This window comes from Centroberyx gerrardi, chromosome 1 (assembly GCF_048128805.1).
Source record: "Centroberyx gerrardi isolate f3 chromosome 1, fCenGer3.hap1.cur.20231027, whole genome shotgun sequence".
Lineage (NCBI taxonomy): Eukaryota > Metazoa > Chordata > Actinopteri > Beryciformes > Berycidae > Centroberyx > Centroberyx gerrardi.
In genome coordinates this window covers 23,878,689-23,950,777 of record NC_135997.1, presented here as the reverse complement: position 1 = coordinate 23,950,777, position 72,089 = coordinate 23,878,689, and the positions used below count along the sequence as shown (strand labels likewise).

General features: G+C 44.3%; 3 protein-coding genes across 3 annotated transcripts in view; all 3 read left to right on the top strand.

The window, feature by feature from the left end:
- Nucleotides 1–13,088: 13,088 nt before the first annotated feature.
- Nucleotides 13,089–19,250, top strand: onecut1 (one cut homeobox 1). Its single transcript, XM_071923957.1, has 2 exons — nt 13,089–14,139; nt 18,961–19,250. The coding sequence occupies exons 1-2, from the start codon at nt 13,089–13,091 to the stop codon at nt 19,248–19,250; spliced, it is 1,341 nt and encodes a 446-aa protein (XP_071780058.1).
- Nucleotides 19,251–29,802: 10,552 nt separating this feature from the next.
- atosa (atos homolog A) lies at nt 29,803–65,305 on the top strand. Its single transcript, XM_071923954.2, has 12 exons — nt 29,803–30,909; nt 53,490–53,674; nt 54,633–54,829; nt 55,263–55,388; nt 56,138–58,037; nt 58,697–58,822; nt 59,831–59,919; nt 61,398–61,494; nt 62,158–62,316; nt 62,532–62,600; nt 63,457–63,656; nt 63,933–65,305. The coding sequence occupies exons 1-12, from the start codon at nt 30,879–30,881 to the stop codon at nt 64,084–64,086; spliced, it is 3,333 nt and encodes a 1,110-aa protein (XP_071780055.1). The 5' UTR covers nt 29,803–30,878; the 3' UTR covers nt 64,087–65,305.
- Nucleotides 65,306–67,689: 2,384 nt separating this feature from the next.
- Nucleotides 67,690–72,089, top strand: part of arpp19a (cAMP-regulated phosphoprotein 19a) — a 6,677-nt gene continuing 2,277 nt past the window's right edge. The window contains exons 1-2 of the mRNA XM_071923955.2: nt 67,690–67,880; nt 68,759–68,881. Coding sequence (XP_071780056.1) covers nt 67,824–67,880; nt 68,759–68,881 — 180 coding nt within the window. The 5' untranslated portion in view covers nt 67,690–67,823. The remainder of the gene's footprint in view (nt 67,881–68,758; nt 68,882–72,089) is intronic.

The following is a 72,089-nucleotide window of genomic DNA, read 5'->3' as shown; positions in this document are numbered from 1 at the left end:
GGCTGTGTGATGGCCGACACTCCGCTGCGAGGTGCGACGCGTCGATGCAGCTTCCCCGCCGCAACCGCGCATACTAACACACATAAATAAACACACACGCTCTCTCTCTCTTTTTCTCTCTCTTTCTCACACTTACACACGCTCTCTCACACCCGCGCGTCCGCACACACACACACACACATAAACACGCGGGCGGCGTGCACGGTGATTGATCCAGGTCCGATGGAGCCGACGCAGCGGTGAGTGATGTTTCGTTATTAATGTATCCAGATGAGATAATTACTCAGCCGCTCCGCTCCGCTCCTGGTCAGCCAGTTAGTTAAACACGCGTCAGGGATTATGATGTCAACCGGATTAAATGATCAATTACGTGCACACACACACACACACATGCAAACACGCATGGTATATGAACATGTGGACCTTGAGTGTGCGTGTGTGTGTGTGTGTGTGTGTGTGTGTGTTGTGTGGGTGTACATGTGTGCGTATTGGTCAGTGGCCGGTTGGTTGGGGGGCCCTGGCTTCTGACCTTGAGCTCAGGGGGTCAGGCAGCAGACGGCCAGCCAGCTGGACATTTCCATCTCAAAGACCCCGAGGACCCCTCAGCTCACGCGCACACACACACACACACACACCATCTCCAAGATCCCCTCCCTCCTTTTACTTCTATCTCATTTTCTCCTGCTGTGGATGGTTGGATGGTTTATGAGCGCGGAGAAGCTACAGCCATTCATTTCTCCCTAACTGGGGGTCTAATGGAGAGGTCTGCGCTGGAAACCTGAGCTCTTACTGAGTAATGAGCCGCCCTTTACTGTCCACCGTGTGTGTGTATCCTACTGTGTGTGCTTCTTCTGTGTGTGTGTGTGTCTGTGTGTGTGTGTGTGTGTGCACTGCCCAGCCAGCTCTGTGCGGCCAGGCTCTGACCCTGTAAATGATGTCTCTCCTCCCCTCATCCACAGTGGCTCTTTACTGCTAATAACCTCTGATCAGATCTTAGATGGCAGAGCCCTCCGCTGGGCCTGGACTACCTCCAGCCCGCAGCCTGCTAATACGCTCCTATCAACCGTGCGCTTCTCTATTGGAGGTTGATACACGGGGATCCGCGGCAGGGACGGGTCACGCCCAGAAACCGCCCCCGCCCCCCCCCCCCCCACACACACGCACGCACGCACGCACACCCCGGTCGACCACCTCCTCCATCTCTGAGGGAGTGGAGGAGCTGGGAGGGAGAGGAGCAGGAGTAGAGGGGGAGGGAGAGGGAGCCAGCCACTTCTCCACAGTCTAATGTAGTTAGGGCCGGGCCGATCAGTCATCCCGACCAATACTAACCATGTCGCTGGGCCTCTCCGCCCATCTTCTCCACACAGGAGCCACGGAGAGCAGCACTGTACATTTACCTGCAATTAGATTTGCCGGAGTATCCTGCTGGGAGTGATGGAGGCCCCTCAGACCCGGAGATGGCAAGAACTCTTGCTGTGTGTGTGTGTGCGCGCGCGCGCGTGTGTGTGTCTGGGTATGTGTGCATATGCGTACATACATGTATGCATGCGTATGTGCATGCATATGTGCATGTCTGTGTGTTTGTGTGTGTACATGTGTGGACATGAGAACATACATGCATGCATTCATGAGTGTGATCTGTGCGTTTGTGTGTATGTGTGTGTGTGTGTGTGTGCGTGTGTGTGTGTGTGTGTACGTGTGCGTGTGTGTGTGTGTGTGTGTACATGCATATGTGCATGCATACTTATTGGCTCGTGTGTGTATGTATGTGCATGTATGTATGTGTCCGTCTGTGTGCCCCACTCTGTGTGTGTGCGCGTGTGTGTGTGCGTGTGTGTGTGTGTGTCGGGAACACATTACAGGACAGTGCTGCTCGGTGACGGCCCAGTAGTGTTTGCCTGGCCCTCTGCTGAGGTGGTAGATGGATAATGATTTAACCATTGAGGATTAGTGATCAGATGAATACAATGGAGAGGCTGATAACTGTCTGTTTACCCTGTCCCTACTGGGAACAGGGCATATCTCTCTCTCACACACACACACACACACACACACACACACACACACACACAGAGACCATTGATATATTAGTTAAACCCCTGTCACCAAGCTCAATGCTAAACTCAATGTAAGCATGCGCACGACACGGGAGCGCCTTTACTAGAGGGAGGACTCTGCTCATGGTTAATTGTTGGCAGCTGATCAGAGCGGGAGACGGGGGGGAGGAGGGTGCCTGTGTGTGTGTGTGTGTGTGTGTGGGCTTGCATGAGCGACTGTGTGAACCTGCGCTGTGCAAATAGGGCTGCAGTTTCGGACGGAGGGACTCTGCCTCGTCAGAATGCACACACACAGATTCCATTCCCTCGTCCCTGAACCTCCTCCCCTCCTCTCCCCTCCTCTCCTCTCCAATCGCTCCTTTCTTCACCTCCATCAACCCCCCCCCCCCCCCCTTCCCTCTCTTTTCTCTGTGATTTACAGCTCCTGGCCCCTCCCCACACCTCGGCAGCACATTAAGAGCATTTAAACTGTGGCCGTTACTAAACAGGGGTCTTTATGGAGCCAGTCCACACATCTAAAGCCCATTACAGCTACATCAAAGCGGGATAACAATGACTAATGAACAATAGATATCATGAGCGACTGTGCCAAATCAGTATTCACTGTTGCAGGGAGGGTAGGGGATGGGGGCGGGGGGGCATTCATGACTCGATTCATTTTTTTCCCTCATAAAACGTGCGTCTGTTTGTGTATGTGTGCGTGGGCGTACTGTGTGTGCGTGCCTCATTCATACATGTGTCCATTAATGTGTTTTTAGTTGTGTGTAAGTATGTAGCGCGGTGACGTTTGTACAGTACATATGTGTGTTTGTGGCATAAAAGAGCACAAGGTCACAGCTAGTCTACTGAAACAGCATTCTGCATTGAAACTGGTGCTATCTATCACTGGGAGCTGTTATCCCTCATAGCACTGTGGGAGATATATGTGATCTTTCTGTATTACCTGTTTGTATACCACCAGAAATATCACCTAACATATGCCATTTGGTGGACACTTTTATCCAAAACACCTTGGAGTACCATGAGTGCATACATTCTCAACTTTTGTGGACACAGTGGGAACCAAACTCCTAAAAAAAAAAAAAAAAAACCCTGGCAGTGTTAGTGCCACGTTCTCCCTACTGACCTGAACAGGACCACATTCATTCCCTCTTGTGTTGAGGTTATGTGTCTTGTATGAGCGCGGCGCTGTTCTGAAGGCTTTGCCCTGTGTTAGAGTGTTGAATGGGGACGGTGGAGGCGGCGTCAGTAATCCCATAATGGCAGGTAGATGATGACAGTGGAACCCGTGTAATCCTCTTTTAGATGCAGCTATCACTGTCCTTACCCCAACCACTTTCCCTACTAATCCCTCCACCTGTCCCCCCCAAACACACACACACACACACGCACACACACACCTGTATAGACTGACCATGTCATGCACATGAGTGATCATTAATGCACACTCATACAACACACGCACAGGCACACAACTGAATACACCGACCATCTAATATACACTTATCAATGCACAAACACACACACACACACTCCAACTCAAACTCGCCCCTACACCCACACACATACACCTGCACTGACTGACTCTGACGCATGCACACTCTCATCAACACACACACACACACAGACATGCCTGCAAACAGCTAGTTTGCGATCAATTCAGTCACTTTTATTCACACTATTTTAATGATTCTTCTGAATAACAAAACCTGTATTATACAGTGCATCTTCACAGGCTGGATATGAGAACCTTTTACAACAGTTTTTGAATTTTGAAGAAAATGTAATACCTGTATTGACTTAAGTAAATTCTCAGATGTGTATGTAACTGTGTGACAATACAGTAACAGTATGTATGGCCAACTTTACCTGTGTAAATAAACGTTTTAAAAAATTGACCCCACACTCATCAATGCAATGTCTTTCCTTTTCACTTTCCTTCTCAAACACACACTCACTCACCGTCATACACACACATACACAAACACAAAGGAAAGGACGTCCCCTTGTTGACACAGAATATATAATCCTTCCCCCTTGCTAGATATAGATTTTCGGGCTCAAGTGAGGGACAACAATCCTTGACCTAATCACTGAGCCCCTTGTTAAGTCTGCACACACATTCCTCTTAACAGGTAGAGGCTGCTTATTAAAAACGGCACCTCTTAGTGTAGGTGGCTGAGAGGATCTTGATGGATCAAAGGGGTCATTCCTATTCAAATCAGCATTAAAATGAACAGGGACGTCCCATTCTGTCCGTTCCGTTGCCCATTTTGTGGGATGCTTTATTGGTGCAAAATCAGAGGAACCACCTTTTTTTATTTTAGACTTAGGCTCCATAGAGATGACACTACCTGGTGTATCTCTTGAATGATAGAATGGGCTTTGATGTTCAATCAATATAAAATTAGTAAAAGAATTCCCCACCCTATCCATTCCAGCTCTGTGAATTAGCATCCACCTTTGTCTTTTAGGCCTTTGGCCTTAGACCACCAGGTAGAAGAAGTAGGTAGAGATAAATAAGTACTTTATGTATCTCAGAGGGAAATGCAATTGTCACAACTTACAAGACACAGTAAATTACATTACAAAACACTATAAAAATATATAGCAAAATATAAAAACAATATATTCACCCCCCCTGTAAAATCACCTGACCTTTTGACATATCAATATATGATACATCACAATAGACGCTATGCCCCCCTCCCATATGAACATTTAGTAATAAACAGAATTTCTATGTCATCCAGCACATATGATACATAAAATATATACAAAAAAAGATACTGTACAAATCTATATCCGCATATTAACAAATATAACAAGTCTCACCATGGGCGTTCCTATTCAATTCAGAATTGAAGTTGCCCCGTACTATTTGTGAATTAGACTTTCTATTGGTGGAAAATTAGGAAACGAGAAGCACCTCCACTCATTTGAAATTTGTTTTTTAGTTTGACCCTGAATAGAAGGAGTCCTGCCTATTCAACAAGGAGATTAAAATTTGGAATGCCCCATCCCATATCTGTGAGCTGGACGGCCTATCTGTGGAAAACAGGGACATCAGGAAAGCATCCACCTTTATTATTTACCTTTTAATCCTGTCCCCAGTGCGTATCTGCCAGCGCTCTGACCACCGAGCCCTCGGGCCGAGGGGTCGCTGACCCTTGACCCCCCGACCCCCCGACCCCCTCAGCCGGTCAAACTCTAACCCTGGGACAGATGGATAACGGACTCTATCTTTTATTTCCTCCTCAACACACTCTCCTTCTCTCCTGCCCTTGCCATAGCCCTTCCTTTCACCTCCTTTTCCCCTTCCTCTCCTTTCTTTCATCGCCCCTGTCCCGCTCTTGAATCCCTTAACCCTGAGATCCACTCCTCTGCACTCCGCTCTCTGTGTGTTTCACCATTACTCCCTTTTCCTCCTCCTACACTCCTCCCCTCCTCTCCTGCTCTCATATTTTTCACCCTGCATATTTTACCCCTGCCCTTCTTCTTTTCCACTCTTTAAAACCGTCTTCACCCAAGCGATTCTTTATGATGTCTGTTTATCGGTGCCGCTGAATGCTCATAGATTTTGTGTTGTAGTAAGATTATCAGAATATCACCAAGACTGGGAGACATGTTTGAAAATGTGACAGCCTTTTACTTTATTTCCTCTGGCAGAATCAACCCATATAACTCCTTTAAGTCATAAAATAACAATTGTTTCACATTACTCCACATTCCCTGACTCATTTCAAAACAACACCAGCAATGACACTTATATATGCTTTGTGTCTGCTAAATATTTTTGGTAATGTTAAAATGAAGGTATGGATATCACTCAAGTATTCAGCTATATGGCGGTAAGCTCTGACCTCCAGTCAGTGATCATCATAAGGCAAACAACCACCAGTATAACAGGAAAAAATCAATTCTAGTTTCAGAAAAGCATTATGTTTTTCCCCTTGAAGACCATATCCTCATTTAACTTACATCAGTTTAATACTGCTTATATGATGTACACTATGAATGCATGCCATAAAGATCCATGTCAGCCTATAAAAGGTTGATAAACTTTATTCCACAAATAAAAAGATGTAAAAAACTGAGTATTAGGTGGATTTACCCTCCACTACCTCCCTGGTTTAAGTATCCCTAACTCATTTTATTTATCCTGCAGTGGTACATTTTACATACATCTTAATGGCAACCAGGTTGTTTCCACTCGTCTCTGTGTGTCTTAATGTATGCGACCATTATAAACATTTATGCAGCAAAAGAGCCTCCCGTGCCAAAGGGGCTGACGCTCTCGCGGATCGAACCTTTCGATTGATACTGAAACAATTTGCATACTGATTCCCTTTCAGTGCGCACGGATCCATAACAACACCGGCCAGCTATTCAAATGCGCCTGCATCCAGAAAAGCACGGAGAGACGCACGGCACCGGAGGAGGAAAAGAGAGGCTTTCTGCAGGACGGATAATTTGTCGGGGAAAACGGAGACGCATGCGGGGGCTAAGGATGTTTACCTTGGTCAAGATTTGGGACTCTGCCTGCTGCGGAGGGCGCTGGACGCCGGAGGAGCCGGAGGAGGAGGACGAGGGAGAGGGTGGGACAGGAAAAAACACACACGGAGGAGACGCACGGATGCGAGCGCGTCCTCTGCCTTTTTGCAACTCGTCCGGTGGAGTTAAAGAGTTTATGTAAATTGATAAATTGATGTTCAAGCTCATGTCGTTTTGTGCGCTGGTGTATGGGAGTGAGCTGGGAGGCTGGCAAAGGTGCACGAGAGAATAGGATCCTGCGGTAAAGTCGGGGGGACTAATGCGTGTGTGCGTGCGTGTGTATGCGTGCGTGCGTGCGTGTGTCGCAGAAAAGAGGAGTTTTAATGCTGACATTTTGCACCCTGGCACCCTGTTGAGAGGAGACACGGACAAAAGAGCGCAGTCCAAGTCTGACGCAAACCATTATTTCTCTGCAATCAGACGCATCTGCAGACTAATAAGTTGCACCAGCTCCGGCAGAATCAACCTGTAATATCACTGCTTTCTGTTATTAGTTATCCAGGCTGCATCATGTTTATGGTCAAACAGGTCTTCTGGGGTTTTTTGTTTTGTTTTGTTTTTTTATCTTTAGCAAAGTTTCACACAAATCTTGGAAAAAATAGGCTTCATTAAAACACAGGCTAATGCAGTGATTCTAAAGCCCAGCATCGGGCAACTAGGCTACTATTAGCCTATAGATAGAAGGAATTAGTGAATAAATTTACATTCTATTCATCATATCTATAATCCTTTTTATTTGGAGGATCAAATTATAATGCGTAGTTGAATTGTAGTAGTTGAATGACAGTTGCTTTGTAACCAGGACATAAGCATAACCACAAATTCACGTCCAACTTCGTGTGCCCGTGCACGCGCGCACATACACTTAGACACACACGCGCGCACACACACACGACCTTCAAGCTTTAGAAAATCAAGCACTCTTTGCAAAACTGCAGTGAAGAAAAGCATTTAGATAAAGCTTTTCTGTTACCTGAAAAGAGCCCGATAGTAAATATAAGCTTCCATCCTAACCGAGTGACGAGCCTGTAGTTAGCCTGTAGTTCATTCTAGGTGCAGGGACACTTGCACCAGAAAGAATTATGTGCCTGAAAATGTTGCGCCTCTTAATGGCAACCAGCCCCACCCACGTGTTGTTGTGGGTTTGAAGAAATGTTGATCTATTTTGATACGATGAGAGAAATTGTATGACAAGAAATTCATAATGATCAGGCCTACTGTTTGCAAAATTCTGGCTTATATGAAATTATTGAATTTGCATATATTCATACAGAAAGCATATAATAAATGTAGGTAATTTAATGATTTGTGTTGTCGTACTTTATATTAAAATGATATAGCTACTCGCATCTCAGGGGCCAAAGTGTGTGACCTGTTGTTTTTGTAAATGAACATGGCAGGGAATGCAGCCCATATATCAGGCCTACAGTCTGCAGCTCACCGAGTAATTATTGTGATGCAGACTAGGACTCTATTGTAAATTCCCATCCTGTCAGATATTTTACACAGAAAAGTGAGAATAATTTCAAGATTAATAGGATAGAATAATTCTACAAACACAATTTAAAGCTGAGAAATGACCAAGACAACTTAAAAAAAAACTTTGTTTGGACAGAAATGAGGATGAGTCAGGGCTTTTAATTTCGCAACAGTGTCCGCTGATGTGTGAATAAGTGGCCTGATGGTCACATAGCCTCAGCCCTTTCCAGTAATCAAGTCATTTGGGTTTGTCATGGTCTAAAATACATAAACCGAAGTTTGTGTAATCAAGCCATCATCGTGTGGCTGGTTTGGCTATCGTTAACACGGTTTTGTTGGCATAATTGGAGTCTCACCAAAGTTACAGGGAGTAATTGGGCGGCATATGGACACCTTAATGTAAAGTGATGCCTTATTAATTTCACATGAGTGCACGAATCAGAGCAAGTGACGCGGAATAACACAAGGGAAGAGGCAGTTGATTTACCCCTGAGCAAGGCAGCAGGTACAGCAGCTGCTCCTCAGCCATGATGGCATTTTAATAATAATAATAAAAAGAAAATCTGTAAATTCCTCAGTCATTTGCAAGAAACTTTAAAATACGACTCATTTTATTAAGATAGCCTTGTTGTTTATTTGACTCTGTTTGGTCAGGTTATTCACTTATCCTTTTAGTTGAAAGAAAACTTAGTTTGTTGTAAATGCTAATACATCCTGTTCGATTTGTTTAACTGACGAGCGGCTTAACACGAGGATATGCCCATACAACAAATAGAGGACCTCAGTGTTTAACGCTTAGTTATCAAATAATGTAATATTTGCTTGACTGTGTAAGTAGCCTAACATAAGTTGGTTATATCCTAATTTGTCGTCAGTGCGTTCGAAATCACATTTTATTCATCTGTTGCTTATTTATTATTTGTCTTTTCACCCTTATAATAAAGCACAACACATCAAAACAATGTCATCCGCACAACTAAAATATGTAGCCTAATAGTATTTTTACTGTCCTATGTGTGTTTTTCTCCAAGAAAAAAATATATGGATTGCTGATTTAAATAATAACATTTAAATAATAAATTAACACAAGTAATTTGTCAGATCTATATAAAACTAATAAGCCACATGCTGCGCAGGCCTCCATATAACATGCTTATATTTGTAGATTTGTTTATTCTAACGAATCAAAGGCCTTAGCCTATACGCTCCTTATGGAATTATAATTTTATTCAGTATTGATTGGCGCGGTGTGGTGTGTTTTCAAGGCCTACTTCAAATAGGCTACATAGGCCAGACACAAACGCTGCTGTATGCATCATGAGCAAAGTGCGCAGTAAGGAATAACTTCATATTTACAGACATATTTTAATGTTAACTTGCATTTCCCACCAAATTAAATCATCGTGATTTGTTTGGGGATTTTCCGCATGATAAACCATACAATCGAGGCTTGTGGAGTTTCCACATTTATGACACTCAGAACTTAAACAGTGAAGCAGTAAGTTAGTTTGTGGTTAAAAAAAAAAAAAAGGCAAACGTAAAGGCAATATGATATATGTACAAAAGGCTAATTCAGTTTTCCCCCTGCATCCTATATCATAAGGGCGCATCCGCCATAATAAAGTCCAAGTCAAGCAGCCTCATTTATAAAAGTTTAGTTTCACCAGACGCCATTTAGCAGAAGCTTATTCCTAAACAAGCTGTAATTGTCATTCTGAACATCTATAACGCCTGCAACGCCGTGTCACTTTGCAGAGCTGCCGAAATATTGATCCACGGTCCTCTCTGCAAGGCATTATATTGTTTCAGCTCGGATATGCTGCTGCAGGCTTCCCGGGAATGATGCGTCTGATTAATAATCAGTGTGAAACCTGTTAATATTTTACAAGTCTGCCCCTCCTGCCCACAAACCAAACGGCCAGCTTTCACTTTGCTCTGGCATATTTATTCTTCATTTTGGGGTTAAACTTGACTGGGACGAGGTGGTGTTGCGTCTTAATATGCTATAGTCAAATTAAGATCCTACTTTTTTTATTTATTTATTATTACATCCAACTCGTGTCTCTATTCAAAAACCCAAGCTTGGCTGGATTTGTGAGGGACACCATCACTACTTGTTGGTCTCTGTCTGTGTTTCCTTTGTGCTAATTGAATTGAATTCCGCTTGAAACGCATCTTCTTTCAGGAGTGCTTAGAAAACCGTGTCCCTTATATTCTCTACAAAGCAAATGTCACCGACTCATAGGCCGGGCCTACCTCGGCACAATGACCATAGAGAGCAAACACACATAAACACACATCTCAAGTCGTGCGGACATGGCATGAGCCTATCGATCCGCATGAGAATGTGTAGATGAGGTTTGCTGCCACGTAAGGCCAAACCTTGGCCTTTACATCCCTCTCGCTCTGTAGCCCGTTTGGTTGCGTGTCTCTATATGCGCGTTCTCTGGAATTTGCGGCAAAATAAGAAATTATAAATAGGCCTATACTCTAAAAATAAAAGCTACAAAAGAGGGTTCTTTAATTTTACAGTTGGTTATTATGTATAGACAAACATGTGCTCTGTAGTCTGTACATTACAGGATGAAAATCCCTTACTGCTAAACAATCAGAGAGAACAAAAAAAAATTAAAAAAAAGTTTGATCGGCCAATTAAAGTAGTCTACAGTTCTCTAATCCACAAAAGAACATTGAACAATATGGAGCATTTTAGTATCTTAGCATTTTAGACCTATTTTTAATTTTATACGTGACTATTTTCACATTTTGTTTTGGCTTTTCTGTATTCATAAACAGGCTATATAATAGTCCTATTTGCCTTGTTTCTGCTCGCCTTGTCTTTTATGTCCACGGGCCTGTACGGTTGGACAGCCACACTTTGTGAATTAGTGTCCCTTTGTCTCGACACACGTCACACACACGCCATTGACATTGACTTCACATCAGAGACAGTTTAACTTTTTCGTTTTTTGTTTTTTTTCTTTTCTTTTCTTTGCTTTTATTTAACTCGTTCAACCGAGCGGTGGGCCTATTGTGGGGAGCCTGACAGATGCGGGGCCCTAGCAGGTCCAGGACAGGGAAAAGTCTGAAAGGTTAATCTGTCCCCCCGCAGATGTTGGCTTTGGGAGTCTTGAAGCGTCACCTTTGACATGTCCCCCATTCAGCAGGGGGTCCAGCAGGACACTGACCGCTGCAAGCTGTCACCTCGGCCGGCTGAGGACGCCCTGCGCTACCGCTCTATTAGGCTGCACCGCCCGCCCGGGACATATTAGACCGTAGCATGTGAAGTTTGGCAGCTTGACACTCGTGCAGCATCATGTAACCTACTACAGCAACGCGGGGACAGCAGTCATGTCAGGTTTCAACATGTCGCAGCATCTTTCTTTCTGCATGGCCAAGATGCTATATAGATGCTGTATATGAATATTTATGTGTGTGTGTGTGTGTGCGTGTGTGTGTGTGTGTGTGTGTGTGTTGGGGGGTGGGGGGGTGGGGGGGGTATTATTTTGGCTCTGTAACAACGACAATAAACTTTGCTCTCTCATTTAAATAAATAATGTGTTCGCGTTATTGTTTACATTGTTACATTATGTAATGCTTATATTTTATTAAATAATGCTCTCTCTATCAAACACTCGTATACGAGGATTAAATGTGCTCCAACTCCAATTAGGACAAGCGCGTGCGCGTCACCAGAACACGCACACACACATTCACACACACACACATACATTCATAGCCTACACACACACACTCACACACACAAGCACACACACACTGCTGGGCTTGGTTCGTTAAGCCTAATGGTTGAACAATAGACACATCTGCTCATCTTTTTCTATCAAAAGAAAAGGTACTACAGTCTTCGTTTGGTTAAACCGCCACATATTTCTTAGTGGTGGTGGGGGGGGGGGGGGGGGGGGGTGCTGCAGCTGAGGAAGACTGGTAATCAAACAATATTTGACGAGGATATTTGAATGAATAGATATAACCTCACTGACAGCCTTAAGACTTTTATTTAAATGACAGTGCTCTGAAGCAATTGGTTGAGCCTTTTTTAGCTTCCTTGAGAAGAATCACTGTGTTTTCAGGTCTGTGATCTCGAGGTTTTGAGGTTTTGGATCCCAGACCCCACTAGTTAAAAATCAACTCCAAATGAACCCGGAAGTTTACTTCATTTGCACTTAATAATTTAAGGAGGACCGAGGATCGAGCCTCATTATTGTCCTAATGAATTTCGCATTTTCCTGACAACAGCTGACAATTGAACATTAGGCCTTGTAACCATTCCACTTCCAGGTGTCGATTCTGGGGGGATTTTAATAGAAACCCGTCTCTATTTGTATTTTAAACCTTTCAGTAAGCTATAGGCTACTGAATATGGGTTATCGGGGAGAATTGGCTTTAGCAGGTGGTTTGATACCTCCCTTCCTTAATAAGTTAGCTGACGTCAGAGCCATGGGGCGGTGCCTGTGTGTGTGTGCACGCGCATGTGTGTGTGGCGAGAGAGAGAGAGTGTGAGTGTGTGTGTGTGTGTGTGTGTGTGTGTGTGTGTGTGTGTGTGTGTGTGTGTGTGTGTGTGTGAGGGAGGAGATGGGTGTCTCTACTGCGCATGTGCAGATAGTGCTCTGTGCTGCGGTGGAAGAGGGGCTGGAGAGACACGGCTAGAGAGATGGCGCGGCACCCGACCGGAGCGCAAGGACTGCTGGTTGGCGGTGGGGGGGCTTGAATTACAAGGAGAATCAGAAAATAAACCCAAAAAAAAACAAGAAAAAAGGAATCGGAAAAGGAGTTCCCTTTTTGCAAAAATAGCATCGGAGGTAGGAAAAACCAAATAGATAAATATAAGGACAGAGAATAGGCAATTAATAAAGGAGGCTGCTGCAAGAGAAAAAAAACAACAAAAGGAAATTGAACTTTACTGGACGTGAGGACTTCTGGACATCAGCTAACTGCGGTAGGTCAGATAGATGGTTTGTCCACAGCGCTGCCCGGATCATGAACGCCCAGCTGTCGATGGAGAATATTGGCGACCTGCACGGAGTGAGCCATGAGTCTGTGGCCGGTCACGGAGAGCTGCTGAGCGGCCACAGTCCGCATACCCGTCCGGGCCCCCGGGGTCTGAGCCATCGCGCTATGGGCATGGCGACCCTGCTGGACAGCGGAGACTATCACCCCAGCCATCCCGGACACCTGCATCCAGCCATCAGCATGTGTGAAGCCCCCCCCGGCATGAGTGCGAGCAGCACTTACACCACCCTTACCCCCCTGCAGCCCTTACCCCCCATCTCCACCGTGTCCGACAAGTTTCCTCCCCACCATCACCACCACCATCCCCATCATCCTCACCCACATCCGCACCAGAGGATCCCCGGGAATGTCAGCGGCAGCTTCACGTTGATGCGCGAGGACCGGGGTCTGGCCCCTATGAACAGTCTGTATCCCGCATATCATCACAAAGATCCCTGCATGGGCCAGAGCCTCTCCCCGCTGTCTGGCTCCGGTCTGGCCAGCATACACACCTCCCAGGCCGGCATCCCGCCCTACGCTCACCCCGGTGCCGCCATGCCCGGGGAGAAGATGCTCACCCCCAGCGGGTTTGAGGCTCACCACCCGGCCATGCTCGGCAGACACACGGAGCAGCACATGAGCTCCTCGGCGGGCATGGTCCAGATCAACGGCCTCCACCACCACCCGCACGCCCATCTCGGCGCGCAAGGGCACGGCCAGGTGCTCGGGAACAGCCGGGAGCAGGCCTCCGGGCCCGGGCAGCAAGGGGGCGGAGGGGGTGGTGTTTCTGGGGGACAGATGGAGGAGGTGAATACCAAAGAAGTGGCGCAGAGGATCACCACGGAGCTGAAGCGCTACAGCATCCCTCAGGCCATCTTTGCCCAGCGGGTCCTGTGCAGGTCCCAGGGGACCCTGTCCGACCTGCTGAGGAACCCCAAACCCTGGTCCAAACTCAAGTCCGGCAGAGAGACCTTCCGCCGCATGTGGAAATGGCTGCAGGAGCCTGAGTTCCAACGCATGAGTGCGCTCAGGCTCGCAGGTGAGCGAAGCCTCGGTAAAGCCCCCCTTTTTTTGCTTTTATCTTTTGTGTGTGCTGCTGGCGAGAACAGACGTTCAAACAGGGGCGTGAATTCAGCATGGAGGGAACATTGGCCCTGAATGCTGCTCTATTGAGCAATGGGGGCGTCCACTGGGTATGGACACTTGCCATACCTTCGCCTAAGTGAGGCCAAAATTGATTTTAGTTTTCATCCATTCCATAGTTTTCATCATTTTAATGGACAGTAAAAATAAAGCAAAGTTTCCAGAAATCTATGTCAAAGCCATATCTAAAAAAAAAAAAAAAAAAAAAAAAAAAAAGTCACATCAGGGATAGCATTCAGGACAAATGTTCCCTCTAAGCTGATAGTTTGGTGATGTAGTCTAATAATTTATTACACTGACTAAAAATATCTTGTCCCCATCTCATTTCCAAATTTCTGATTTGGAATTTCAGAAATTTGGTTGTTATGTTTTGATGGTAAATAGCCTAATATTAGATGCATGGAGGGACAAGGCCATGCCTTAGGGTTTAGTGAACTGACGCCCCTGCTACTGAGATTTCTTTAGACATGGTTTCAAATGAATGTCTAGGGTTTTGGATGGGCATTTCGCCATTCTAAAGATAACAGCATCAAATTTGGAGTCACTGAAGTTAAGGTATGGTGAGTGTCACACCAAATTGACGCCGTGCACTAAATGAGTGCCATGATATCAATATGCATTGGCCTACCCTGCTCCCGCCTCTGTCCCTACACTGACTTGGGGGTTTTGTGAAACAAGTGCTCATGTCATTTTACCTCAAAATATCGACCGCGGGACTGTGTGCGTAAGCTGATCCTTCGCCCAGAAATCGTTAGGAATGTGTTTATTTTGGTGTAGATGCATCTGATCAGCTTTTTTGGTGTCGCCCTTGGTGTAAACACACACACGCAGAGAGAGAGAGAGAGAGAGAGAGAGAGAGAGAGAGAGAGAGCGTGTTTGTGTGTGTGTGCATGCGTGCTGAAGTCACGCATAACATAATTTAATGAGTGCCTATGCTTTGTGTATCATTTTGGTTAAATTATAGGCCTTTATTTCAGAGTGGATTAAAATATCAATAGAATAGAATAGAATAGAATAGAATATGGTCCCCATGTTTTATAATGTGCAGCCGCAGCATGGACTTGTGTTTATGTTTTGATGGTAAACTTGCAACCCTGACCGAGGTTTCCCTAATTAACTGATAGCGCTCTGTATTAATTTCTCCCTGAGGTACGCACGAGTCAATTAGGGCGCGCAATAAGGCCAAATTCGCACGTGCGCGTTCACGAGCATTCAAACGTCTTGTTTTTTGTTTTTTTAGACCTAATCAATGACCTAGAAATGGGCTTTTTGGCTTTTCTGAAAAGTGAGGCCGCGGCTACGTCGTGGAAAGTGTGTGTGTGTGTGCGTGTGTGTGTGTGTGTGTGTGTGTGTGTGTGTGTGTGTGTGTATAATCGCAATTGATTATTTTTCAGTTTTCCCATCTGCTAGTGTGTGTGTGTGTGTGTGTGTGTGTGTGTGTGTGTGTGTGTGTGTTGGTTGAATTGGTTGAAGATGAGAAAGACAAGCAGAGAGAGGTCAATTTTTAAGACAGACATGGAAATGAGACACAAAATCTTCACAAGATTTTGTTGCATTTGATGATCAGTGTGAGAATAACTTCGTTTTCTTCATTTTGATTTGACGATCGGTAATTAGAACAAAATTTAGCCAAAAATCAGACCAGAATATTGTGGTTGCTTTGAATTTTTTAGGGAGCAGATTTTGAGGGAGCAGATTCTGTTTGAGACTTGACAGGCTCAAACAGGCGGAACTGTTATTTTTCAGGCCTTTTTCAAATGTGTTCAATGATCTGGTGACTCTTTACCAAATATTCTGCTCGTTTCTTAAGCAAACATTTAAATATTAAAATGTGGAGTTTTTTGTTGGAATTTGTCATAAATAATTAGGTTGGAGGAGGGGCGAAAGTTACAGTTAAAATCTAAATTAATTTGGAGAGAATAGGCTGAGCGCCATTTTATTGATCTGTTCGTTCCTAGGTGAACTAGATATGTGATCGTGTGCTGAAGTAGATGTGATATACCTATTGATTTTAGGCTTCTGAAATTAATCTCGGGCCTTTTCTCCTTTTCCCACGTATTCAATTACCTAGGTTTTGTGAATTTGCTTGAAACTATATTTGGTAGAATAAAATAGAACAGAATAGAATAAAATAAAAATAGAATAGAGTCAATTTTGAAGTAGGCTACACAGTTTATTTGGGCCAAGACAGAGTAAATTGATTTAGAAATAAAAGGCCTATTTGGATTTGGATTTACTAATCCAGGCCAACTATAGAAATAATGCTTAATGTAAGGCTTTTGTTTTGTTTTCTGATTTTATGTTTTATTATTATTTATTTTAGACATTGCATTTTTTTTTACTTCGAATCTTCGTTGCTGTGTGCCATTAATATTGGTGTGCGTTTCAACTCATCTCCAACACATTTGCAAGTGAACATTTAACTGCATTTAACTGCCATCATGCAAATTGTCGCTGTAATAGGCGGACGGTCCGTTTTTCAGTTGAATATTTGCAGCATTTTCCAACACACAGGTCTGTTTGTTGTTCTCCTGCGCACTCTGCGAGATTATGAAACGAGAGGCTATAGTCACGCCATGTCACTAGGCCCAGTGTGTGTGTGTGTGTGTGTGTGTGCGTGTGTGCGTGTGTGTGTGTGTGTGTGTGTGTGTGTGTGTGTGTGTAGAGTTATCTGTGTGTTTGTAATGATTAGCCGGGAGCAGCAGCAGTGTGTGTGTGTGTGTGTGTGTGTGTGTGTGTGTGTGTGTGTGATTAGCCTGATAACGAGGCCGTTGTTATTTCACCTGATCCTGGGAAAGCTCGCTCTCTGTCCCGGCCTCCCCTCCTGCAGGCCGCTCGCTCCGCGGTGGCTCCTGCTGTCTGAGTGGCCTTCAGCGCTGCTGATTTATAGCCGCCTTTACATGAGGAGCCCCGGCCCTCTGTTAATATTTACCAGCACTGGAGACACGGTGCTGCTCGTACAGACAACTATACACCAATTTATGGTCATGTGGATAGGCCACTGCACTGTACTTTAGCCCACACAGAAAGTGCTTCAAGCGAGGCTGCAGGGGGATCGGTGAAATCAGGTTGAACTGAATTGATTGAATAAATCTGATTATTCTGAACTCGCCCTCACGAAATAGAAGTTAGCAACTAAACCTTTAATGAATTTTAGAAAGATAGCAACACTATAGTCTGCAACACCCTGTAGGTATATTATAGGGATGCCATAGGATATATATAAAAAAAAAAAATACATTAAGTACAATAAGGTCACTATAAACCCACTATTGAGTAGCCTACCACAGACATACCATAATTCCCTGTGGGAAGCTTATGTTATAGAGACGTTCTAGTGATTTTCCGTTAGGGCAGTGGAATTCAATTTGTATACAAGGCTATTTTTTCCACACATTGTGTTCGATGTGTGGATTTCATTGGTTTATCTTTGGCTTCCTGTTTGCCTTTGGATATTGAGTTTGTGTTTTGAAGTGGAAGCTTGTCAGACGCCTAGTTGGAGTTTTCTTTTTTTTTTTCAACTGGTGCATTTTGCAAAATAAATTATTAGGCTACTGGTTTACTTTGGAGTCAGTATATGCCGTGTATTAAATTTCCCAGTGTGTGTGTGTGTGTGTGTGTGTGTAGGTGTGTGTGTGTGTGTGTGTAGGCCCGGCTCCAGCAGCCCATGGCTGCCCCCTCCTGGTCCCTGCTCACTCAAGAAGCTCATTTCCGATGAGGAGAACTGGGGTTTTGGGGGTTTGTAAAGAAAAAATCAACAACACCAACAGCGAGATTAGCTGAAGGGAGGTTTGATTTGCTGTCAGACGGATTCCCAAAGACGTTGTTCCAATATAGGATGACTTGTGGTTCCTTTATCAAGAGCTGTAGTGGGTTATTGAAGCGTCCCGTCGCTTTCAGCACCGCGGACAGCGCTCATTGTTCCCCGGCTGCGAGGCTGCGCTGTGGGCCAATTCTCTGCTCTGCACCCAGACCTGTGGTTCCCAAATAGGGGTCCGGGGACCATCGGGGGTCCTCAATTGAGCCTCCATGGGAAACAGTTTAATTTCGAATTTAATTTCAAAAATCTTCTCAGGTGAGATTCCTCAGAAAAAATATTTTATCAAACAGGGGGTTGAGGTCTAATGCATATTGTGGTCTAATGCATATGAAACTGGTGTGACACACGCCATATGAGGCTGCAACATCATTTATTTTCAGTAGCATGTCCAACACTGCATGAGTGTGTTGTGTGAACCCTAAAATGTGTGTTAATGTGTTGACACCAGCTGGTACTCCTTGATCCAGTGGTTCTGAACCATGTGGCATCATGACCCAAGAGTCTGCAGGTTTTCATTGCAGCCAAATACTACAGCAGCTGATTTCACTGATTAACTCACCTTCAATCAGAGAGGAGGAGCTGATCAGTGAAATCAGCTGCTGTAGTGTTTGGTTAGGATGAAAACCTGTAGACTCTTGGGCCTTGATGGCACATGGTGGAGAACCACTGACTTAATCTGTGGGTCAGCTCCATGCAGTGACACTGTTTTCAATCATATTTTTGTTTAGCAAAAAATGACAACCTAGGTATACCAGTTTTCTGTTTTTTATATAAGTAGCCTATTTGCAGGTTTTGTACTGACTCTCTCTCTCAAACTCTCTCTCTCTCTCTGTGCTTCTCTTGGTCTCTCTCTCTTTCCTCTCTCTCTCTCCTCTATCTCTCTACCACTCTCCACAGCATGTAAGCGTAAGGAGCAGGACCACGGGAGGAGCGAGCGGGGCAACGTGTCCAAGAAGCCCCGGCTGGTGTTCACGGATGTGCAGCGGCGGACGCTCCATGCCATCTTCAAGGAGAACAAGCGTCCATCCAAAGAGCTGCAGGTCACCATCGCCCAGCAGCTGGGCCTGGAGCTGGCCACAGTCAGCAACTTCTTCATGAACGCACGCCGCCGGAGCCTCGACAAGTGGCTGGACGACGGCTCCGGTCACCCAGTCAACTCCGGCCCCAACGCCTGCACCAAAGCCTGAAGACGGACTGACTTGACCGACTCATGGACTGACTCAACTTCGGTGGAAAAGCTTTAAAACTTAAGAGAAACAAAGATAAACTTAAAAAAAGACCTTGAAGCAACGTTTTGCCCTTAAAACCTGTACTATACTGATATTTATAGTATCCAAAGATGAAAAAACAAACCAAAGACTTCTTCTTTGACCTGCTTTAAAATGTTTGTTTCGGCAACACATTTATGTGTAACATACTGCAAAAAGACTTTAGATTTACTCCCCCCTGCCCTGTCACTGGTCTCACAGCTTTACTACACAACCCTCAACCCCCCCCACCCAGTATCAACCTATCATTCACCGTCCTTATCTTTAATCTGATCGGTTGGTTTTAATGACGGGTCCCTGAATGGAGGTGTAATCAGCCTATCGGCAGTGTGTTCTGCAGCTGTCCACACCCTCGAAAAACAGCCAGAATGTGGAGCTCCGGTGGGATTGGCCAATCAACTTTAAGGAGAAATCCTACAGGAGCGACTGGATTGTTGTGCAACCTTTTGGATTGGTGGACTTGTCTGTCTATCTGTCTGTCTGTCTGTCTAGCTGTCTGTCTTTCTATCAAGCGTTCCAGACAGACAGGGAAATGCCCAAAGTAGACTGCTAACCCAAAACCAAACCCCAACCCTAAACCAAACCAAAACCCTAACCTCAACCCTCATGGTAGTGCTTTCTTCCAACATGCTGAAGCGTTGAGTATAAAAAAAACCAAAGCCTTCTATACCCCAAAGCCTCTCATGCAGCTTAGACATGAAAACTGCTTAAGAATATCCTATGAAGTAATTTGACCAAAGATATAATGTATTTTGTAGTTGATAATCTTAAGAGTATTTTTACCTCACTTACTCCCTTACCTCCTAAGACTGTTAGTTAAACACCACAAACAAGAGAATAAAGTATTACTGCTAATGGTCCATAAATCTTTTTGTGTCATACTTAAAATTGTGTTCTCTGCAAAGGGAAATACAATATTAAATGACCCTGAAATTAATTAATATCATCAATATTTGCCTTATGGATGCCTTCTTGAATCAAACTGAATATTCCAGTTATATCTTCGCAATCAGTCCAGTGAATGTTATACCTTGTTAATGCTAATTGTGAAGATCTGACACTATAGACCCTCCCTTTGTTTAAAGTGCAGTACTTCTGTTGAGCTACTGTACACCTAGTAATACTTACAGGTCTTAGTCTGTGATCACGTTCTACTTTATGCTTTGAAATGCCAGCAGCTACCAACCAAAGACAAATCCATTCAGTAGTAGTATGTGGCCTCTGGTGTTTTTTTTTAGGACAAACTGCAGCACCGCTCTAATAATACGCATTCAGTATCGCTCAGTCGTCACGTGCGCTCTTCTGTGTGCTTCATACGTATTTGATTTTATCTCCCCGTCGAAGATGCTAGATAGAGGGGGATGATATCAAATGATCAAATCAACTTTCATGCGCTTACACAGCAATGTCAGCTCCTCACCTGAATACCAATCCCCAGCCCCCACCCTGCCTCCGCTCCCCCCTGGTAAGCTATGCATTTCAGCACTAGGAAGAAAGCACTACACAGGGCTGGCCCAGGGTGCAGGGGCGTTAGATTTATTAGCCGGCCCCTTGCCCTCATCCTCCTCACGGCCAGGGTTAGCAGCTCTACGCTCATCAGAACAACACCGCTGAAGGAAAGGCGAGAGAGAGAGCTGCTTCTTCATGTCCGAAAGAAAACCAAAAAGATGACAAGAAACAAAAAAAAAATGTGTTAAGACCTGCTGATGTTTTATAGTGTGAACCAAAGATGCTACCTCACTCAAGTTCCATATGTGATTTCTATCACTTTGATGATACCAAAGATAACCAAAGATTTTTCTCATTGCACGGCCTCTACGAGTGGTGTTAATAGATGATGTATGTCTCCCCTCCCCCCATCTCCTCTTTCTTCCCCTCTCCTTTCTTCCACCCTTTCTCCCCCTCCCTCCACCTGCACTCAACCCACGCACCCCTGCTATGCGTGCTCTCGCTTCATCTGTGCTCTGATTACAGCTCCATAGAAAGTCATGCTGATGTAGCTATAGGCAGATATGCTGATCTAGCCATAGATACACACAGGCCATCCGGGTACCTGCGGGGTTCAGCAGTCTTACCAGTCTTTCTTTGTGCCTGTTAGCAATACAAAGTTATTCATTCCTACTATTTTCCAGTCTGTGGACAGTGGAGACAGACAAATTATGTGAAAGCTGACACGGCCAACATCGTGGCAGGCCAACAAAAACATAAAATAGATGTGTGGATTTGGTTCACCGATCATCTCAAAAGAGACAGAGTGGATTTGATGGAAATCTACAAGCAGCAGATGAGTGCGTACCCCGCTAGCGTGTTTGCATTTCCAGTTTTTTTTTACCCCCTACTTAGCCCTGCCTCTCAGTGTGTATCTATAGGTTGACAATATTGATCAGACATCTTTACATGACAATAGGCAGACAAGCTGACATAGCCATGGGCAGAATTGTTGACTCAACTATAGGCAGACATGTTCCTGAAAGTAGAAGCAGACGTGTTGCAATCTTTCTAAAACTCCCAGGACGAGTGCCTTGCTTGAACCAAAGTGTTAAACCGCTGTTGACCTCTCACCTTTGACTCTGTGAATACCTCAGCCTGTAGAAGGGCCACTACTGAAGAAACAAGGAAGAAGTCTTTCTCACACCGTGGTGCTTTCGCCAGCGCAACCATGCAATGAAAACATACCAAAGGAATTTCTGTTGTCCACTTCTACAGATAAAAACCAAAGGTCTTTGTTTCTCCTCTCCCCCGCCCCTTTACCCCCGAACCCTCCATCCCTCCTTCCCCAACCTTCCTTCTCTGTCTGCCGCGTGTAGGAAGGCCCAGCACTCTGGCCGTGCATGTCTTTACCAATGTCTCTGAATACCTCATAGTAATAATTCCTTTGAGTTCTGCATTGAGACGTCTATCTGTGAGTAAGGCAGAACTCGACTAGTGTGGTAATTGTTATTGTTACTTCAAAAAGCTGTATGATTATCTATTTTGAAGTTTTTTTTTGGCAGAAGTGCTCTGTTTCAAGTCACGGAGGACAAGTTTCAGGGTTGATGTATGAAACTTAAAGGATGGAGGGAGAAGCGTATTTTTTATCAGACATTGGGTTATGCCAATATTATAATGAAGGTAGACTATTGTTTTTACAGGGTAAAACCAACTGCTGTGATAATGTGTTCATATTTTCCCTTTTCTCTACTTCTGTGTTGTGATTTTAATTTAATTGCATTTTTGTATTGGTTAACCACTGCTTTAATTTATGCATTTGTAGAAACTCTAGATTTGTATATAGTAGGTTTTTGAGAAAACAAACAAAAAAAGACAGTCAGTTTTATGTTACAGCCTTATTTCCCATGCTTAGATATAACGAAGGAGTAGTTTGTATTCTTCTTCACCTAAATCTTAGCCGGCACTTCAATATGTGTTTTAAACACTGCCAGAAACCCAGACAGTTGATTTGCCAACGGAGACAAAGTTATACAGGAGTTACTTTGTTGAACAGCTGGCAAAAAGCAGTGTGTACGTGTGTGTGTTTTTTCTATTCTTTTGACTTTTTAAAAACAGTTATTTTATGGGTATTACTGCACATCCAAAGATTTTTAAAACAAACCAAAAATAGGAAAAAAATATGTATAATGTTGAAAAGCACTGGCATTTGTGAGGTAGACTTGTTGAGTTTTGATTTGCCATTCGCACGGGTATAGAATGTAGAAGGCGTAGGGCTATGTAGACAAGCTTACTCTACCATGTGGGGAATCTCCTGTTCAATGTACAATCTGAAGCATTTGAAACGAGGGCTGCAAGTCCCGCTCACTTTGCTGTCTCATACACAGAGTGAGGTGGAGCGCGGGCTGGGCAGCCGGTCTGCCAGGGGCCGTGCCGCGGAGCTGGGTCTGTTTTTATTGCCGCGGCACCGCCGCCTCGCTCCACCTAGTATCTGTTCTTTTGGTACGTACTCGTGTAATGACTATGAGCAAAGTCTAATAAAACTGCAAAGAACCTTACCAAGGAATCAGTGTGTGAGTGTGTATGGGGATGATCACCTGGCTGGAGCATTACTTTTTTCTGTCTGTGTGTGTCAGCGTGTGTATGTGTGTGTGTGTGTGTGTGTGTGTGTGTGTGTGTGTGTGTGTGTGTGTGTGTGTTTGTGCAATTCAAATGTCAAGTACTGCTGAGGTGTGCAGGCGTGTCTGTGCGTATGAGTGTCTGTGTGTTTGTGTGCATGTCTGTGCACTGTGTGTCTGTGCGAATCTCCATGTTTGTCCATCAGTGTGTATTGCATATCTGTCATACTGTGGGTCGGTGTGTATGCATGTGTGTGGCTGATTGGTGCGTTTTACAGCAGTAAGTTTGGGTCCCTCTGGCTGTCAGAGGCCTCTTCTGTTAGTGTTACTTCCTCTCTGTCCTGCTCAGACAGCACAGTGTACTGCAAGGACTGAAGGTCACTACCAGAATATCCATGACAGATTACATCAGTATCATCTTGCTATGTTATGCAGCCATTATTTTAATACAGAGATTGGAGGATGTGAAACTTTTCCAGCAAAAGCCATTCCTGGCATTTCTAGTTACTGATGCGTGTGCTTATATAAATGTTATATTGGTGTGGATGGAAGAAGGAATGAATGATGCAACGTGGACCTGATGTTTCCCCATTCTCACGTTTTTCTGTTCTTTACGTTGTCCATAAGGAGTTCCCATATGATGGGTAGCTTGGCTACAAGTCTCATAACAATACTGCGGCGCCAAAGACAATCATCTGGATCTCTTATGCTGGGGGACTTAGTTTCTCACCCGGAGAGGGGTGTCCTCCAGCTATTCATATACAAAGATGCTTGGAGGGTTTTGATAAACAAGCATATTTGTTGTCATAGATGTTTAGGAATAGATTACAGTAGTAGTTCATCTCGCACTTGCATTTCAAAATGAAATCTCATTGCTCTTGTCAGCCTTGTGCTCTTGTCAACCTTGATCTCTTTCTTTTTGCCTCCCCCTAAACTCACAATGCTTCTTCAGTTTTCGGTATGCATTTGTGTGTGTGTGTGTGTGTGTGTGTGCGTGTGCGTGTGCGTGTGCGTGTGCGTGTGCGTGCGCGCGTGTGCCAGAGAGGCAATACTTTAGGTGTTACTCTCAGATGTATAACTCCATGTCTCATGAGTTGATTTGTCATCCCTATTTCCCAGGCTTTGCTACTGCTCTCTCAGTGCCGTGCAATATCATCTGTTGTGATTGCTAAGCAAATGAAAAAAAGAAAGAAAATTGAGAAGCAAGTGATGATGTCATCCAGCTTTTTTCAGTGTTCAAATGTTTCAACATTTCTGTAGTCACAAAAAAAGTAGAAAATAAAATGTTGGTATTTCCAGCTACTGAATCCTGGCTCTTGTTATTCTTTTTTTGTGTATAATTTTTTTTTAATAGTATTTTCTCTCTCTCAGACAGGCAAATTGAATCAATAAAACATTGAATCAGATAAGGAACTAGAGGTGCTTACTGCACTGCCTCATAAAGTACTGGGACTCTGAAAGGCTTGTGGGCCCGTCTCTGATGGGAACCTGCATGACAAGTGTTCCTGTAGATCACTGTGAAGGGCATAAAACTGTCAGAGTTAGCGGTTGCTAAACAATGCTAAACAATGTATGCACACATGGTACTGTAAAATCCTTACTGTCCACCAAATGGCTTCATTCCTAAATGCTAGATATCCATTTTGGAAATTAGCTGCTGAAATTAATTAGTCAATATTTCAGAAGCAGAACTATTTTGTAAGCAAAGGTCTTCAGAATATTCCTAATTTCAATAGCAATCCACAGTGAGCTTTAATTTCATGCTGCTAATCATATTGTCAGAGTAGAGGTCTTTTTTTTTTTTTCAAAGGGTGGTTTCTACTTTTGGAATGAAAATGAATGCATATGTTTTAATGAACCTGACTGAATTTATTCAATATGTGTCCCAGCTTGAAAAGGTTTGAAAATCCCCTTGTATCGTTATTCTCACTGAGCTGTAACAAGTTGTTCAGATCTATAGTTATTCTTCACTTGGCCTGCTCTTTTTACACTAGCATATGTCACGCCATTTGGTGTCTGCCTTTCTCCAAAGCCCTTCTCAGTGTGATGAATGCACAGGCCTGCCTATGGGTGGCACCAGAGGGAGCTGAACCCCCAACTCTAGCAGTCTTAGGGCCATGCTTTAAGGCTGCATAATCAGTTAGTAATCGTAAAATACATTTTAGTTTCAGTAATCAATAATGCTAGAATATTGGCATATTGAACCATTTCATTTAATTTCATTTAGAATATCTGATGCAGTTAAAAATAGTCAAAATGATATAAGATGCCAAAAGTGCAGAAAAATAGGCTAATCTTGGTCCTCAAATTATCAAAACTATAATCATAATTTATCATTGGGATCACAATATCTAGCAAAATTATCTGGATCTGGATCACTGTAGCTATAATTATGTGGCCCTACCATGCTTTACCATTGAGTTACACAGGATCACTAGTGAACCAAACCAAGTTGAACCATACTTCTCTGACCAGATACCCCATCAACAGTTACATTAATTGAACTCAGCAACACAGTAGTAAAAGCTATATTTGTTTTTACACCTAGTAGTAGTTACACAATAGTTGCTGTGTTGATTTAATTTTCTGCTTTTTAAGTTTTATTTTGACTGAATGCACTGTGTCAGTATAAATGCAAGAAATGTCCAAACACAGAGGTTGAATTCAAATTCTATGTGTTCAAATGTCCAGTTACAAGTCTCATTTTACTTCCCAGTGATTCCATGGACTCTCCAGCAGCTTTCCTTCCCTCATCTAAGCGAACCCCTGGCCCCGCCTGGAGACCTCACCTGTCTGGGCCAAAGGTTTGGTAAGCTACTGGGGGAGGCGAGCTGCCAAACCTGGATCCCTGCCTGGAAAGACGTCCCTTCAGGACGCTGTGGAACCACAAGTAGACCATGCCAGATGTCTGGGCCAAAATGTGTGTCAGGAAGATTAGCCTGGTGAATCTTGTTTGAGGAAGAAGAAGGAAAAAAAAACACACGCAAGACTTGTGACAAATGATTCAGCATGCCGTGTTCTACTCTTACGCACAAGCTCATGATATCATTGCATTACCATCCTCCTCTTTCCCAGCAACCACAAAGCCTCTGAACAAAGCTCATGAGCAGTTCTCACAGCCACCAATGAATCAGCTAATCTGTGCGTGTGTGTGTGTGTGTGTGTGTGTGTGAAGGGTACATGTGCCTGTGTGTGTGTGTGTGTGTGTGTGTGCATTTTCCAGCCCTTTAAATGGGTCTAAGTGAACTGCAGAGAAGCACTGCAGTGTACCAGGCAAATTTTTTTGCCTATTTATGCAGATATTTGCCTTGAATGAGGAGTCTGGACCGGCACCCAAGGGAGTCCAGCCACCTGGCACCATGTCCGTGCTGTTTCACCCCATGTGCTCTCTCATTTGTACAACATTTGTCTTTCTGTCACTTGGGCTGTAGCTCTTTAGTCAAAAGGCCCTTCCCTGCCCCCCTTTCTTTCCTTTCTTTTTTTTTCACTGGGGTTGTACCTTTTTGTTAAAAATGTTTGATGCCAGTGACAAAAATGACAACATTCTGCACCTTTTATTTTCTTATCAGTGACTTCTCTTGTTCCAGTCTTAGCATACCCACTGTCAATTTAGGTTGAGAATATATATATACATATATATATATATGTATATATACATATGTATATATATATATATATATATATATATATATATATATATATATATATATATATATATAAAGTGACAATTTGAATTTGCATTAAATTACAGTTTACCCTTCTGAGCAGGACACATTGTAAATTCACATTTCACAATGCCATTCACTGTTAAATTATCTGCAATACTTAAATCCTGCCACTAGATGAGGCTGTGACTCTGATTTTCTCAAACACGAGGATTGCTTTGTGTTGCAGTAGACAGCAACATTCTCAGCCAGATATTTATTTATGTACACCTAGGCATGTCATGTTCTTTTGCTGTCAATATTGTAGTTGTTGTTGGTGCTGTTTCTAAATTAAAACCTTGATAGAACTCCAAATGACTCATGGACCAATAGTCTGCTGGTTCCTCATGTGAATTGAAGTATGTTTTCATGAGCCGAGCTGATGAAATGTAGCCTAATGTCATGAAACAGTATAAGAACCTTAACATTAAACAGAGGCTTTACACTACAGTTTTGGTGTGAGTCAGAGCCTGTAACTCTGTAAACCTTGCTCTAGGGGAAGTCTCCTGATCGACTGGTAAATGTTTGCTTTGTCATAGATGGGACCCTGGACTTTACATGCATGCAGCTCTACATCTTCTGAGTCACTTATGTCTTTGTACTCCTGAAACCTAGAGCAAAGGACAAGTCAATCATTTTAAACGACTATTTAAAATTCAGTAGGCTTAGTCTGGCTGGCACTAGTGCTGTAACTTATTATCAAAAATGTATGAGCCCAGTCACAACAAGAATTCACTTGTTTTTCCCCCTGAATGTGACTTTTTCTGTACCCCAAGACGACAAACTAAATTTTTTAGTCCAAACAGTATAGTTTTTTTTAAGCCAAGTCCTCTCTGGAAAGAGTCTATTTGAGGGTAGCAAACAACACACTAAGCGCAATATCAGCTGTCAAACAGAGATTTGTAAAGCAGATTCTTGTGTCCTCATTTTGGCCTTTGCCTTTGTTCCAAGAGGTTTCAACAGAGAAGAGATAAAAACAATGAGATCTCACTCTGTCCCTTTTTTGGATACCAAAAAACGTCATAGAGAGCCTAAGTCCCTCCCCTTCCGGTGGACCACCATGGGACCTTATTTCGGAAAAAATATGTACGGTAGTTAACGGCGAGAGACAAATAATTGTTTGATCCCGTTTGAATTGTGCCATGAATTACACATATGATGTTTTGTCAATTTAAAAGATAATTTTGCAAGTCAAGAAAGTCGCAGTTTGTCCTAAGACTGTTGAAGTATAAGACTGTGAAAATACGTAATTAGAAAGACTACACACCCAAAAGTCGCACAAGTGACGTAACTTTCTCTCTCCACAAGCTACCCAGAGCCGCTGAAGCTAAGTCCCTCTCAGATAGCAGGAGTATTATACACAACCTGGAAGGTAGACAGTAAGAACGGACTTAAACTGGTTTGGGATAGTTTTAGTACAGTGGGGGCTAACGTTAATGCGATGCCTGTGTGTTTCGTATGTTTCGTTCCATGTTGGTGTTGGTGACGTATATTGTGCGAGACAAGAGATGTAGTTCACTGAGCGGTTTCACACAAAACTAAACGTTACTTTACTGTTTTACGACAAACTGCGACTTTCTTGACTTGCAAAATTATCTTTTAAATTGACAAAACATCATATGTGTAATTCATGGCACAATTCAAACGGGATCAAACAATTATTTGTCTCTTGCCGTTGACTACCGTACATATTTTTTCCGAAATAAGGTCCCATGGGGGACAGCGGAAGGGGAGGGACTTAGGCTCTCTATTGTCAAGCACAGTGGACCAGAGTCTATTCTCAATGTTTTGCCATAATGGAAAAGTGCAATATATATCCCATTGTTGCAGATTTCTTAAAAACAGAACAAAGGTTTATTTGTACCAAATACTGTTAACTTCCAGAGCTAATAGGCTATTTATGTTTTTGCAATGAGTAGTTTTTGAAAGAAAAACAACTTTGTTTCAAACCTTTGCCAGATTGGTGCTATAATGCCATTATCATGGAAGTATTATATTATCATTGTCATTATGTGTGGCTATGCTTATACCTACTTTTATGGAATGAGTGGTGGGCCAGATTTTTACTTAAGCAATGAGCCACAAGAGGAGATGCTTCACAGTGATTTTAGAGCAGCTCAGAAGCATTGTTAGGCACACTGCAAAGCAGAATAATGCTGTGATGATACACCATTGTTTCAAAAGGGAGAAGAAAGCAAATGTTTAAAATATTTTATTAAATGGTATTTTCCTCCGTGGGATAGATCATAGATCACTGTATTATAGTGAGTAATGCGTCATCTTAAACATAGACGATCTCTGTTTCTATGCAAGCCAAGCAAGCCAGAACAAAATGTTCACGACAAAAAACGAACAACCCTCACGTGCTCACGTGAACGCGCATTCAGTCCCACTATCCAATCAACTCCCAGAGAGTAGCCCGTCCTCTCTTCTTTCTCCTGTCTGCCAGGCGTCCATTGTAATTAACGGTACTGAGCTGTAAAGCAACACATTCAGGGTCGGGGTGGTTTATATTTTTGTATTATCAGAGACAGTGTGTCTTCTTAAAAAGTTTTGGTGCCACTTCTAACTTTGCGGTTGCTATGGCAGCAGGTTCATCCGAGGCTGGCAGAGAGGGAAGTGACGAGTGGAGCTGTTGTTGGGACACGTGACTGAAGCTGCACTGATCTGTTTTGACAAGCAGCAGGGAAGTGAGGAGGAGAGCCAGACTGTAAGCATCACGACTAGGAGGAGGACTCACTGTTCTTTTATCTGCATTTCGCCTGTATAATATTAGTATCGACCTAGTCCGCTACTTTTATCAGCCAGACAGCCTGCCAACGATAAAAAGCGACTGTTTGCCAGTTTAACGTTAGCGAAAGAGTTGCCATCGTTACCGCCGCGTTTGAAAGAAGTCAGAGTATTTGTTGTTGTTGGTCTCAAAGTTTTAATGAAGATTACAAAGGACGTCAATACAGGTGGCATTTCTGGGTAGATGGCGATGGGTCGACCGCTGCAGATGGACGAAGAGTGGACCATATCAGTTTGATATCATTGGTTACCATTTCGTCAGAAGAATGATTCGCTGAACATGCTGTCTTCGTAGCAAAAAAGCGAGACCAGCATCGTTATTGTGGATGTGTTTTAGCTGAGCTGTGGCTACCTGCGCTGTGTGGGGGTTGGGGTGTTTGGGAGCTCGTCATCATCAAACGCTTAACCAGTAACGTTACAGTAACATTACTTGGCTATGTTGTTTGGTTAGCCAGCTAGTTAACACTGCTGTTAGTTACCAAGCCCCTCATCTAGCCAAGGATCGTTGTCACGAGCCAACGTTACAGCTATCAGAGAGAGAGATGCATCTCGACGGAACTATGGTTCAGGTGGTGGAATTTGAGACGGATTGTAAGAGTAGCCAGCTTGCTAGCTAAATTAGTAGTAGTCAGCTTGATTACTCGTTGGCAAGCTGATTAACAAACCCGTTACCCGACATAAGTACTATATAGCGTTCGCTGTCAGCTGTCTTTATGTTAGCCAGTTGAACAGTACAGTGCGACTCGATGGAAGCGTACAGTAGCATGCTAACAAAGCAATGCTTTGTTGTTGGATAGGGGGCAGTTGGCAGCAACATACAGGCTTCACAGCTGATATTGTTGCTTAGCTAATACAGCAGGTCAGTGAAATCCTTACGACGGTTTGGGGTCCAGACACCGTGGTATTGCTGTCAAGGCCGTGTGTGTGTGTGAGAGGGAGAGAGAGCAGTAAAGAAGACATAACCTGAAGACGGAGAAGACCCTGCGAGAGACCCTGAGGGCAACCTGATGACACTGGACAACATGAAACCTGAGCGAGGTATGTAGAGCACCAGGCAGGCTGGGTGTCCCTGTTAGCCTGATGGTCAGCAAGTGGGCAAGCTGGGCATCTCCGGGGTTGGCCCTGGATCCCTTCAGTAGACTGTACCCATTCCCCTGAGATAGAAACCAGGCCAGGGAATTATGTAACAGCTGGTTAACTTAGTTGCTAGTTATGTGAAATAAAGCCTGACCCGGTGAAATTAGGACATCTACATACAATACAAATCTGCTGCTCCAGTTTTGAACGTTGACACATATGTCAACTCAACAGCAAGACCCTTGACCAGCTGATATCCACACTCTGGCTCAAGCCAAATACCATTCCTTTTTGCATTAGCTCTTGTTTTGCTTGTCTCTTTGCATGGGGTTGCTGCAAAATGTTCTTGACACCCACCCTGTTTTGGAAATAAGGCTCCAGCCGTATGCTCTGCAACCTGTTTACATGTCGCCTTATCTGCAGCAAGAGGCAAAACAGGGACAGAGAGGACACCCTTGTTTGTTTTGATGTGATTATGCTAATTATACAATTGCATTCATTTGTCAAGGGTAACTCTGCACCTACATATCTGCCCTGACACAATTAACACTAGGTATGTATAAGCTACTGTATTGTATAAGCACCTAAGTTAATCAGTTAGTGATTGATTCTGCATGGTTGTTGGTGATCCAGGGTCAGTGGTGATGTGATTCGGTGTCAACAACACAATAGTCATGCCATACTTGGAAGCAGTGAAGGGCCACTGTTCTCCCCGTCATGATGAGATTAACTGCAGTCAATCAGAGATAGTCTGTGTGTTTGCATAGGTTATGAAACTGCAGTCAGGCTGCTGACTGGTCTGAGCGGGTCCTTCCTCGCACCACAATGTGCTGGTAATAGGACTCCTCAACACAGAGAGTAAACATGTCCCCTATATGGGCTGGGGTTTTTAACCCTAGCCTTGCCTGTAAGATCCCAAGACTTTATATAGAAGCACCGGCCCAGACATCTGGGTGATGTGACTGGCTGGGGTAAAGGGCACCCTGACTGACACTGTACTCTGTAATTATAGCCTAATAATGCAGCACAGGCTGCTGGGTCAGCTGTGAACAGCACCACCAACACTGCTGCTGTGTGTTTGTAGTCTTGGGACAATGGTTCTCAAACTGGGGGATGGTGAGATGTTTGTTTGTTTGTTTGTTTTTTGGCGGGTGTTTTTCACAGTGTGTGAAAAATAATTATAATCTACAGAAATAAAAGGAGAGAATTAAAATCATTTTCACGACTAAATCCACTGCTCTGTGCATGTATGCCTGCCATGAGCCAAAAAGACTGCAAACCGCTGGCCTAAGGCAGATTACTATGATGTGTCTATTCTTCACCCTTCATAGATTCTCATCATGTCAGGTCGACCTGCTCACTGTCACGTTCTAATTATGAAAGCTTGTGGCAATAGAAGCTGCTCCACAGCCGTAGCTCCCAGTATAACGAGCTGACGCTGTGGTGCTATTGTTATTTGGAACATACTGTACTGTTCCTCTGGTGGAGATAGCAGATTGCTTCTAGCCCAGACACCTACCTTCTCTCCCCTCTCTCCTCTCGCTGCTCTCAGAGAAAGGGACTGCAGTGGTGAGAGGAGCTGTTTACTTAGTAGGCTGGACTACAGCAACACAGAGGGTGAGTTGAGCACCGAGCAACCAGCTCTACTGCTCTGATGCTGGACTGAGGTTCCTAGGAGAGCCTAGCATTATTGGGAGTGGACAAGTCCAGGCATGTGTTGTGTCTTGCTAACGCTGGCGTGACAAACTTCACAGGCCATGACCTCCCGGTCAGGCAGGTGTGAAAAGTCAAGCCAAGGCTGTGGGGTGACGAGGTGATGGGATTAGGCTGTACCCCCCCTACCTCGGCTCTAGCACCACCTTTAGTGCCTTCAGTGAAGCCACAGATGGCAGGAGACTGTGAGAACTTGCTCTTCAAAGACCTCAGCCTTTGATAAACAGGAAGAGTTTAGACTTCCAACCAGAAAAAGCTGCTTCTTTCTGATCGTTTGGCTCAGACTTTAGGTTTATGCAGCATCTCTTTGTGATGTTTTTCAAGCCCATGCCTTTTTGAGAAAAAGGGACAGTCAATGTTCTGTTCTGCTCAGGGGCCTAACCAGAGTCATCTGACCTCCTTGTTTTTTCTGCGAGTTGAGCTACGAGAGTCAGGCTGGTGTGTGTGTATGCGTGCTTGTGTGGGTGGGTGTGAGTGACTGAGAGTGAGTGGGAGAGAGTGTGCAACAGATTGCTGTTGTCCCTAATGAGCGCTGTACCCTCGAACCATGTGGCTCAACCGTCAGCTTTTACAGGTCCCATAAAGCGCAGCTATGGAAAACTCAGGACTCATTTACACCAGTGGTGGAAAATGTAGCTTTTCATATCGGGCTTCAAAAAGTTCCAGCTGAAGCGAGTGTAAGCCATTTTTGTTTTGTATCCTAAAAGACAAATTTAGGTTTAGTGTGCCTCCTCCACCGGTAGAGGGGCAAAGCTTGACTCGAAACCAGACCAGAATTGTTTACACCATAAAACCAGGCCATCTTTCGTGAACTACGGCCCCTCTTCAAAACCAGATGAGTGAAGCCACATTAGAAACAAACAAAAGAGGGTGACGTGTACTAGAGAGGACATATGGAGACATTTTCGTGCAGAGAGCCAAGCAGAGACCGAGTGCCCCTTTCTTTATGCCTACCCCCCCATTCCGTCTCTCTCTCTCTCTCTCTCTCTCTCTCTCTCTCTCTCTCTCTCTCTCTCTCTCTCTCTCTCTCTCTCTCTCTCTCTCTCAGACAAACACACATAAAACAGTACACACAGAGATGACCTCAGAGCAAGTCGTGTTGGAGAGACTCAGTCAGCTGGCAGGCCTCTCTGCTGTGCCCCTGCTCTCTGTTTCGTTACTTGCCGTGTTTGTTTGGAGGTGCTTCCTGCTGGGAGCCATTAGTTCTTAGCCCTTGAAGGGGACGGGAAGGGAAGTCCACCACCCCACCCCCTCCCCCGCACTCGGACAGATTACAGTGCGTCAGCTGCCCTGAGATGTCCCTGACAAATGCCAGTGGATCACAGACACTCTCGCTGAGGAGAGGACCAGATAATGCAGAGCGACACACACTGTTTTCCTGTACAGCACCTGTCCTGTCCTGTGTTGTCTTTGCTTTCTCTGTGGCAGTGATTGACCCCATAGCAGGGAGCGGCCACAACAGGTGCTCTGTTCTCTTATGCTCTTCTCGCACAGTCACAGCCCGTCTGTATTTTTGTAGGTTTTTTTTTTGTTTTTGTTTTTTTTCTCTGGGAGCCTTTGTCAAGGTGCCGTATTCCCCTGCTGTGGTTTTGTGAACATGTCATAGCTAGTGGATAGTGTTTTGGGTGTTTTTAGATTTTTTTGTTGTTTTTTTATTCTGTGGTCAGTTTATGTGGGTGCCTTTGTGGTTCATAAAACATTGCTGCCAATTAGAAATTAAGAAATTGATGAAATGTTTTAATTTTGCAATGTTTACTTTGTAGTTAATTAACATTTAATTAAACAATCCTATAATATGAAGTCCTGAAAAGAGTATTTTTTGTTAAACTTTTTTTTCTCGCCAACTCGCTGTCATACCACTTACAGATATTTCATATTCAAGCGTTGCACAGTTTCCAAAGAAAGCATGTTTGTGTTGATTGACTAATTTTATTCAGCCTAAGTGTTTCACCGTATTGCCTTTTCAATGCACGCCATAACGCCGCTGCCATTTGCTGACCCAGCTGCACTGAACATAGATATTCAACTCCCTATTGTTCGGAGAGATTGAGAGCTGCCTTCGCAATGAATACCTCTACTGGGTAACCATGCTGAGAGAGCCCTATTCAGCTGTGAGCCGCTGTCCTAGCCCCCGGAGAGATCAGCTGAAATCAAATGCTGTTGTGACAGATTTGACTGTAAGTAGCCCAGCCTAGCCTAGCTGCTGCATGTGACTGGGCTTCCAGTCCTCCCAGTCCAGTAATGCTCTTACGTAATGCTGGAGCGTCTTATTTAGCACACTGACTCTCTCTCTGTGGGCAAACGCCTGAGCGCATACACACATGCACGTGCGTGCGCACACACACATACACACAATACCGTATATAAGGATCTACACAAGCTTAACGCATGATGTCACCGAAGTCATTGTGGGCTATATCCACACACATGCACATATAGTGACATATGCACACTTTACTCTATTGCTTTGCATTTTGGGGGTACACGGGCTCAAAGGTTTTAATGGGCTTCACACACACACAAGCCATAATGTTCTCGCAATTGTCATGAGGTGTGCGTGCATGCATACACACATACATACACACACATAGCTAGTACAGCTACACAGTATTAAGGCTGGTTTTAACGGGCTATATGCATACACACAGATACACACTCTCTCTCTCTCACACACACACAAATATACAGATCACACATCCAGACTTAGTACGGAACTGTCTGTGGCTGAGAGCAGCAGCGCAAGGTGCGTGTGTGTGCTGCCAGGGTGCCACTGAGCCAGTGACATCATCGCTTGTGTGTTCGTCACATCCTCCCGCCCCTGTGGCTCCTCATAGCCAACCAGCAGCCAGCTCTGCAGGAACAGGAAGAACCATCTGGACCTGTTGGTTTTCTCCTGGTAGGAGGTGATGTGGAGCGTCCAGGAGCCTGCCTGCCTCCTCCCCCCCCCCCCCCCCCCTCCCTCTCTGTATATTATTTTTTAATGCAAGGACAATTTTTCTAGCAAAACCTAAATCCTTGCTTTCTCAAACTGAGATGATGGAGACTTTTTCATATTCTCTCTCTCTCTCTCTCTCTCTCTCTCTCTCTCTCTCTCTCTCCATAGCCCTCTAATTTACTTAAAAAGTAAGTTACTTAAAAAGTAAATTAGAGAGCTTATTTTTTCATTATGCGATGACCGGCTTCTCGCTGCATGTCCACTCTTAGAATAATATAGAACAGGGTTAGTAGTACAATATGAAAACCATGTTGTTTTTTTTATCTAAACAAATTGGACTTCATGTCCCTGAACAATTAACTTCCTGGTATCCATTTTATTATAGTGCCCATTTAGGCTAGTTTCAGAACTTTCATTAGCTGTGTTTTGTTGAAGTCGCAAATAGAGTCATTTTTGTTCAGCTTTGTGTCTTTATTTTGGTTTTTAAATTGGTCTTGAATGCAGTTATAGGAAGCAAAAGGTCCTGAAAAGTTATAAATTTGTCTTTCTGAAACCTGCAGAAACCCTGTGTTCTCACGCTCTCTTTGTCCATGTCTCTGTTACTGTCTTTTTCTGTCTCTGTCTCCCTGTGGCACTGTCTGTCTTTCTGAATCTCTGTCTCTGTCTGTCTCTGGCTCACTCTGGCATTTTCAATGTCCCATGCTCTTTCTCTTTCTTTCTCTCCCCCCTCTCTCTCTCTGCCTCATATCCTAACCTCTGTGAGAAGAAGCAGGAGTTGCTTCGGACTACATTGGGCGGGATCCCATGCAACTAATTTGAGTGCATCCTTCCTTCCACCCTTGAATTAATCCCTGATGTGACATAACTGGAACTGTGTTAAGCTGCGAGTTCTCCTCCAGGAGAAACACGCCTTGCTCAGAAACCACATAATTCAGGAAAAACATGACCGTTGACGCCTCGCACAACTGTTCTGAGTCTTTCTTTCTCATGATTCCACCACGTCTGTTATTTTTGTAACCGAGAAACCAAAATGGCAGCTGCTTGTTAATCTCAACAGTGTTTAAATATGAATGTGTCACGGATTTGAGGTTTTTTGTTATTCTGCAAGCTTTGTGAAGCCTTTTAATGGCATACTTGGCCCTCTCTGGCCTAGTAGAGCCAGGAAGACAGAGTCTACACTCCCACTCCTCGGCCCTCCTACCTCCTTTCCCTCATTATGTGTGAGTTGTCTTCAACCTATCTCCTCTCCTCTCCTCTCCTCTCCTCTAGTGCTCAGATGAGTCACATCACATTGACTTCTGCTACTGTAACACCTCAGCACTTACGCCACCACCTATATCTGCTGATACTATCTAGGAGGAAAAAAGCATATCAACAGAAATAGAGCCAGGTGGACCTACTACCCGAAACACTGGATATGGTGTAATGGAATAGATAGTAGGGTCAGGCAGATATAGCAGTGTACTGATATTGACTGCTTGATTAAAGGCCTTTTGCAGATATATTGGTATTGGCATGTGTTTACAGATAATGTACTGATAAAAAGGAGTTGTGAGCGTAATTATAGGGAGATGAATTGTGGCTAGTAACAAATTTGGGGTGCCTTTTATGTAGCTCTTTGTCACAGTCACTTCTAAATGTGAGGAATACTGTTGTAAACAGTTGTAAAAAAAAAAAAAGAAAAAACTAAAAAACCACAAGTTCTGTGTCCACTGGGCACTGTGGTGCTTAACAGATGCTTGGGAGAAGCACTGGTCATGACTCCTACCTTTGCTGTGAGATCATTGAAAGCCCCTGTGAAGCACGGCACTCTTGCTGAAAGTTAAAATATTTTGAACTTATACCACTTGGCATTCAGAGAGTTAAAAACACGACAAGCCCTCAGCGCTGTTAGAAGCAAACAACATGTCCATTCCATTTAAAGGTATAATATGTAACATTTCCGCATTAAAATATCTAAAAACGACTAGACCTATGTTATATATTTTGTTGAGTTGTGTACTTACATTATCCCAAATGTTTCCAACAATGTTCAAACCCAGAGAAATCCGTAATTTTATTCAAGGTAACGGTGCGTTTCATTTGGTCGCCTGTCAATGGCGTCATATCCCCTTTACCCCCTAACTTCCGGGGAAACACGGGAAACACCAGATGATACGTCAGAGAGTGAGGAAGGAAGTCGGCGAACTAGCTAGCTAGCCACTCTGTTGTTGATGTTGACTCATCTAATGGTAAGTTAGCAAGTTAACGTTACGTTAGCTAACGTTACTTGCGGCTATTTCATTAGAATGAAATTACATAACGTGAATAAATGTGACCAAACGTAACGTGAATAAAACTTTAATACATTACCTCGTCCGTGAACATGATTTCTGCCTGAGTCATGTCAGATAGATTTTCACCGGCAATAATGGTGAAGACAACAACTCCCATGATCCCACGCTACTTCACGACATCATCAAACTACGTCTTTTGTTATTGTTTTGATTGAGAGACCCCTAGCGGCAGAAATTACATACTGTGCGTTTAAATTAATGAGGAAATAAATAAGTGTGGCTATGTCGAATGTCACTAATTTCCCTCCACAATTATAGGCATTACTATTGGACCCCGAAAGATTATGTAGATAAAGAGTGAAAGTCTGGGTTGACACTGAAGAGGGTGGAATCCACTTCAGGCCCAGTTTGAAGTGGCCGTTACCAGACACCTCATATCTGTGGCTGCAAGTAGTGCTATATAAGCCAGGGCTTTGATCTGGTTCACACACACACCAAACTTGCACATCACACACCTCTCAACTGTCTCTGTGTCCCGAGCCAACAGACCGGTGTAGCGTTATGTGGTGTGGAAAAAGGCCCCCTATCCTCTACTCTATAGAGTAGAGGATAGGGGGAGATGGTGAGCTTAAGGCTAATTTGTGGTTCAATGTCAAAATGTCGCCGTAGGCAGCTGCGGTGTCAGCGTAGCCTGCAGAGGCTTACATGCATCTCTCCAAAAACTGTGAACTGTGATTGGTCCACTTGGGCTGCTTCGTATTTCCTCCTACGTGTTTCCAGTTGATTTCCGCTGATGGTGAAGACAACATGGAGCAAGTCGAAGAGAGACCATCTTCTAATCTTCTCCTTTTCAATAATGATAGAAATATAAGCTCTTCTTCCTCATCTAACAAAGCCATTTCCAGTTCCAAATCACTATCCACCGCCATAGTTACCGTTCTGTTTCAGAGAATGTCAACACAATTACTTGCGTTGTTTTCTTCTAGACTGAATGCAACAAATCATGACAGTGGCATCTAGCGTTTAGGTGGTCTATGCTCAGAACCACTGACAAAACTATAAATGCTTGCATCGCAAGCAAGCTGCTGAGACACTTGAACGCGAAACTACAGCCTTGCCTTTAGCTGATACAGAACTCGGTGTAAACACACCTTTTATTAGGATGGTAATTAGATTCACAGACTCTCAGGTCATTAGGCTACTCTTCCACTAACTTGTTAGCCTGGTTCTAGACACCTGAATTGCGACCCGCCCACTCTTCAGATTTGGTCGAGCAATTCAGAGTCTGGTATTGCTCTATTCAAAGGTGATTTCTCAATCGGAAAAACAATCGGGCCAATCAGCGCCTTTGTGGGCGGGACTAAAGTTTGACGGTTTTTCATTGGCGTTTCGGCAGAATGATATTTGTTGAAATCATTCCTTAACCAATATATTGTCTTTGCAAAGACGATATTTTTGTCAAAAACAACCAACATTTTTGGCAAAGTTAGTAAATACGCCCAGCATCAGTGTAACTGAAAATAACGTCAGAGCGGCCGGATACGTCAGTCACTAGTGATTGGTTCGGGGAAAATCAAACCCCCCCACACAGAAAACGACTAACATGGAGGCAGTGTCAGACTAAATAATGAAGTGGAAATGAAATGGCCATTCAGTCTGAATATCAGGCTACTAACTCGTGGTACATCGGCAACGTGTGTGTGTGTGTGTGTGTGTGTGTGTGTGTGTGTGTGTGTGTGTGTGTGTATGTAAAAAAGTTATACCAATTGTGCACCAATCCTTACAGTAATGGAAGCAATGACACACACACACACAGTCTCTGTTATGGGAGAGCACCTCAGGGGCCTGTTCCGGAGGCAGTGAGCACATTGTTTATTAACAACAGTGTGGGGTGAAGCTTCACCTGAGACACATCCCAACTATCCCCTTTCCTGTCCTCTTTCCTCCATTGTCTCATCTCATCTCTTTAAGGCCATCAACTGCCCTGGGTATTCAGTGAGATGACGGTCCCTCTATCACCCCCGCAGTGTTGCTTCATTGTCACACCAAGCCAGCTGGCACAGTCGGTCAATCCTGCTTGGATCAATACTTCAAAACTCTAGTTGAGCCTCCTCTATGTTGTTTTTTTAACTGGGTTCATGTATTTTTCTCTTTCCCTTTAATCAGCTGGATTGTAGTGATTAGTTTTTTGTTGTGGCAGTAAGCTGTTGATGAGCTCTGTCGCTATTGGATCAGCAGGCAGGTGTAACTATGTTTGAGAGTTTCCCAAGTAACAAGTGGGCAAAATGAACTTTCATTTATACAGCATTTTTCAATGATGCTACAGAAGGCGCCTTACAATAAAAAAACAGTAAAATTATTAAAAGTATGGGACAGACGGTGAGAGAGAGAACAAGAGCTGTTTCTTGACCTTCCTCCCACACCATGACAGATAAATCAACCAGTTCAGTCTTACCAAGAACGAGGTAAGGCTTTTTTCAGGCACGTCAAAGCCTTGGGCTTTTTCTTTTTTTGGCCCAACCGGTTAATTCCAGTTACCAACCACTGTGAGCTGCCTGTGCCACAACTGACATACTTTAACGTGGCCCTTGGATCTATGTTGCTCGGGTTGCTCAATTCGGACTGCCCTGTCTAGAGATTGCCATCGGAAGCGCCGGAGAGGTCAAAGGTCTCTGCATTCATGTTCAGCGGGACGGCTCAGGTTACAGAGAGAGGCTGGCTTGTCCCACTGCCCCAGTGTCCTGTAGCCAGTAGTGGTCAAGTTGCTGAAATTTAAATAGCCATGTTAGCCTACATGGTAAACATTTAGTGCCAGGTGTAGTTGGCCGATGTTGGAATTGTTGTGATAGGGATTGGCCAAGGGGATCGAATCCATGCATTCAACTAAATCAAGTGAACTACAAGAAAGAAATGAAGAGTGCCTATACAGTACGTCCTCGAGGCTGAATTAGGCAAGTCTGCATGACTGTGGCCTCAGCTGTGGACTGGTAATCCCTGCTATGCCCACCCTGCCCTGTACTGCTGTACTCACCACGCTCCAGGTTACATAACAGGCATTAGTGAGACAATGAGATTGCAAAGGGGCCACGCTTGCCTGGTACAGTCGAATAAGAGGAGCTGAGGGGGCCCAAGCGGGGTGTGTGTGCAAGCAGTAAGGCCCTGGTCAACAAGGGCACTGTGGAGGGCACAACTACTCCTAACGCTGTGTCACTGCTTCTGAGGGCTAAAGAGAGGATTTTTCTGGCATTTCAGGAAAGATGACAGGGAGAGGGGAGGGGGTATGATTTGCAGAAAAACGTCATGAGCATCAAAATGTCACAAGCACATGCTACCTGCCTTAGCCCCCTCAACAATAAGGACACCCCACTTATTATAGTTTTCTGTGAAGGGTAGGAGTGTGCGGTTTGTTATTTATTTTAACCTTTTTCATCCAGGGAAAGTTGACAGAGCACATGCAGCCTTTTTCAGCTACACCCTGCTTCACGTTCATACAGCTACACACATTCACACCTGGAGGCTGCCCAGAACAACAGTCTTCTGCTGCTGGCCAGTGAGCAGCTCCTCTGGAGCATTAGGGCCCAGGGTTAAGTACCTTGCTCAAGGGCTCTAGTTGCTCTACTTGTTGAGGGAAGAGAGAGCAGATCTTATTCCCCACCCAGACTTTCCCAGCTGGTCTGGGGATTCGAATTGCCATCTTTTTGGTCACTAGCCCGCTTCTAGGCCAAGCTCTAGGCTACCGCTGTTGTTTGGGCTTTCATCACACAGTATTGACCTAACACTGTAAGAAAGCCGAGCAGCTCAAGTGATTTAAAAGGGATTTGTGTGCATGTACTCAAGAAAAGGTTTACTGCAGTAAGTATAGGTTTAAACTGGTGGAACTAGTGAAGCTACACATAGGCCTACATGCGAAAGTATAGCATAATCTTAATCTGTTAGTGCTCAATAGCCAACTGACAGCCTAACGTATGTATCGTAAACCAAGTTTTTAAGGTGGAGCATACAGGGGCAGACACCTTGGCTAACAAATGTAAGCCTAGTTAATATAGACAAATGAAGATCTTTTAAACCTCTTCAGCCCTGGATCCAAACTGAGTAAATGCAGTGTCACGCTGGGACCAAGCTCAGCATGTAAAACATATTAATTGGCAACCCAGTGGAGGCAGGCCCGCAACCCATTTTGGGTGTCACCCCATGGGTTTTAGAAATCAGACTTGGAATCATTTTATTCATCAAGTACAATAGATATACAGGAATTTATCTTGGTGACTGCAGGGACATAACACCTAATGATCTAAGTACATACTGACACACATGGTACACATGCCGTTTTAGAGCTGAAGGACAACAGGTCCTGGCCCAGACACAGCCTTAGATATTTTTTTCCACATCAGCCGAGATGAGTTCTCTCTGTTAGGTGTTCCTCGGAGACCAGTTAGGCCTGATAATGAAAAGTTTTTTCCAGTGGCTCAGAGCTTGTTTACCGTCTGACTCACAGACTTTAGTACTTGAGTTTGTCAGCTGCTAAACAATGGCTCTCTTTTAGGTTTATGGCAGACAATAATGAGTGTGAGAGGGCAAGGTTGTGTGTCGGTCAGGGTCTGTCAAGTGTGTGTGTGTTTGTGTGCGTGTTTGTGTGTTGGCGGTGGGAGAATAATAGCAGCTGAGTTCACAAAACAGAAAAAGGGTTCCCCTCTGCTGGAACTGTAATACAGCCTCTCAGCCAATCAGAGCCCAGAGCTCGTTGCTATGTGTGCTGTGAATCTGCCCCTTTGTGTTGCAGAGTGGGAGAGGGGGACAGGCACACACACACACACACACACACATACAGAAAGAGTGATAGAGCCCGGGTCCAGAGTTTAGGAGAACTACTTATAAATGGAAGTGGGAGGAAACTGGAAAAGTTTTGAGGCAGGCAGTCTCCATGACCAAAACACAACATAGGAAACCCTGCCTCCCTTGTTTTTTTTCTTCTACACTTTTGCCTTCTGCTAGAACAACCATCTACTAGATCACCTTTGTAAAGCAGTTTTTTTTTCTTAGTTTCTAGTACTAAATAATGGTTGACAGCTCATGCCCAGAGGATTTTGGTGATGTAAGCTGTCAGCTAACTTAATAGGGGAATTTAAAGAAGCAGGATCACCCAGCCTGATAACTGTAATTAAACAGATTATATGTAATGGAATCAGGACATCAGCTCTTCCCAACCAGTGATTTCACATTACAAACCACACTTGATGATCATTTTTTACAGTTTTCTGGCAAAGCAGTCCAGTTTCTTGGCATACCCCACCACCACTACTAGTATTTTGAGTCTTGCCAGACAAGGCAGACAGAAACAGGAAAGGTGAGCTGGCGGACAGTAGGAGATGGTGTGTGATTCATGTTACAAAATGCTATGGAAACATAGCTGATCCTGTTATTACTGTTAAAGGTTAGTGGCACAGCTCTTCTGTTTTACCACAGGGAGGGAGAACAAAGGCTCTGTGTGATGGGGGATACACGCAAGATACGTAACACAGTAGCACACACACACATTCAGAGGACAACATACACACGTACACACACGGAGCACAACACAGACACACACAAACAGACAATATAACCACATAGACAAAGAGCACAACAGACGTGCAACAGAGACAGAGGTCTTAAGACACTTTCTCCCATCAGCCCTAACTCATTCCCACATACAAAGACGCATGTCGGCACTGCTCATTCCTACACACACACGCACACACACACACACACACACACACACACAAACATTTCAATCCCCATGACGGGAACATTTAACATGATATCGCCGTTGCTACGGCAACCCTTTGTCCCCCTCCCCATGCTAAATGCGTGCGTTGTGTGACCAAAGGAGAAAGCCCGCCGGAGAGGGGGTTTATGTTAAATTGTTTGTTTGTGTCTTTTTCTTTTCCTGGTCAACAATTGCGATCGTTGCTCACTGCTCTCCAGTAGTAGAAGTCCCTGGTCAGCCAGTAGAGTGACTGAGGCCTCCCTTTACAGCGCTAGCTTCTCTGAAGTTGTTAATTTAAAAAGAACAGTCACATTGTACATTGCCATAGCATTGCACAGTTAATTGTGTGTTAATGTGTGTTAATTTTAGTTTCCTTAATAATCATAGAATTTGACAATACTGAAACATTAAAGCCTCTGTAGTTAGGTTTTGTAAATTTACATTTTGTCTGAATTCAGCAAAAGTAATCCCCAATATAAAATGTAAAAGTGATTGAAATGACTTTGTTCCTCAGAACATCAAGACTAATGACTGGGTTTTATAATCGTGATCACAGTGTTTCGAAAAATAAGCAGGATCATCACTTTATCGTGCAGCCTTATGATGCTGACAGGGCTGAGGGCTTAGTGTGATTTTCGCACTCACAATGCCAAGCACCAGCAAATTAAAAAGTATTTCAACTTGAAGCAGATTTGCACCTCTCTTCACACACATTTTAATATACACATAGCAACTGCATTAGCCACGGCCAGTGCTTCTTCCAAGCATCTGTTTAGCACTGCAAGCCTTTAAAAAAACAGAAAAAAGAAAAAGCAGTGGCCGTTGAACACGGGGGGTAAGTGACTCATGATTGAAGCCTAATGGCGTGGCCTAATAGAACGAGTGCACCAACCCAAGAGGGAGCTGTAAATAATGTAGGTCTGCGTCCGGGGAGCATTGGGAGTCCCCATGACGGGCGTTCTGGGGATCCCAGGACATTGACTAGTTAAGTATCACTTTCTCATATAGTTGACGTGTTTTGACAGAATGGGTGTTCTGCTTCGATATCACCCTGTCTACTTTTACCTATCCCTTCTTCTAAGCCAGTAATGTTTGTTTTTACTGTTTTGCACTAAATTACATCACCTTTTAGTCAAATGTTGTACCCCTGAGGATCAAAGTGGTGTATTTCCTGTAAAGTTTCTGGAGCTGCAGTGACCATCAACTTATTTCGAGGCAAACGGACATCATCATCATGTTTTGAATGAGCATGCTCTTTTTGAGAAGTAGGCTACAGCAAGCCAAGACATGGTGAGGAAAGGCTAATTCATGAAATCCAAAACACCCTACAATACGCTAGCGTTATACTGTTTTTCAGATGTATGGGAAAATATGAACACCGTCCAGTCTAGTTGGTCTGGTAGACCAGCTGGTCTCCAAATATAGTCAATCAGACTGTAGAACTGGCCATGGAACAGAAAATATGGCATGGTAACGATACCCATGGCGGTGGTGAAACGCAGTTGCCAGAGCTGCTGACATTTCAAAGCTGCCACCTGCTTAGCTTTCAGTGCATTTGGGTCTTTAAGGCTGGTTATGTGTCTTGGGACGGTGAGAGACAGTGGACATCAAGCTGCCTTCATGTTCATTCGTGTTCACTGTGTTTCCACACAGTAGTTTTAATTATTTCTTTTAATTACAAAAAGGAACAGCACAACAAACGCTGCAGCATTAAAGCCTGCATCAGTGTCTTGTGTGTTTGCTGGAACTTTTCTTACACTCTTGCAATTATTACTATTTTTGCGTAGTCTATGACTTCAGGCATCATTTTTAAGTGCAGAAAACCCTTTTAATGTGGGTGCTGCCTCCAAACACTTTCACAAAAAAAGTCATCAAATAGTTCTTTGTAGGAACCTACACTTTGGAATCTGAGAGAGAAAGAGAGAACGAGAGCTACCAAGCTGCGTCTATATTTATCTCACCGGGGGCTGCAGTAAGGAGATTTAGCATGGAGGAACTGTCCGTGTAATCTCCCATTCTGCCTCTGCATATTCATCATAGGAGTACAGCTGTGTGTGTGTGTCTGTGTGTGTGTGTGTGTTAGTATGCATGCGTGCGTGCGTGCGTGCTGTACGTGTACTTTTGTCCACCCATTGTGCCCACATGTGTTCAGTCCGTGCCTGACTCAGGGTCATGGCAACATCATAATTTTCTTTGCATTTATATTTTATGCATTCAGTCGACGCTCTTACCCAGACTGACTAACAATAAGCGCGAGAGCAGAAAATGCCTTTTCTTTGAATCGTTGCCCAGTGAGGACGTCTTGTCTTGCCCCTGACAAGAATGAGGAGTTCGCCGTCGGGAGGGTGGAACCCTCTCCGTTTGGTGCCATCCAGATGGAGCTAGATATCGCTATGTGTTAAGCAGACACACCTCAGTGAGCTCAGCCTGGCCGACTGCTGCCGCTGCCGCTGCCGCTGCCGCAGTGGAGCTCCCTGGAAACGCCCTGGACACACAGCCTCCTTACATGGCTGACTGGCTTTCCAGGGAGTCTGCAGGTCCTGAAAACATCTTAAAATGTCTTAAATTATATAAACTCAAGACCTCAAAATGTCTTGAATACAGTTAAAGTATTCAATTCAGTGTTAGACGTCTTAAAAATGCTGTAATTTCCTTGCTGCATTGTTTATCCATTGAGAAATCAGCTCAGACATATAGACCTATATTCTTCTTTTTGTATACATATATATATATATTTTTTTATCTTTTATTAAGTGCCAGGCTCTGTGTGTTTGTTCATGTGTAACACTTTTTGCAATGCACACTGGTTAGGGGAATTACATCATGCACTGTTAAGGCGGCACAGAGCCCCCAGAGCCCTGCATAAGGGAAATACAGCATGCGCTTGTACATCAGGTAGTACAGTATAATTCAACCAAACATCAACCAACTGGAGGCTGGTGCGCTGTACATCCTCATACCAGGAAGCACCTTGGTGATTTTCTAACTGTGGTGGCAAGTCGATGCATGAATTAAATATTTTGTTCAACAGTTCCAACAACACTGTGCTACCGCAGCACTTTGGTGTAAACAGGTGACATTTTTAAAGTCAGTGTAGTTTCACTCACTCCAATCATGCAAACCCCTCAACCCCACCCTGCTTCACATTCATACAATACCACACTTTCACACCCAGAAGCTGCCCAGTGCCACCAAGTGCCTTGCTCAAGGTTCACCTGGACAGTAGCTGTGGAGGGAGGGGAGAGCCTTACTCATTCACTTGCCCCATGTACAGCCGGTCCGGGGATTTGAACTGCAACCTTGTGGTCACAAGTGCGCTTCTCTAACCCTCCTTTAAGATGTTTTTATTTTAACTCAGTTGCAAAATTGGTCTTATATTTCATTTGAACTCAAATTAAAAGGGTTTTTCAATTTAACTTGATTTTGTACAAAAGATTGTGTTTCATTGTACAGCAGTTCAGAGGTGGCTTTGTTGTCTGTAAAATATCTGACAATCATAACCTCCAGAAATGTTGTACCTGCTGTCGCGCCCATGTGCAAGTCTCCATCTGGTTGTATGGCCATTAGTTGGTACATTAGAATATCATCAAGTGCATTTTTTTGTTTTCTTCTTTGGATGAGAACATGAAATAAGGCCAACCTTAGCTGACACTAAAGGACAACTTGCCCACCAATTGTTGAAAGACTTTCCATTTTTCCTGTGGATGTGTGCTTTTTTGACATTCAGGAAGCCTCTTTATTCTCTTCAACTCAGCTGATGGAAATGCCACCTAATTCACTTTATATTGTTAGTGACATTTCAAACGTTTGCATAACATGTTCTTGACAGTTAGAGGGAAACATAGCTAATGTGTCTTCCTGTCTGCCTTTTGGGCTGACTGTGTCTTCCTGTCTGCCATTTAGTCTGTGCCTCTGTCTCTCTCCCTCTATTTCATGTCGCTTCCTTTTTGTCTGTTTTTATGTATCCATCTGCCTCTCCCTTCCCTGGCCTGCAGTATATTGTGTGTGTGTGTGTGTGTGTGTGTGTGTGTGTGTGTGTGTGTGTGTGTGTGTGTGTGTGTGTGTGTGTGTGTGTGTGTGTGTGTGTGTGTGTGTGTGTGTAACACCAAGTGTGATAATCAGAGGCCCAGGTATTGGTCTGCTCCTCAGTCTTGTGTTCTCACTGAGACTTTGATCTGTGGCTCTCTCTCCTGTCTGCTGGCTTTTGTCTTGACAACAGACTCTTCAGCAGTGTCAATGAGGAAAGACCGGCAAAGCCAGCAGTGTTGATAGTGCTGTCTGTTTAACTTAGATTGAACACACACATACACAGATGACAGACACACACACACACACACACACACACACACATACACTACAGAGGTCTGGTCTCTCTTTCAGCTGAGCAGAGGAGGAGGGGAGTGGTTTTTGCTGTATGTGTACTTACACAACATTCAAATCTGCTGTGTGTGTGTGTGTGTGTGTGTGTGTGTGTGTGTGTGTGTGGAGGGAGCAAAGCAGGCTTTGCTGTAGAAAGAGGGCCAACCACACAGAGTGATTGTGTGGCCACAGTGGACGGATTAATGGGTCAGCTTATCTGACTGCCTGTGTGTGTGTGTGTGTGTGTGTGTGTGTGTGTGTGTGTGCGCGTCTCTCACTTTCTGTGTCTCTTTTTTATCTATCTCTGTCTCTCCCTGTGTCTCTCTCTCTCTCTCTCACAATTTATATTAAAATAGGAACATCAATTCCAGGAACAGCTTACATATTCAAATTATATGATTTTGTAGACTGTGTAATCTCTTTTCCTCATTTAAAAGTCTCATCTGCCTCAACTCATCTTAAAGTCTATACACACAATGAATACAGCTTCCATAACACATTCAGAATCAGATTCACTCTCCTCATTAAAGGATAAGTCTGGTTATTTTCAACCTGGGCCTTGCCTTCCTAGTTTTTGCCAACTTGGCAATTGATTATGTTCAAAGTTTTCATATAACAGTAAGGCCCAGGTTGAAAAGAACCACAATTATCCTCTAAGTACAATAAGTGTACAGGAATTTGTCTTTGCAGAACATGTGCAGAGACACAGCACATACAGAGGCAACATGTAGACGAGCCATACGAATCTTGCCCACAGTCAGTTTGGGGAAATTTGACACATTTGACTTGTTCATTTGCCTAATATGTGACAGGCCTGGGGGTGCTTACGCTGAATTACACCAAAGTGTGTATCGAGGGGTGTTTACTCTCAGCTCTGTGTCGGTTAGAGAGGCTGACCCCTCTGCTCTTGTCCTGGAGGCCTTTTTCCATTCCACATGACTCTGCACTGAGCTGACACAGAGACAGCTGAGAGGTGTGTGATGTGTGTGTGTGAGAGAGAGAGGGAGAGAGAGAGAGGGTGTGGTTCTGTGTGAGTGAATATCTCTGTCTGCATGTGTCTGTGTATCTGTGTCTACATATGTGTGAGCGTACACGTACCGGCCAAACCAGCTGATCTGTGGGCTGGACTCCAGTTGTACTTGGTGGCGGGCAGTCACAGGTCTAATAATAAGACGCTCTGAATCTAAATCCGACCTGTTACATAATTCACATCACACATTGAGGGGGGTGGGGGGGCGGGGGGGGGGGGTTGGAGGAGAGGTCACATGCACATTAAAGAAAGAAGGTTCAGTGTTTCCTTGTTGTGTGGTTGTGGGTGATGTTTGGTTTTGGGTCCATGTCTGTCCCCGTTGTGACTGTAATTTGGGTCTAGTGCAGGTTGGATTTGGATACTTTATCATGATGAAACACTTTTTTTTTTTCCCAACACCGGACCTATATTATGCTTTTTTGAGTGACAGTTTAGAGAGAGAGAGACCTCTTGTACACATTGAATAGACAGAGCTCAAATACACACTGGAGAGAGAGAGAGAGAGACCTCTCATACACACTGAAGAGAGAAAGAGAGCTTATATACACATTGAAGTGTGAGAGAAAGCTCACGTACACATTGGAGTAATGGTTCATATACACATTAAACTGACTCATACAGGTCACATACAAATTGATGACAGACAGATGTCACATACAGACACATTTAGGAGGGATGGAGAGGCAGAAGTGTATGGGTCATGATCCAGTGTGAAAGAGAGGAGGAGGGGCAGGAGTAGGCCGGATTGACCTCGGTTTGTAAGGCTTAATGTTTGTTACACAACTTGGATTGTTTGCGAAATTCCCAAATCACATTAACCATTTGCACCAAAGGCTGGATAAAAAAAAATGAGTCATGGGATGTTTACATAGGGATGTGATTAAGTCTCTAAAGATTTCAGCATCCTGGACTAGGCTGTTGTTTTAAAAGATACTTTTTGCTCCTGATTGAAAGAAATCTGAAGTTAAATTGTGGATTAAAATATTGTGAAAAACAAGACCTAGACTGTATCTTGAACGCAACCCTCCCCCGTTCATGTCTATTGGAGGTTTCCTGCGTTTCTGCCTGTTTTGTGTTGTCCTGCATCCTGATCACATCCCTGCTTCCATTTAGACTGTGTCTTTGTGTTGGTGTGTGTGTGCATGCGTGTGTGTGTAGGCTACATAGGAATGTTCTATTCAGTCACGACGCCCTAAGGAATGACAGATCCCATCTATGCGTACACTGGCTGGGCCCCTCCACCAACCTCTCCCTCACTGGCCCTTTGTTCCGCACTGCACGTGTGTGTGTTTGCTGTGTTTGTGTGTTCGGGGTGGATGGGTGTGTGTGTTTGGTGGTTATGTATCTGTGTGTTTTGTGTATTTGTGTCTGCATTTGTTGTGGGTGTGTGTTAGGGGTGTGCGTATGTGTGTCACATGTCTTGATTTGTGTGTGTGTGTGTGTGTGTGTGTTCACTTTTCCTTGAAAACGGCAATCTTACACCCGCTGTGCACACATGCTTGGGGCTCTGTGTGTGTGTGTGTGGGTTAGTGGGTGGGCAGAGAGGGTATAGCACCCCACTTCTCAGAGTCTGCTATCTGTTTTCTGCAGCTCCCTTAATCACTCCCCCACCTCCCTCCCTCCATCCATCCATGCTTCCTTTCTCCTTCACTCCCTGCCTCCTTCATAGAGCTTTACCTTTAGCCCACATCCCCTGATAGCCCAGGGCACTGGAGCTTGTCCCAGTCTGGACTGGGACTGTAGGCCTTGCTAAACCTGGGCCAGTTAGAGCTGACTGTATACAGGGCGTTCAGGTGGATCGTCAGGCAAAGGCGTGTGTTATCTGCGAGCTTGAGTCTTGACATGTATCGTATATTATTCTCTCTCTCTCTCTCTCTCTCTCTCTCTCTCTCTCTCTCTCTCTCTCTCTCTCTCTCTCTCTCTCTCTCTCTCTCTCTCTCTCTCTCTCTCTCTCTCTTTCTTTCTCTCTCTCTCTCTTCCACCGTTTCTCTCTCTACCATTGACCATTGAATACAGCAGTATTTATATAAAGTATATAAAGAAAAGGAGTTTGGCCCTGAATATGTGCTCTCTTTTCACTTAGCTCCTTTCGCTCTTTCTCTCTCTCTCTCTCTCTCTCTCTCTCTCTCTCTCTCTCTCTCTCTCTCGCCCTGCACTCATTCAGCCTACAGCTGGCTGACAACACCCACCCCAACCCCCCCCGCCCCCGCCCCCCCCCACCCTCCCTCCCTCCCTCATGTTTTGTGTTGGACTGCGCCTCTCTCCACGTGCAGCAGCAGCAGCTCAAAGCATGTAGGAGGAGTTCCCTGGGTGGAATGTGCGTGACTGGCTGGCTGACTGCGACACACACACACACACACACACACACACACACACACACACACGCACACACACACACAGTCACAGCAGCAGTAACAACCCTCTGCCTAGCTCACAGCTCACACTTCTGCAGAGCCAGCTGAGAGGGACTCTGTTCTAGCCAGCCTGGCTCTGGTGGGAGAACTGTGTGTGATGAGGAGTATCCTCATAATTCAGCACATTTTGTTGGTCGTCATTTTAAGTGGAGGCAGCTCTAGCGTTGGGGGTTAGAGTTAGAACGGGGGTTAGGTTAATACGGCTAGGCGTTTAGTGGTTACGGTTAGGAAACGAATGCAAGCCAGTGGAATAGCCTCACAATAATAGCAGTGTGTGCTTGCGTGTTGGGGAGAGAGACAGAGAGCTGTGGTTCTCAGAGCTTCTGTGTATCAGCTGACCTCCTGCGGGATTCTGGTAGTTTTCTCTGGAGGAGTACAGGAGAGAAAAAGAGCTACGGCAGGCTCTTCAACCTTCCGCTAAAAATACTCTGCTTTGGATCTGAGCTTCAAATACAACACAAACAGGGCAGGAAACTTAACTTTTTCATGGTGGAGGAGACAAACTTACCAGTCACAGCTAAAATATAGCAGCATCTGGCTGGTGGTAATTTTCCACCCTGTGCACAAAACCCCCCATCATGCCCTTTTCAGAAACTGTCACAAATTCTGGTTTCTGTGAGAAATACTCCAAGTGGCTCTGCATGAGTGAGTATTTGAATGGTACGGCCGGCCGTGCACTGAGCAGCCTATTCTTTTTATGTCAGTAAGCCTTTCTGCTCCTACAAAGCCGTTGGCTTAGCCTCAGAGGCTAGCCTTTTGGATGCTGTGTCCTTCGGGTGAAGGAGCCTATTCCTGGGTGGAGGGAGGTTGAATCAGCCCTACTCTGTCCTGCCAGGGCCTGGGCCGCCCTGCCTGCCCCACCCAGCCCTGCCCCAGCAGAGCTGGTCCAGCACCGGATGGTGCAGCAGAATGTTATTTCTGTCCTGTAGTCTCTGTGTGAGTTTATGTGTATGTGTGTGTTATTGTGCGTGTGAGAGAAGTCAGTGCTGTATATGTGCGTGCCAGCATGTGTGTCAGTGTGTGTGGAGAGAGAGAGAGGGAGAGAGAGAGAGCAGACAGTGTGTGGCATCACGCCTCAGCTCAGCTGACATGGAGCGTCTAAATATATCCCTCTGAAACGACTAAATTGGAAAAGTTGTCTCATCCACTGCCTTCCAGTTCCCCCACACCCCTTCTCTAAACCAAAACTTTTCAGCAAAACTTAGAAAGCTATGTTCACTAAAGCAAAATCCAAGTAGAAGAGATTATGCGTTCATGTGTTATTCATGTCAATACGGGTTCCACGGTCGCTCTCACATTGCATTTTCATTCCCCCCAGCACCTGTGACAGGATGGGCTTTTAAGTTAGCTTCACTGGTCAGTGCGGTAAATCTGCAGCTACAATCTTTGGTCCGAACCAGTAGAGCCTTGCATTGCGTGACCTCTTTGTGACGGCTCAGCTGACTGCGGCCATCTCGCTCCGCTGTGATGTGATCTCTGCGGCTGTGTCTGAACTTTGGGCTTTGTTCACCAGGAGCCTATTCACACCATAAAGACCTAGCACAGATCAATACATACCTGTCCTGCACTATCTGCACTGGCCCCCAGATCATTCCTATGCACAGCTGTTCAGTGTACAGAAGCCCTAAGAGAGGCAATCATTCAAGTACCTTCGGCATGGAAAAGATAGAAAATGTATAGCCTAATCCATTCCAGCTTCTCATTCATTTGGCCACTTAGTGTTAAATGGGCAGGTTAGCTGTACCATGTCCAGACTTTATATTAAATTAGCAGTTCTTACCATTTTATAGTCTGTTGACAGCAGAGACGGCCAAATATGTAGAATTCAACATGGCTTACATTATGAAAGGCTAGCAAAGATGCAAAATAGATTTCTGGATTTGGTTCACTGACAGTCTAAAAATATTTGGTGTGGATGGGAATCAACAAGCAGGGGACGAGTGTGTACCCCATTGGCATGTTGTGTCCTGTTTTCTCCAATTAGTTCCTCCTTCTTATGTGTATATTAATGGATTTTAGAAGTCTGGTATCCTGACCCTCTCTTTCTGTCTCTTTCTGCCTTGTCCAGATGCGTCGGAGGAGTTTTTCGAGTACGATGCGGAAGAGTTTCTGGTGTTCCTGACCCTGCTCATCACAGAGGGAAGGACACCAGAATGTTCAGTGAAGGGCAGGACCGAGGGGCTGCATTGTCCCCCAGCCCAGTCGGCCATGCCGCCTCTTCACAAGCACGAGTGCAGCGACAAACTACCCCAGGTAACACACACACACACACACGTTCGCATAGACAGCCTCTCATGTCTGTTGGTAAAGCACAGCCTGATGCCGGTTTTGGTCACTACCTCCCTCTTCATTCTGCTGGGGCTTGTTGTTGCCACTTCAGTGGCATTTTGGGTTGGCGAGTCAAGAGACTTTAGTCAGACCCATTTATCAAATGTAGTGAGTCAATCGGGTTTCAGCTGGTGCAGTCCAAGATGGTGGCATGGTAGTGAATTATGGGCTACTCTGCGATTTTTGAGCCGCTCAGTTATTTAACTAAGACAATGAAATATAAAACCCCAAACAGGATCAGAGCTACTGTATATGTTACAGCCACTACTGCAGCACTCCCTCCCTAGCTTCAAAGACACAAACACACTGAAGCACATATGGAAAATAAACCTACTACATTTTTCTATTGTTGTCAGTTTTGACTACAGCTTGCCTTGAATGTGATAATATGAGACTGACCCGAACCCATACGAATCTCAGGGGCATAATGGCTTTCTGTTCCGGAGCATAACCAAAGCTTAAAATTTTGCTAATAATAATATTTTTAAATGGTATTCCTTCCCTCTCATTTACAGTTCAGGCATTTATCTAGAGCGACAATATGTGAGAGCAGAATAGGATTCACCTCCCAGGCCACCAACATTACTTGCAACCAAGATATGCAAGCTACATTGCCCAAACAAAAGAAGACATAAAATATATTCCTGTGTCACTGGAACATTTATGCAGCATGGTATATGTAAAAGTGCCAGGTGGAAAGATGTTTATTTATTTGAACCCAAACATGACCCAAGCCAATTAAGTGAGAAATTCAGCCTGATTCGAGCCTCACTTGGCCCCCTGCAGGTCCCATCTGCTTTGCCCCTAAATTTCAAGGTTCTGGTGTTGACATGCACTAATGAACACTAACTCTGCACGTCTGTGTATGTTTGTGTGTGTCCAGTGTCGGCAGGCCAGGCGGACCCGTTCGGAGGTGATGCTGCTTTGGAGAAACAGCATCCCCATCATGATCGAGGTCATGCTCCTGCCAGACTGTTGCTATGGTGATGAGTGCCCCCCCAGTGACCCCATCAGCGACCCGGTCATCAAACAAGATGCTCTGCTGCTGGAGAGATGGACCCTGCAGCCTGTTCCAAGACAGTAAGACAGACACACACACGCGTAATCTCATTATTTTAAACTTGGACAGTATCCACAATGAATGTTCACACATACGGTGGTGACTTTAACCTTGGATAGCAAGTGTGTACCTACATATTCGTATGTTCCTACAGGATAATTTTATACAGAAAGACACACTTGCACAGATACACTTGACCTCAGAAGAACACATCCTAGAACTGTTGTTTAATTAGCCTGACAAATTGGCCCACTTTTCCTCTCGCCTGCGTAGGAGCAGGGACCACTTTCTTAAAAGATGACGTCTACCCCCCCTCCCCCACCCCTACACGCACACAAACACAGGCAGACTTCAAGGCCTCTAAAAAAAAAACACACATCCCTGAACTGTTTTCTCATTAACCTGACAAATTGGCACATTTCCACCTTTTTTTTTTTACGTTGCGTTTGGCAGGAGCGGGGATCGGTTCATCGAGGAGAAGACCCTGCTTTTGGCCGTTCGCTCCTACGTCTTCTTCTCCCAGCTCAGTGCCTGGCTCAGCGCCTCCCATGGCATCGTCCCCAGAAACATCCTGTACAGGTCAGACACAACGTTCCTAACCCGGGAAGATCCCAACCGTTGGTGGGCTGGGGGGGTGGAGGCTTTGCAGAGAGGCTATTGGACAAGATTCATGAGCCTTAAAGCAAGGAAAACGACTCCCATTGAGAACAAGTGATACCTGTGAACACAAATTGTGGTGCTTTTTGAACAAAATAGATATTAAGTCCTTGGTTGACAAAATAATAACACTTTACAGAATGGATCTTTTATATTTTAGAGATACAGCCATCTGAACTTGAAGTAAAGACTTTTTCCCCCAAATGGATACACATGCAAATTATAATAATATGCAAATTACCTCTTCAAATCATCCACTCCCATAAATGAATGAGACTTAAACAGAAGAAACTGGCTTGAAAATGCACTACAAATCTGAATTGATAAAAAACAATGTCATTGTCTTAGCAAGTTCAAGATTAAAACATTTGTAATAACCTAGTTTTAAAGCTTTGTGCTTATATAGGAACCATCTGTCTTGAAAGATTTCCAGGCAGTTTTATAGTAACAAATTTGGTTCCAGGAAGTAAAAATTGAATTACAGGAAGTAAAACTGAATTACTGGAGGCTCAGAAAATTCCCAGATCCCTAAATGTCCCTAACATTTTTAGATCTAAGACTTTACAATGGCCTGCCCATTGAACCAATCTCTCTCTCTCTCTCTCGCTCTCTCTCTCTCTCTCTCTCTCTCTCTCGCTCTCTCTCGCTCTCTCTCTCTCTCTGTCTAACAGGATCAGTGCTGCTGATGAGGAGTTGGTGTGGCAGTTCTCCCAGCCGCCGTCGGAGCACCTCTTCCCCGTCCCCAATGTGTCCCAGAGCATAGCGCTGCGGGTTCGGGTCCAGTCGCTCCCCCGCCAGCCCACCTACCCCACTCTGGCCTGCAGCATCCACACCGGCCTGCCTCCACTTTACAGCAAGACCCCCAACCTCAATCCCAACCTCAACAGCCACGGCGGCCTGCCCATCCTCAAAAAGAGCCAGGACCCCAGCAAAGACAACCTCCTTCACAACTCTAACCTGCCCCTCTACAGCAAGAGCCCTAACCCCATGTCGGGCCTTGCCATCAATGCATTACCCATACCTAACCTTCCCATTAACAACATACCCATCAACAGCCTGTCCCACACTGCTGTGCCTCCTCTCTACGGCAAGAGGAGCCAGGAGCCTGGTGACGGCCACGGCCACGCATATCAGAACGGAGAGCTTCCCCAGGTCAATGTCCCGCACCGCCAGGGTTCCCCCCTGTTCCACCGGCCCTCCCACTCCCCCACGCCCTCCCGCTCCCACTCCCCCTCTCCACTCCCCACGGGTAAGGCAGGGAGGTGGTTGTACTCCGCCCTCAACGGCTCCTCTGACCCTGTGCAAGTCGAGGACTACGGGCCCGGCACAAACAGCGGCGAGAGCTCCAAGAGTCCCGTCCCCGAGCCACTGAGGGCCTTCAAGACGTTCTCCTTGGCTGAGCCGCCCCGCTGCCCCTCCCCAAGGCCCACCGCCACAGAGACCAACCCCCTGATAGGCTCGCTGCTGCAGGAGAGACAGGAAGTGATCGCCCGCATCGCACAGAGGCTCAATTTCTGCGACCCCACAGCGCCACCTCTTCCCCCCGGCCTGTTCTCGCCCGACACCCCTCCCAAAGCCATGTGGGGCAGTAACCACGACGACGTGACTGTCAATAAGACCAAAGAGCCCGAGGTACCGCCCTATGAGCCCGTGGGACGCGTGCGGCCCAACCCCTTCGACACGCCGGTCACTGACACTTCTTTTAGCAAACGGGAAAGCTCCTCCCCCAAGCCTGCAGCCTGCAGGAAGCTGAAACTGACTGAGACAAGAGACAGAGAGGAGGAGAGAAACGGAGAGAGGGAGAGAGACAGAGAGAGGGAAAAAGACAGAGAGAGGGAGAGAGACAGCTCACTCATTGCCCAGGCAGTACACGACATCACTAGACTCATCCAGGAGAGACTGTCTGTCCCCTCTCTGTCTCCCATGCACAGCAGGAGCGGCAGCCCCCTGCACCGCACGCACACAACAACAGTCACACACACGGTCCGCACGTACTCGCACACCACACACACCCCACAAGCCTCACACACGGCCACCAACGGCTGCACCAACGGCCACGCGCCCGGCCACGAACCTCACAGAGGTGCACGCACCGCCGCCACACACACGCCTGTTTGCACAGACAAGCCCCGAGTTGAGCTGGGGGCCGAACGCCATTCTCCCCGGGCCCAAAACGGTGCTCACTTTACACTTGAAGACCCCCGATTCAAAGGCCAGTCCCACGCCCAGGCTGGTCAGCGTTTACAGACCCCCCCACAGGAAGAGCCCAGAGCCCGGACGCCCAGCGGCCCTGAAACCCCCTCTCCCTTCCCCCTGCTGGAGAACGGCCCGAGAGCCACCCAGATCTACAGTTGGACTCACACCAACACCAGCCCAGTCCTGAACTGTCACTTAAGCCAGAACCACAGCAAGCCTCAGCCTCAGTCCCAGATGCAGATGCAGATGCAGACCCAGACGCAGACTTATGCACCAGTCCAGCCCACTGCCCCCCAGGATGAGAACCAGGCACCTCTGAGATCTGGCAGCTCCAGCCCCCCCAGTCCGGACATGACACCCCCCAGTACTGTCCTGGTAAGGGACTCATTACAGCTAGGAACATGATACATGGGCATTGGATAATATTTTGGGGCAATCTAAATTGGCAGTTTTTCATTATACTTTTATGTCTTGTAGCCCATTTACCTACAGTGGTTTTGTCCCAGTTGCCATTCCTCATCCCTACTAAAGGAAATGTTGCCCATATCAGTTGCCACAAAATGTCACCAGAGCAACATCAGTGCATCATTATCATTGTTTTATTTTTTTTATGAACATTCTGGTTGAATAGACAAGGCTTGGTTAAACTAACATTAATAATTTGAAGAATTACTAATGAAGAGTTTTAGAATTACTATTCTAAAACTCTGTATATCCACTTTGGGGAAATGTAACATTTAAATGTTTTCATTTTGTCAACCAAGTGCTTACATTACCTCCTTAAGGACCAAAATTTGTTTTCATTTATCAGTCAATATCTAACAGTAGGCGTCACATTTTTCAAATCACAGATCTCATTTTGGAAGGAATCTCTTCATTTGAACCCACTGTTTATGTTTAATGAGTTTGTTGTGAGAAGCAGCTGGGATGTGGTGATCAACATGGCATACCTATGACAACATGGTTTGATGAATACTTGTAATATTGGTTTCCTTGCCAGCTGTCTTGATCTCTCTCCTGTCTCTGTGCTCCAGCGAGCTCACAGCCCCTCCCCTCTGCGGCCCTGCAACAGCTGGAAGAAACAGAATCGACACTCATTAGACGCCACAGCGACCAAGGCCTTCCACCCCTGCACTGGCCTGCCTCTGCTCTCCAGCCCTGTACGGAACACACACACACACACACACACAGGACGTGTGAAACACACCGAAACTGGCTTAGCTCAGACTCATAATCATTGCTAATTTGTACATTTGTTAGAAAGACACTGACACATGCAGGCTCATGGGCACACACACACACAAGCTGGCTTAGCTATGACTTGTAATCATTGTCAGTGTCCATGCATTTGTGTTTGTCATCCAACCACACAAAACTAGCCTTATTTTCCAGCCATCTGAACCATGACTCACAATACTCTCACCACTGTAAGCAGCCAGCCTGTGAGTGTTTGTCATAAAGAGACTTTGAAATATCCGTCAGCAGGCTCTACCGCTCCTGGGCCTGTGGATAGTTAGCCAAGGTTAACACACACACACACAAAAGAGTTTCAGCCACGCGACTCATCTGAGCCTCATCAACCACAGCGGCACTCTGACTAAGTTCCTGTTGAACTGAGATTGTCAGATTGTCTGTTGATCATCACACGTGAATATACACACACACTTGACTCTCATGGAAACTCACACACACAGGCTCACAAACACATACTCGCACACACATACAGTATTCACACAAACACATCAGAGCACATACAGTACACAAACGTTACAGGGATACCTTCATATTTTGACATTTTTTTTCCATCAGACATGGTCATTTATATTTGTCTATTGTGACTTTCATGACTCTAGAATCCTTAAAGCCTGTTAAAACCCAGTGTATAATTTCAAAAATATCCATTCCTGGAAAACTTTACATTTTGCTACATGTGTTTTTGCCTGACAGCCGAGATATAGCCCTAGAAACTCATCAAAGTAGGGATGGACGCTTTCAATTACTCTCCCAGCTCATGCTCTTAAATTCCTTTCCCGTGATCCTAATTGTTTCATTTCAGGAGTCCTTGATTAAAACAAAAAAAAGACGTCTCCACTGAGCTCTGGTATGACTTGGGATAGTGTGCCGGTTGCTCTGTGTATTCTTAATCATGTCCTGTGTGTCTGCGGCAGGTTCCTCAGAGGAAAAACCAGACGGGCTACTTTGACCTGGACACCTCTCTGACTGGCTGTAAGGGTCTGCCGTGGGCCTCTGGGAAAAGGTACACATTCCCTCACCTGGGATCTTGCTTACTGTAGTTAGGAGACTCGACTCACCAACTCCCCATGTAGAGCCCTGTCCAGATGGGATTAGTTTTACTGGAGGAGGCCAGGTTAATTTTCTCTAGTGTAATACAGTCCGGGAGTGTGGAATGATGTTTGTGATTATTACAAGGTGCGTATCCCTGCAGGAGTAATAGTTATAGGACAAAGAACCTATTGTTTTCCAGTGAACTTCAGTTGAATTTCTCATAGTTTGCACATTTTTTTTTTCTCCCAAACTTCTTTTTCTCACTTTGCGACATTTCAGCTGTCGCTGTGTGTACCTGCCAGCAAGGCAAACTCTGCTTGAGTTGTGAGTTTTGTCTGCTTTTTTTCCTCTGTGTTGAAAAGTTGTAGGCGTAAGCAGTGGCTGACGTATTTCAGAAAAACAAAACACTTCTTCACTGATTTTGTGAAATAACATGTACATTACCCATGTTGTCCTGTGATCTCAAAACCTTTTTCTAAAGAAGGTCATTTCTGTGACCTGCTAACCACTGCTTTTACCCCATTTTTTTTCTTTCTATTGTCTTTTCCTTATTTTCTTGTAGCACTTTGAGATGTGCTTTTAAATAAAGATTCATTATTATTATTATAATTTTAGAGTTGTGTTCACCACCAGTATTAATTGAGCTGTCTAAAATCATAGGACCAAGGTCTATATTGGGCTGGACATTTGCTTCAGTCGAGAGTGCTCAAAGCCCGAGACACTAACAGAACCTGACATCAGCAGTAGGATGTAGGAGGATTGCCTGTGTCTTACAGTATGAGTGTTATTCTGAGTGGCCGGGTCAACCCCATTCTGTTGACTTTGCCTCTCACACTGCCACCTGCTGCAGCTCTGCTGTAGTGCGACTGCACCTAGAATCACACACATTAAGCTCAAAATGGCAGACAGAACTGAACTGGCTTTATATACACAGGGCTCCACAGCACCTACTACACAAGGCAGATGTGGGTGGCAGTTCAGTGCTTCTTTTGATGAAGCTTACGAGTTTGACATTCAGGGTGGAAAGTAAATTTTGGCTGTGGCTGGTAAGGTAGTCTCATCTTTCAGCCACTATAAGGTAGTAACCAACCATCATTCTATTCTAAACCAAAGGTAGCTGGTTGGTTTAAAAAATATAAGTGACTGGTGAATTTAGGGATTTATCAGCCAATGTGACCAGTGGACAAACATGACAAAAATGTTTACTGCTGGTTCAAATTGTATTCTTCCTGTGAAATAATGCCAGTCTAACAATCTAACATTTGGAGAGGGCAGCTATCATCTTTAGTTTACACCAAAAAAAAAATTCAGCCTGAGACGTTTTATTTTGTCACCCTGGACTCAAATGAACTAGCAATGTTTGTCACACAAGAACCTTAAGACTGATTTACATCAAGCACAAAAAGCAAGCTTATCAAGTGTGTTTGTGTGTGTGCTTTAACCCTTCAGGGTGTGCCCAAAGAGAGAGGAGGACACAGATGAGCCCCACCAGCTGTTCAGTGCCAGCGCTCCACCTGCCAGTCTCAGTCTGCTGGGAAACTTTGAGGTATAACACACACACACACACACACACACACAGGCTCAGAATCATCAGCTTTTTTGAGAATGGGTTACCTTCACGCATGCCATTTTGCGTCCCCAAATGAATTAAACTGAATGCTAATGAGAGGGATTCAAACTGACTGCCACAGATGGGCTCACGGTGGGAAATTAAAACTGTTGTGTAGAAGTTACAAACCCTTAAAGGAAGTTCATGAGGTGTTAATCACTAACAATCACTGGCACAGAAATCTCACATGAAAGAAGAAAAAGCATTGCATTTGTAAGACCAAGAAGAAAGCCTCATGTCGAAACATTGTCAGTAAAAAATATTACGCATATGGAGCTAGAGTGTGCGATGCTTTTCTCTTCTTTTATGGGAAATTAAAACTAGCCACCCTCCAACGGCTTGTACATTTTGCCTGTGGCAGCTGTGTTTGTCTACCCTAACAGCCATTGTGGCGGCTATCCAACAAGGCTTTTTTCTCAAAAGCACTTGGCTCTCAAAAACAGTGAAAGTGGGCATTGAATTTTGGAATCCATCAGTCTTTGGTCAGTGGATGAAAAAGTGAGTTTCCTGCCATGGGTGGGAAAGTCAAAGGTCAAAGTGAAAATCAAAGGTTTGTTGGATTTTGACAGGAAAAAAACATGATTTTTTTTCTCCTGACAGGAGTGTGTGCTGAACTACCGCCTGGAGCCTTTAGGGACGGTGGAGGGTTTCACAGCGGAGGTTGGTGCCAGCGGGTCCTTCTGCCCTAGTCACATGACCTTGCCTGTGGACGTGTCATTCTACAGCGTCTCCGATGACAACGCTCCCTCGCCATATATGGTGAGGTTACTTTTTTCAGTCACTCGATCAATAATTCAGTCATTTTGGTTCACTCTTGCTCCAGCCTGTGTGATTGAGCCGTGAGCTGAAAGCCATACCTACAAGTGGTAGAGGTGGCGTCACGCACTGTCTTTGTGTGTGTGTGAGCTGCATCTGTGTGTCATGACCTGTGTACGTGTTTGTGACATGGCGGTTGTCACTGTGTTTTCTCGCAGGGTGTGATCAACCTGGAATCCCTGGGGAAAAGGGGCTACCGCGTACCTCCATCAGGAACCATTCAAGTGGTGAGGGTTTTTTAACTTTTTTTGTTGTTATATTTTTACACAGGTACGGATGTTCTTTGAATGGAATATGTGCACCATGGAATGAAAATGGAAGTGAACAAAGAAGGGATTACACCTGGTAACACACGGAAAGGGAGACCCCTAGTGGAGAAAGAGGCAAATTCACCATGTTGGATACAGACATGAGGGCAGGGGGGCAAGATGTCTTTGACACAAAGTCTCAATAGAGTGGGGGAATGTTACAGTGGTGGCCAGACCATACTCAGACTAATGCAACTCTAATGCTTGTAAAAGCACAAATGAATGAATTCACCTTTGTTGTGATTTTTTTAATTTGGCATGTAGATATACAATATACAGTATATATAGACTTGATCCTACTTTAGGTTTTACTTTTCATTGTCTCAATTAAATATTAGTAATGGTTTGAAATTGGACAGAAGCTCATAATTCACTGATGCCGTCTTGGACCAAGACAGTCAGTACTGAGTCAATAGCTGCATCACTTCTGATATGCAGAGCTGACAAGAAGCCTAATGCTTGTGTCACATAACTTTGGAGCTAGCTATAGAGTATGAAGTACTCAGTCTGTATTTGTTGGGCCATATGTATAGTCTGATGTGTGAAGTATGTCCCTTGCACTGAATGTAAGGTTCTGGTGTCCTTGTGCTATGTGTGCCAACATGTGGTGTTAGTATCTCTTTGCACCAATGTTGTCAAGATAAATCCCTGTATATTTATTGCACTTGGTGATTAAAGACAATCTGGGTCACAGAGTTGCAAATCCAGTGTATCTGTTTCTGTGTAAATCCTGCCCCGAGTGTAAAACCCTCTGCTCTCCGATTGTGTCGGTCAGACCTTATTCAACCCTAACAAGACGGTGGTGAAGATGTTTGTGGTGGTGTACGACCTACGAGCCATGCCAGCCGGACACCAGACCTTCCTACGCCAGAGGACCTTCTCTGTTCCCGTCCGCCGCGACACACACACACACACCAGCAGGAAGCCCCTCGCCCTGGGCCAGGGCCGCACCCTGCGCTACCTCGTTCATCTGAGGTGAGATGGCTTAAAAGTGTGTCTAAGACATACTGTAGGATTTTCACACCAGAATTACTATTACCACTATTATTACTATTATTACTATTACTATTACTATTATTATTACTATCATTATTATTATTATTATTATTATTGAGTGTTTTCTGCAGAAACAGTACACTATTTAGAACTGTTTCATGTCACATTTACAATAAGACATTTATACAAAAGACTTGTTGAAATGCATTAAGTAGTAATAGAGTTTATCCTCTCTTTCCGTCCCCCTCCAACCAGGTTCCAGAGCTCTAAGTCTGGGAAGATCTACCTCCACAGGGACATCCGTCTGCTGTTTTCCAGGAAGTCCATGGAGGTGGACAGCGGTGCTGCGTATGAGCTCCAGTCCTTCACAGAGTCTCCCGCTGACCCGCCTTTCTCCCCCCGCTGCTGAGGCCCGGCTCCCTCCCTCACCCGGCAGGCCGCTACTGAAGCTTAACTCACACCCCGTTACCAGGGATGGAACTTTACTCGGCCCGTTAGCCCGCGGCTAGTGTTTTAATAGGGTCTGAAAGAGAAGGGGTACAAGGACGGCAGTCGACTAGACTCACCGGGCCGGTGCCCTCGACCTTTTTTAAGTTCCATCCCTTCCTGTCGCCCAGAACAGACACAGGAGGGCTAAGAGCCTAGGAGACTTTATCAAAAAAATGAAACCTTATTCTCTGTTTAGTGCGCGACCTCGGATCAGAGAAGCCAGGTCCAAGGTTGTGGTGGCTGAGGTCACAGTGCATGGGTTTCTGTTTTAGATCCTGTTCTCCTGGTCAACAAGGCCTTATCAGATTTGATAGGTAACTTTTTTCCCCTTCTCGGGCCTTACTACTGGTGTGTGTATCCTCTCCAGCGTCTGGCAGGAGAGGAGAGCACAGTGATGGTCTTCAGAGGCAGTTAGACACCTAAATCCACTCAGCAGAGTTGGGGTCAGTTCACTCTCAGTTCATTCAAAATGTTAGTTTAATTGGAATAAGCCTTGAATCTCTATTTCTGTATTGATGGGATGGGAGAACCTTTTTGTGGCAAAAGATTTTAAGTTTTTGATCTTTGAAGAAAATCCACTTCCTCGAGTAATTGAACTGAAAGTGAATTCGGCTTTGACCCCGTGACTCAGACTGCCGAGCTCGGAGTAGGGGGAGTCCATGCGAAAGCGGGCATGGGTGGCAGACTGTGGTGCAACTCCGTCCCCGAGATGTGCTCCAACAAACACAGACAACCATGGACCACTGAAGAAGCCGAACAAGCAATCAAGCCAGATTAAATCGAAAGCATCACAGCAGAACATCAGAAGCGCACTGTGTTTTTTTTCCATTATAACTGGAAATGAAACAAAAAAATAGTAATATTCTAATACTTTTTTGTACTGTTACAGAACCACTTTATTGGAAGTGTTGCAATAGAAAAGAGTAACCTTAGTTTAGTGTTTACACATTTACTTTCAGTTTACCTTCCATCAGTTTATTTAATATTTAAATTAATATTTCAGTTACTACTCATGTGACGTCTGTCATGCTAAGATGATGTAGTGCAAACTCTGTATATCATAGTATGTATTTTTGACATTAATATTCAAATCTGGAAAAAAATATATCTATATATCTTCTTAAAGCAATCCTAAAATCTGTTATGTGTCTTTGTGTTCTTAATTTTCCCACCGTGTTCTCTGTTCCATGTTCACACACCACACACCAAGGCAAAGAAAGGATAAGAAAAGTGCTCTCTGTTGGTATTTTAAGAGTTTCAATCTGAAATGAAATGACCACAACCTGAAAAAAAAATCTCACACCTACTCTCTGCAAAAGACTGCTGGTGTGAAATTAAAACTTCATCATGTTAGCATTTTTTTATTTAAATGATCAGACATTTTACAACCTTAAGTCTAAAAATAATAACATGTTGCAGGTTGTTGTTTTTTTTTATGTTGAGCAAAGACTATTAAGTAACCCCTGGTTAGGGTAACTGTATCTTCCCAGACTTAAAGCTCAGTAACCTGGGGGAAGAAAGCAGAAACGTGGAAACAGAGGGATGATAATTTATATAATTTCCACAAATCTCATTAGGAAAGGCATGCCACAGGCCTAGATTCAAACACTGTCTTGTCACTATTTTAAGGTTAATCCATAAAACACTCCGCTATAAATACCACCAACAGTGTTAGATACATTACTGACTCGGACATTCGGGCTTATTTTAGTACATTATAGACCTCGTTTCCCCGAGATGAATAACAGGCCCTTTGCAGAGGCGTTCTAAATACCATAGCAACCGTACCCGAGGCCCGCTGGTGACGCTACATGAACACAAAAAACGTAACGTTAGCCAACTCTATAACTGACGCTGAAAGTGCTAAACTGCGTTACAAACGAAGTCCTGCAACATCCCATTTGGATTGGGCGTCAGTATTACGGATTTTATGACGCCCATTAGTTTGCCTTTCACACTCAAGTAAGTAAGTAACTAAGTTAGTTGGTGTTAAGAAAAACAGCAGTGATAGTCAAAGTTCAGGTAACGTTAAGGCTAGGAAAATCAACAGCTGTGTAAACCGTGACGCTCCCTTTGCACTACTAAGCAATGAAACCAGTGCATGGTGTGTATGCTAGCAATTATTCAGACACTTCTTCCTTGAGGAGGATTTCTTGTTGACTCTTACTGGGATAGTATATTTGGATAGCTATACAGCTAGTCCAAATTACTCACCAGATATGAAATAATCTGAGCAGACCCCGTACTGACCGCCTTGAGGTCTTTGCGACTGATTGAGGCTATCCATAGTTGTTTTTCTCATAACTGTTTTGTGTTTTCTCCTTGATCTTTGGAAGTCAATAAAATGATTTCTTCTCCGTGGTTGTGCTATACCTTCTCCGAACAGCCAACCACACAACAAAATATAACCATGGTCAGGTGTTTGAAGTGTTGACAGCAGCAAATCGGACTAGGCCATTGCGCTGGAATTACGTGGTGATCCCCAGCATGGCCGCTATGGGGCGAAAACCGCGTTACAAAATACTTATCGACATGGTCATTTATTACCTCTAGACACGAACAAAAAACCCACGTTGAGAAGTATTTGGATTTGGCACAAAAGGGGCGTAAGTGACATCTTGGGCGAAAATGAGTTTGTGTATATATATATATATATATATATATATATATATATATATATATATATAAACTCATTTTCATATATATTGTAAATATATATATATATATAATTTTAAAGCTCTTGATGAGCTCTATCAAATGGTAAAAGGATATGGTCACTATAATTTTACTTTTTTAAATAAAGGCTGAAAACATAAAGGCTAAGTGAAAACCTTCAATTTAGTTTGGCAAAAAAGGGTAAGTGCACTGAGCTTGGTGCACAAAAGGCATAGTGCAGGTCAAGCCTTTAGTGCGCTGAACAATTCATACAAGATTGCTGAAATATGATTTTTTTAATTAAATAATTACAATCAATGGAAAGTTTGTTTTTGCTCTCCTGTAAAATTCTGAAAATGTCACTTACACCCCTTTTACGCCAAGCCCTCGTATTTGTAACGCCCCAACGGCCTTCCATAAGATGTCATCTTCTGCCTGGCGTTTCACGTATTTTGGAGATTTATATTTTGCACAATATGAGCAGAAAAACAATGGTTTTCGTACAGGATGATGCTGGAATATTAGCCTGGTCGCGAGACATGCAAAATATAAACACTGACACTGCATGAACAAAAATGATTGGAATCGAAAATCAGATGAAAACAAGCGAATCTTCGCCTACATGAATCCGAGTGTATAGCATTCATCAAGGCAAGCTCCAGATCTAAGGGTATCTCTCACTGAAATCTGGATTTGTGTTTAATGCACATGGATCTAACAGCTGATCGGCATATTATGCAACCAGATGCAAAATCCTATCCTACAAGTGTGTGAGGGAAAGTGCCCGAGGACCGGGACCGGGAACGCGCACGGTGTCTCCGCATGTGACGTAGTATTTCTCGGCGACCATATTTTGTGCGGGACTCAACCAAGGAGGTTTTGAGTCAACGGTCGGTGGGATTCGTATGGGGACGGAAAGTCAGAGCTGGGGATTTGTCCATCTCTCGTTCTACCAGTGAGCTATCTATCTCTTGATTTCGCTGAGATCAAGACAATTTAGAAATGTCGGAGGAAATCGAGGAAACAAAGACGGCCGAAGAGACGCCAGTGGACGAGAAAGTAAGTTTTTAAATGCAGCGAACTAGCGTTAGCACGATTGATTTTGTTAGCTACGTTAACGTTAGCTTCTACGGCCCTCTCTCGTTATTGTTGACATCTTAGCCAAGGCCAATAAGCCCATCTTGGGTTAGTTAATGCTAGTTTACCAACTTTGTAACGACGCAGCGGTTAGCTCAATCACAGTAGGTTAACTGGCTATTCATGTCAGCTGGTGATTTTGTCTGAGTGTCATGGATGCTGTTAGCTAGCAGCTCGCTAACGTTAGCAATTATGACATTCATAGCCTGGCAGATCATTTGTAGCTCAGCTGCTAGCTAGCGCCAACAGACTGGCGTGTCCTTTGGGTTCGGCTTTAGCTGCCGCAATCTCGTGCGGTTAGCAAACGTTAGCCAATCCAACTGTCAAAAACGTTAAGTTAACGCCTGGCAAAGTGATGTTTCCTAATGCTGCACAGTTAATCTCAGCGTTATCAAACGAGTGGCTAATGTCCAACCTGTTAACTAACGTTAGCTCTATTATGTCATGTGAAGGGACTGCTGTCTGCTAAGCCAACCCACTAGCTAATGTTACCTAGAGCTTGCTAACGTTCTGACGTCCAGTAGTTAACGCCATAGTTTGTGTCGTTACGTTACCTCAGTGAGGCTTATATTGGATTATTAACGTTAAGTTGGTTAGAAATGGGCGGCTGCGTAAGTCGTTACGACAGATCTTACTCAGCAGCTTTGGAATTTGTTGTAGTACTAAACGTCTGATCCTCGCAGATCATCTCTACACCACAGTGCCACTGTGGCAAACGAAGCTAAACGATAATTTTTCGTTGGGGAGCCTGGCGACACCTACTGAGTACAAGATCTCTCCCTCTCTCCCCTTGTTTTCAGGAGGGGGATGACAAGGTGATCAGTCCTGAAAAGGCAGAGGAGGCCAAACTGAAGGCCAGATACCCAAATCTGGGACATAAACCCGGGGGCTCAGATCTGCTCCGCAAACGCCTTCAGAAGGGGGTGAGTTAACTTATCTCCTCTTCTACTTTTACTCACAAGACTTTCAGGATTTACCACATTACTGTTACTGTCATTTTAGGTCCACTCAATATGTTTTTTTATGTTGCAACAGTTACTGTTGGAAAAACATGAATCCAAGAAGTGCTTCTTTGAACTAAATGGCAAATCAGAAACCTTTTCATATAACAATGTTGTCTCCATATTTTACAGCATATACAGTATTGTGAAAATATTGGTCTGGGGATGTGAGGCGGTCATAATGGCTGCTTATGTCATTGTAAATGCCAAATTCCTGCAACATCCTTAACAATGAAATAGTTTCTTAAAAAATAAATACATTTTTGTGTGCATCTTGTCAGCCAAAACAAGCTTAAAAAAAGGATAAAACTAATTTGATGTGATATGACACAGAAATAAGGTTTCCAGCATTTGCTCTCTTTACCATGTAGACTAGGCAAGTCTAAGCATGCCCAAATATAAAAGGGCTTTGGTCAGGTACTCTTATTATTCCATCAAAAACAAACATAAAACAGTGAAAATTAATTTAATATAGTTACTATCCCTCAGGTTTCTGTCCAAAAAGAGAAGTATGCTGACTTTGTCCAGCTTAAGCTGTGTGAGTACATACTGAGGCAGTGCCCGTTGCACAAGAACTTTTGTGACTATGGACATCAACGGAAAGCACTCTGCATTTGATTGTTGTATTTCTATCCTTTGATGTAGCCTGGTTCCAGACTCCTGAATCGCAACCCGCCCACTCTTCAGATTTGGTCGAGCGATTCACAGAGTCTGGTGTTGCTCTATTCAACAGCGATTTCTTGAGCGAAAAAACCATCGAACCAATCAGCACCTTTGTGGGCAGGACTAAAGTTTGAACCGTTCGTGCAAAGGTTTTCATTGACTTTTCGGCAGAATAATATTGAAATCATTCGTTAACCAACAAAGTGTCTTTGCAAATACCATATTTTTGTAAAAAATGACCAACATTCTTGGGTAAGTTAGTAAATACGCCCAGCATCAGTGTAACTGAAAATAACGTCAGAGCGGCTGGATACGTCAGTCACTAGTGATTGGTTCAGGGAAAATCAAACCCCCCCACACAGAAAACGACTAACAAGGAGGAAATGTCAGACTGAATAATGAAGTGGAAATGAAATGGCCATTCAGCCTGAATATCAGGCTACCTTTGATCCAAATCAGCTGGCTTTTCAATATCGTCTGACTCTCTCAAAGAACTCAAAGACCTGACCAACAGCTGGAGGAGCCGTCTTTTTAATTTCCCTCACCCTTCCCTCAGAGTGGCTAGTGCAGCTCATCCCGCACTTCACACTAAGCAGATGAAAGTCTAATTTGGTGCTACAGCCTTCACTATTAGTAGCATTGTTATGCACAAGGGTTAATTCATAGCAAGCATAATGTGATATTTTAATAGAAAATGGAATATAAGTATCACGGTACTGAATGTGATACCGTGAACATTTACTCTGGTTTACAGCAATATCGGGATACCGCCCAACAAAGGCTGTCAGAACAAATATCAATATTCAAATTTGAGTGGAACATCAAAAAATCATAACAGTAACAACATAGTATGACTGTTTATGTAACATTTGTGTGGCGCTGTGGAGGCCCATTACTGCGTTAAATACTACCAAGTAGGGGTGGGCGATATGGACAAAAAGTAATATCCTGATATTTTCTGTCATTTTTACGATGTCGATATTTGACGATATTTTTCAGCTTTCATAAAAAGACAAGCGACGTTGAACCACATCTGGGAATTAAATCTTCAGTTGTGGATTCAGAGTTTCTCCTCTCCTCAACAGTTGAGAGCATTTCTGTGTCATCACCATAATCTGGCTTGTCGGCAATTTTCTTTATTTGTCTAACCCTAACCGGACAACTGATTGTAATGTCACGTTAAGACGCAACACTCGTTACGTTACGTAACATTATCATCATTATCATCCTACCCGTTCTGTGGTCTTGGCCCAGACCAAATGTTGCGGTTAAAAGTATCATGTCCATGCGGTGGGAAAAAAAACAGTGCTGTCATAGGCAGTTTATTAAGATGTTATGGATAAATTGGTGACTTGGGTAACTGGTGTTATGGCGTCAAGTAAACCGAAAACACCGGCAATGGTAGCGCCCTATTGGTCTGAAGTAAACCGTACTATGGTTACAGACATTATTTACAGCCATCGCGAGATCGGAGGAGTAGAGTGACTCCTGTTACCTGTACATACAGTCTGGTCATTTTACTCCGCTCTGCTCCAGTGTGTACCAGACAGTGAATTCACTTTAATTCATTAATTCGGTTGTCACTACCGAATTCTGGCAGTGTGTACGTAGATTGTGTGATTGGCTGATGCGCAAAGGTGTACTCGATAATGTTAGATGGCGTTTCGCGGGCACGTTAATGTTAATATCAATATCATCGCATACGGTGTCATATCGCCCACCCCTACTACCAAGGCAGATGGTGTGGATGTCTGGTGATATATTTTTATTGGATATTGAACTAGACAAATATACAAATTACTGAAAATGACTGAATGTAATACATTTTATACTACAAAACTTTGATGTGGTAATGCAGGGGGTTCCCCAAATTTTTGAGTAGCCAGCCAGATGGGAAAAGTAACCGGCTAAGGGATGTTTGTGGCGGCAAGATACATATTTCCGGTGATGCCACTTTTTACCAAACCTTAAATATGTTTATGAAAGCATGACAGTTAAAATAACATTAATAAACATTTTTATTAAAGGCTCAATGCTCAATTGAAAAATAAACGGATAATCTTTATTAATTGTGAATGCTTAATGTACTTTCTTGAGTCAGTGCAGAAATGCAATTTTTAATTGTAGGAAATAAGTAGGCTAAAACAATAATATTATAACAAATAGTAATAAATATAAGAACAAAGTTCATATTTTAGTCTTCTCAGAGCAATACTGGATCTCTCTCCTGAGTACTACTGCACTCACAGAACTGAGATCCAATAATTATGGAAACATAAATCAGTTTAAATAATGAGGAAAGGCCCCAATTTTACATGGTCATAACACCTGCATACTGGGGCTTTAACAAACCCTCCGAAAACAGAAGCCCCTATGATCTTTCCCTGTTCCTCCCTTTATTTCTCCCATTTCTATTTTGAACATTGGCAAAATGGAGTCAGTGTGCAAGTGGGACTTGTCAGGATTG

Coding starts and splice junctions, on each gene's coding strand:
- atosa (XM_071923954.2), top strand. CDS start 30,879: ATGACACTGGACAACATGAAACCTGAGCGAG. Junction 55,389..56,137: donor CCCAGAAACATCCTGTACAG/GTCAGACACAAC, acceptor TCTGTCTAACAG/GATCAGTGCTGCTGATGAGG. Junction 58,823..59,830: donor TGCCTCTGCTCTCCAGCCCT/GTACGGAACACA, acceptor TGTCTGCGGCAG/GTTCCTCAGAGGAAAAACCA.
- onecut1 (XM_071923957.1), top strand. CDS start 13,089: ATGAACGCCCAGCTGTCGATGGAGAATATTGGCGACCTGCACGGAGTG. Junction 14,140..18,960: donor GAGTGCGCTCAGGCTCGCAG/GTGAGCGAAGCC, acceptor CACTCTCCACAG/CATGTAAGCGTAAGGAGCAG.